General features: G+C 40.4%; 1 protein-coding gene and 1 long non-coding RNA gene across 2 annotated transcripts; both read right to left on the bottom strand.

Annotated features, from left to right (window-relative positions):
- Positions 1-751: 751 nt before the first annotated feature.
- LOC110558024 (uncharacterized) lies at positions 752-6,512 on the bottom strand. The gene is made up of 3 exons (XR_002476990.2): positions 6,464-6,512; positions 2,855-2,987; positions 752-1,142 (listed from the first exon to the last, which is right to left on the bottom strand). It is a non-coding gene; the product is annotated as an uncharacterized LOC110558024 (long non-coding RNA).
- Positions 6,513-18,820: 12,308 nt separating this feature from the next.
- Positions 18,821-36,456, bottom strand: LOC110558029 (signal-regulatory protein beta-1-like). Its single transcript, XM_021652738.2, has 5 exons — positions 36,381-36,456; positions 30,973-31,098; positions 25,514-25,870; positions 23,969-24,083; positions 18,821-21,668 (listed from the first exon to the last, which is right to left on the bottom strand). The coding sequence occupies exons 2-4, from the start codon at positions 31,034-31,036 to the stop codon at positions 23,971-23,973; spliced, it is 534 nt and encodes a 177-aa protein (XP_021508413.1). The 5' UTR covers positions 31,037-31,098; positions 36,381-36,456; the 3' UTR covers positions 18,821-21,668; positions 23,969-23,970.
- Between the last annotated feature and the right edge of the window lie 24,492 nt (positions 36,457-60,948).

Genomic DNA, 60,948 nt, shown 5'->3' with positions numbered 1-60,948 from the left:
ATCTTCTTCAATTTCTTTCCTTAGAAACTTGAAGTTCTTGTCATACAGGTCTTTAACTTGTTGTGTCAGAGTTATACCAAAATACTTTATATGATTTGTGGGTATGTAAAATCTTCAAGACTCTGAAGAAAGAGGGATGAGATACAACCAGGATGTAAAGTAAATAATTTTTAAGAAAGATGTGTTCAGAAGAAACAGAGAGGTCAATCTATTTAACTTAGTTTCTCAACACATTCTGGTAGCTAAAATAGGAGCAAGTAGAAGCTGTAGAGAGAGTTCTTGGGAGATGCTGTGGCAAGTGCAGAAAGGCAGGGGAGTTAAGCCATGCTCAGACCATACATACATTGCAGTGATGTGTAGGCACTGGTTGGATCACTCTGATAAACTGTCATGGCAGGGCAGTTGGAGTTTTAAAGGTTGGCTAATTGACACTGACCCTGAGAATAGTGTTCACGTGATGGAATGTCAAAAGCACTACAGATCAGTGCTTTCTCCTCTTTTCAGAACCAAATTTTGTACATTTACCCTCTCAAGTGTGGTGATACACATTTTAAAGTCTTCTTTAAATCTGCATGAGAAACAGAGAGAAATCGAGATCCAGGAAGAAGAGAAAGCAAAATAGCCATATTCACTGAACTCACACAACATTTACACCATGAGCATTAGGGTTGACAACAATAAAGAAGACAGAAAAGGCTATGTACTCATCTCAATAATTAAAGAGTATTTCCTTATTTATTTTTGTGGAGGAACTTTGAGAAAAATAGAAATGAGAATAATTTTTATTCCTAAATTAGGCACAGCTCAACAGAGAACATCAATAGGTTGGTAGTTTATGAGCCAGAATATCACCAGAGAACATGAACTAAAGTGAGCAGTGATGGTCAACTCCAAGAGAATAGATTAAAAATAGGCAAATGCATTCAAAATAGGAATTTCATACAGAGAAGAGGGGCTCACATTGTTTTTCACACATTTTATAATTATCTGTGAAAAGCATAAGAAGTAGAGCCTAGCATGGTGGTGCACAGCTTTAATCTCAGCACTAGAGAATCAGAGGCCAGTGTATCTCTGTAAATTTGAGGCCAACCTGGTATATACAGGAAGTCCTGGGACAGATAATGCTGCACAGTGGAACCTGTCTGGAAAAAAAAAGAATAAGAGGTAGAAACTGAATAGGATTTAGTGTAAACAGACCTCAAAGAGTTTCTATCTTTCTGTAGAAGCCAAAATTGTCCTCTGGCTTGTTTGTAGCCTTGTTCTTGCTAAAGGCCAGATACATGAAAAGTGTTTGGAGGCTGTGATCCATGATTTTGTTTCCAAAATGATTTTAGGTTACCTTTTCAGAGTGGTGTTAGAGTATCAATAAAAGCCCATTAAAGAAAAGTTGATGATTAAGATGACAAAAGCTATGACCTTGATGAGGACAACAGGGTCAATCACTCAGGCAAAGGGCACACATTTTTATAATTTTTATTTTTATTTTTTCTTCACAATTTATTCATTATATACCCTGACTGAAGACCTCTCACTCAATTCACCTAGTCCCACCCTTCCTCCCTCTTTCTCCTTTCCCCTTCCCCTAGTCCACTGAAAGGAGGAGGCCTCCACCATTGCCATCATCCCACAGATTATCATATCTCTTCAGGACTGCCTGAATCCTCTTCCTCTGTGGCCTGGCAAACTCCATCATGAGAGGCACCAGTGGTCAGACAGCAGTCAACTGAGTTCATGATAGAGTCAGCCCCTGATCCCCTCATTCAGAGATCCACATGGAGACTGAGCTGCCAATCAGCCAGTAGAGAGTCTAGGTCCTCTCCATTCATGGTCCTCCACTGGTGCATCAGGCAAAGGACACTCTTACACTATAGTAAAGGGATAAATGGAATAATTTCTCCTATATACATGTAATGGTGCAGCCCACAATCAATCCTAGCATGCAAGAGGCAAGAGGCCAGCCAATCTCAATGAGTTCAAGGCAAGTCTGGTCTAAGTAGAGTGTGCCAGAAGAGTCAAGGCTACATATTGAGATCTTGTCTCAATAACAAAAGAGATCAAAATATTTTTTCCTATTCCTTGATACACTACCACAACTTTCCTAGAATTCTCCCACCCCACCCAGCATGGTGGGATATTTGGGTGGATCTTAATCCAGTGTGACTCTTTTTAGTTCAGGAAGTGGAGAAAATTCACTAATACAGGCTGAGGTGAGATCATGCAGGAAGACAAAGTGAGACTGCAATTTAAAGGAGAAGCATCTTGGAAGAAATCAGCTCAATGGACACCTTCACTCTGGTCTCCAGACTTCATGGCAACCCTAGCAGCAGCCTCTAAGAAGGGAGCATGAAACAAGAATACTGAGATCATATAATAAAGGAAAGAGAAGTCAGATGATAAAGAACCTAACTTAGAAGAAATGGTGGCTGAGCACTACCAGACACACTTCACCTAGAGCCATGCCACTGCTCTGCATGTCAGCTTCAATATCTCAGGAAGTGAGCAGAGAGTCCTGAGCTCATAGCTCATGGTTCTAGCAGATGCATTGGAAGTGATTTTGTGGCTTTGATGGGCCCAAGTGATAGAGTGATTTAATTAGGATTCTGCTGAAAATATTTTCTTCAGCTTAAATATTAGAAACTAACATTTTTAAGCATTATCTCACAGGATGCTTCTATGCCACTGTTAAAACTTATGGACATGCAGAGCAATGCTCAGAGCTCTGGCTCTAGGACCTGAGACAATATTATGACCTTCTTTCCTGGGACAGCTCAAGTGGCCAACTGGAGTCCTTTAGTTTCTAAGGCAGGGGTCGCCCAGACTCAGGAAGATGATGCTATTCCTGGGACATGCTCACCTGTAAGTCCCAGCAGCAGGGTCAGCAGCAGGACACTGTGAGGAGAGTGTGGCCAGGAGTCCATGGGAAGCATGGTCAGGGTCAAGGAGCCTGCTCTGCCAGTGTGTGTGCTCAGGAGATCTCAGCTTCTGATCTGCAGGGAAAGAGGTACTGTGCATAACAGACATGCCAGTGTTGTGGGGAAACAGGAACCACACTGGTTATTTTGAAATAGATACGCAGTATGGTATGTAGCTGCAAGCAAAGATTTGTTCTTCATAATTTATGATTAAAAAAAGAATTTATGTTCATCTTGAAATTATCCCTTAGATATTCTTACTGATACCCTGGTACATGTAGTGCAAGTGACACTTAGGAGTCTTTCTATTTACACAAACACAGTAAAATATGTTAGAATTAGAATTAATTGTTAGCTTGGAAGAGAGAAGCAGGCCACCAGGAATATCTGTGAGAGATTGCTGGGGTTTAGAATGTCTCTGAGCCTATCTGTGAGGGATTGTCTTATAGTTAGTTGAACTGGGAAAACTCATCTTATTTTTGGGCAGAACAATGTCCTGAGCAGAGGATCTTGAACTGTAAAATAGACAGGGTCACCTGAGTACTAGCATGCATGCACTACTTCACTGCTCTCAGGTGCTGTCTGTGGATGTAATGTGACTCCCTGCTTCAAGATCTTTCAACCTTGAAGTTGCTGCAATAAACTTTAATTTGGAGTTGTGAACCCAATAAGCCTTTGATAATTTATGATGCTTTAGCCAGGATATTCAATCATGTTATCTTCACTTCTTTGGAAGATCAGTGGGAACATTTTAGTTAAGTATAGGTTTAATGAAACATAAGGGTGTTTATCAGTATAATGACAAGGAAATAGAAAAGACTGCTTCTTGAAATAGGGACAACACAGACACAATGGTGGCAGAGTCTGTTCTGGATAGAGAGAAGATATTCCATTTCTTGCTGTGTGCAGCTAGGAACTAGGGGTGGAGGATAAATGCCCTCACCAACCTCAGATGTGTGCCTAGGAAAAAGAGAAGAGAGCTAAACCTTCAAGACCCAATTTTATCCACTCTCATTTAGACTGAAGAAGACTTTACTGTGTTATTTCTGTTGGTATGAAAGCTAATCTTGAGTATGAACTGAACATCAAAAACAAGAACCACAGTTGAGCAATTTGCTGCTTCATTATGGCCCATGGGCACATCTGTGGGGCATTTTTTTCCATTGCTAAATAAGGAGGATCTAGTTCACTGTGAACAATGCTGCCCTAGGCAGGTGAATCAGGGCTGAATAAGAAAGAAATACAAGCCAGGGATGGAGGTACACATGCAGTTTCAGCCTTCAGAAACAGAGACAGGTAATTCTCTCTTAGCAACAGGCCAGCCAGGACTACATACTTGTCAACAGGTTATGAAAGACCCTGTCAATGGATAATGAAATTCCTACTTACTTTCAATTGATTTGGATATTATTATTTTCATCACTTGTTGACTAAGCCCCATGATGTTTGCATTTCTATGTCCTAAGTCATGCCAACAGAGTGTTAAAGGAAGCATGAAGCCAATGAGTACTTTGAGATATCACTTTACCCTTATTGGTTGGAAGGGCACAGATGCCTAGAAAAGTCTGAAGAGGCTACAGCGAAATTCTTCTAGCTGAATATGACAGTGTTGTGCTAAAAGTAAATGAAACTATCAGAAATGTAGAAATGCAGAATTCAGAAAACTTGTTTGAGTCACATTAGGAACTGGCCATGAGCTTTTGTTCAATGTCATAATATTATACAATATACAAAGTCAGAATTGAAATTTATTTGGCCATCCTGCCAAAAGCTATCTACAGACTCAATGCCTTGTATCTTAAGTCATCATCAGTATCTTTCCTAGTGGTATACATTGATGCCAATGCCTCGCAAATTTGACCTTTTCCCAGCCCATGTCTCAAGACAAGAGAGTCACAGAAAACCTTCTAATTAAGATTTTCAATTAACTCTTGGTAAGTCAGTTAAAAAGTAATTCTTTTCAAAGAAAACTCTACAATCCCATGCAAAGTTGTTCATGTTGAACTTTTTTTTTTTACACAATTTCTTAACCCAATTAATGTGCCTGAAAATCTTCAAAACATTCACAAATTTTCCATCTGTTTTTTTGCAGGATTTTCAAAACAATATTTTTATTTTTATTAATTACAGTTCATTAACTTTGTGTCTCCCCTGTAATTCCCACCCTCCTCCCCTCCCAATCTTACCCTCTCCCTCTTCCCCACCCATGTCCCTCTCCCTGTCTACTATCTGTTAAGGGAGGTCCTCCTCCCCTTCCCTCTGATGCTAGTCTATCAGGTCTCATCAGGAGTGGCTGTATTGTCTTCTTCTATGGCAGGTGATTCTATGGAATTGGATAGGAGATCCAGAAATAAACCCACACACTTATGGACACCTGATTTTGACAAAGATGCCAAAACTATACAATGGAAAAAAAGACAGCATCTTCAACAAATGGTGCTGCTCTAACTGGATGTCTCCATGTAGAAAATGCAAATAGACCCATAATTATCACCCTGCACAAAACTAAAGTCCAAGTGGATCAAAGACCTCAACATAAAACCAGACACACTAAACCTGTTAGAAGAAAAAGTGGGGAAGAGTCTTGAACTCATTGGCACAAGAGACAACTTCCTGAACAGAACACCAACAGCACAGTCTCTAAGAGCAACAATCAATAAATGGGACCTCATGAAACTGAAAAGCTTCTGTAAAGCACAGGAATTTTTTTTTAATTGGAAAAGCCAGGCACATTATTGAGTGTTACCAGAGAAACAATTCGTGTCAGTTTTTTTTCTTCACAAGAGAACTCAGCTTGTGAAGAAGCCATATGGACTGAACCCTCTGCTTCCCTTTTGTTTGTGCAAAGAGTCAAATGATTTAGATTTTGAAGAAGAACTCCCACCAATCCGATGGGATGCACTGACCATCTGCATCGGAACTAAAAGACAAAAGCCATCTTCACCTCTGTGTGTTACAGCACAGTTTGAGTTCTGGTGCAGCATTTTTGCAAAATAACTGCCTTGTTGAGATACTTTAATTTTCTTTATGTTTCTTTGTTCCTTACATAAATTACTCACTTTTTTTTCCAAACATTTATATAAAGGAAAGGGAAGAGTTCTCTTTTTTAATTTCTAATTCAATTAATTTATTTTAATTCATTACAATTTATTCACTTTGAGATTTCTTTAGAAAATAAAAGGATTCACTGGATTTTGGAGGTTGGATATGCCAGCTAGTAGGACCTGGCTATAGATCCAGGAAAAATTCCCTACTCAGGGAGATCTAGTAGGAAACCTTTCTTTGTTCAATTGCGGCTAAGTAAATCACTATTACAACCAGGCCCACCATACCACACAGTGGAACTGGTTTGCTGAAATTCCACCTATTTAAGATAAACTCATTCACATAGAACAAAAATAAAAATCTTTAGAAAAATATTCAGGTTATTTTCAAAAATATCTAAAACATTGTGACCTACCCAAATGGACTTGTAAATTTAACCATCAGAAGCCAGCCAGGGGGGTAATCACTGTGGTCCCAACTTTTGGAAGCTGATACAGGAGACTCACCTGAGTCCAGAAGCTCAAGGTATTCTGACCCACATAGTGAGACCTAGTCTCCAAAAGAAGGAAGGAAAAAAAGAGAAGTAGAAAGAGGAGGAGAACAGGAAGAGGACAAAGAATAGGAAGAGAAAAGAGGAAGGGGAGGCAAAATGTTGAAAGACTAACCATAGCAAATTTGACAGCTACTGCCTATGAAGAAAACAAAAAACAAACCAAACCAAACACCCTGCCTATTTTATGAATAATTGCTTTTTGAGTATGACTAGTAGGATGCTGTCCACTCAGTTACTAGACATGTTTTATATATGTTGTTATTTACAGACTGCAAATGCATCTCATTTTAGTCAATTGAAGACATAGTAGTGTAGAATTTTTTTCAAGGTACACTGGGAGTTTAAAAGAGATACTCAAATTTTTTGGTTTTGTTAGAGCAACAGAACCAAACAATCTGAGCACAGGGGTCTTTCCTGAGACTGATACTCCAAACAAGGACTATGCATGGAGATAACCTAAGACCCCTGCACAGATGTAGGCCATGGCAGTTCAGTATCCAAGTGGGTTCCATTGTAATAGGAACAGGGACTGTCTCTGACATGAACTGATTGGCCAGCTCTTTAAATACCCACACCCTGAGGGGGAAGCAGCATTACCAGGCCACAGAAGAAGACACTGCAGCCACTCCTGATGAGACCTAATTAACTAGGATCAGAAGAAAGGAAAAGAAGACCTCCCCTATCAGTGGACTTGGGGAGGGGCATGCATGCAGAGGGTGGAGGAAGGGAGGGATTGGGACTGGAGGAGGGTGGGAACTACAGGGGGGATACAAAGTGAATAAAGTGTAATTAATAAAGAAAAAAATGATACTCAAGGAAAACTCGAATATGGATTTAGAGCAGGGTATAAGGTTGGCTAACTCCAGATTTTCGCCTCTCCTTCTGCTCCTCCAAACAAACACACCATCTCATCCCCAGCCCTGCAGTAGAACACCTCCAGCAGCCTTGCCTCTCTCCCTGCCCCCATCTCCAGTGGATCCCACAGATCTTCTTCTAACCTCCCTCTCAAATACTTGCTTTATGCCAACCCCCACCTCCACCAGGCACTCCCTGATAACCCACAAGCCTTTATTGCCAGGAAGCAGTTAAGCTAACTACAGATCTTCAATTCTCCCTCCAAGTCCAATATCCAGGTCTCATCCCCAGGTGTATAATAAAGCTGCTGTGGCCTCTCCCCTTTCTCTGTCTCAATACTCAGGAGACTAACTAAGCAGACTGTGGAGGAGCACCTTATTTTTCTCCCTCTCATGAAGCTCCTAAAACTCCACAAGCCTCTTTCCTATTCCTAAGTCTCAGGTCTCAATGGCCAGACACATATTTGACCTGAAGCTCTTCTCAGTGCCCACACCCAGAAGGATATCTGAAGATTGTTCTACAGGATGCACATAGCCAGAGCACTCTCCTAACAATCAGAGAGAAAACAAAATTCCAGGCACAAAACACCCACCCAGCCAAGACAACATCAGATATAAGCCCCCAGATTCACAATCTTCCCAATCCCAGATGCCTAGAGGTCAGCATAAACACACAATCAGTGACAGTCAGGGCAATATTTATCCACTAGAGCCAGGTATCCTTATTTCTTCAGGAACTGAATATTCAATAATAGCTTAATAGCAAATAAGAGGGCCTTTCAAAGCCTATAAACATGAGAGACCGGTCCATAAAGAGGAAATGAATAGATCTCATAAAGAGGAAATGAATAGATCTCATAAAGAAATATATGAAAACACAACAAGTGGAAGGAAGTGAATAAAACTCTTCAAGACAAGGGTGTGGATATAGAGTCAATAAAGAATTCCAAACTGAATGAAATATGAAAATGAAAGACACAAGCTTCTCCAACAGAATAGTAGATATGAAAGACAGAATCTCAGTCATTAAAGATACAATAGAAAAAAATGGATACATTGGCCATAGAAAATATAAGTCTAAGAAACTTCATCCTTAAAAACCTGTATCACCTTCACAAAGTTATCTTTAAAGTCTTTTTCTTGTGCTTCAGAAATGTGAGGATAGCCAGGGCTTGCTGTATTAGGGTAGCTGAGCTGTGGTGGTGCCATATTGTCCTGGCTGTTGATGACTGTATTCTTGCCCTGGCATTTAGGCATCCGGGTTTGTGGTGACTATGGGACAATTTCTTGATTTAGTCTTTGTTGAGTGAGTGTTTTGTTCCTTATTTTCTGCTTCCTCTTCATTCTTCTGGCCCAGGAGGCCTTTGGTTGAGCAAGCACTTTCCACCTGAGTTGGGGTGGGAGTTCTGGTGGCCTGTGTGTTCTATGATCCAGCAGGAAATTTCTGCCTGAGTTGGAGGCTGATAAATGGTTAAGAGATTGGGAGAGACTGTTGGAGACAGAGCTCAGAAAAGGAGACATTGAAAAGTTGGAGCAGATTTATCAGCAGGAGGTCTTCCTGGAGTTCTGGTGGCTTATGTGGTCTCTGGTTCAGCAGGGAATGTCCTCCCAAGTTGGGGCCTGGTATATGGTGTTGAGAAGGAGAGGAAGACCTGAGAATAGGGCCCTGGGTTACCTGTTCTTCTGTAAGACCTGGCCTGTGGTAGGGAGAGGGGGTGACTCCTTGCCCAAGGAAACTTAGAAAGTAGGGGCTCTACAGTTAGCTTGCCTACCTGGTCTTCTGGCAAGCCTAGCCTTTATTCCATTCTTGAGAAAGCACTTCAGCATCCAGCATTTTAACTTATGGGAGAAAGATGGAACAAATGATGTCATTTGAGCAAACTCTGTCCAGTTCATCATAGTTCCTAACTACTGATGTTGTCCAGATTGTATCCTTCATTTCAGTTAATCCCCTGGCTTTTGACAATGTGCACTTGCATATTCTCTGTGGGTAAAAGCAAGTAGAGAATACACTGAAGAAGAAAATGAATGGCCTGACTGAGGTGACTGCCCTGTGTTTGGAAGTCTTTAAGTTGCTCAGATAAAAACATCCGCACTGAACAATGAGGCTCTGTTGACAAAATATATTTATCTAAAAATTACTTGCTTTTGATTTACAGTCAATCAAATAGTTGTATTGTAGTTTTGGTGTATCCATGATGAACCCAGAGATACTTTAATGTTAATAATTTTAGGAAAAATGGCTGTTATTATCACTGCGATCATTTAATGCACCTGGAACATGTACCCCGGGGCCTTTTCAAGGGCAAAATCAGTGATGAGGGTGCAGCCTTCTTCAGAGCACACCACTCTGGTGACATTTGTAAATTTGGCCTCTTTTGATGTCAGGTTCAGAGCTGATGGATTAAAAATACTCTTGCTCTCATCTTACTTTGAAGACTCTAATAGAACATAAAAGCAGCTGATAGGAGGAAACACAGAATAGAGGAAAAACAGTGGAGACAAAATGACTTTATTTTTCTCCTTCCACTCCTCCCTAATCTCTCCTTGTGTTGTTGTTTCCTTATCTGTATTGGCTTAAAAAAAATTGGTGTTTTGTAATGTAGGCTAGAATTGAACTTTGTATCTTAAACTGTGATCTTAAACTTCTAATGTTCCTCTATCAACTTTCTGAGTGCTGGCAGAACAGGTGTGCCTCTATTGCCCACTTTATGAGGATTCGAGGATTAACCAAAGGACTCGGGCATGCCCACTGAACACTCTACCAGCTGAGCTGTGTTGCTGACCATGTTTTATGTTCTGAGACTCTTTCACTTATGCTATCTAGCATGTCCACATCACATTGGTATACATCCTCTGTTCTTCTAATGGAAGCAACTCCAGAGATCTATGAACAGAACTTTCAGCCATTGTAAATGGCAGTATTTTCTCTAGAGTAGAAGTTCATTAGTTTTTGTTTTGTTTTGTTTGCAAATAAACTACTATGCAAGGCTTTAGTCATTTTTGCTTGTGTTTTCTATATATAGATGATAATTTGGACTATAAATATTAAAGATACTTGTACTCTGCTCCCCTACCTATTTCTTATTGTAAAATAAAATATTCTTGTAAAGTGCTCCAATAAGAAATTCATGTTCCCCATTTTATTATACTAAATCACTACTCCCCTTGTGGTAATTTTTCCTGAGACTTTTTCCAAAAGGGTCTCTGTGATGCTAATATATCAGATATTTATAATGTTCTTGTATACTTCTCTCTTGGGTAAACCACAACCATTACGCTAATCTTTTTTAAATTTTCTTAATAAAAGTATTTTAAATAAAAGTTACAGTTTATTAACTTTGTATCCCAGCTGTATCCAGCTACCTCATTCCCTTCCAATTCCACCCTCCTTCCCTCATCTCCTCCCTGCCCCTTTCTAAGTCCACTGATAGGGGAGGACCTCCTCCCCTTCCTGGTTTATCACGCATCTTCAGGACTGGCTGCAAAGTCCTCTTCTGTCTATCAGGGCTGCTCCTCCCTTGGGGGGTGGGAGGTCAAAGAGTCCGCCATTGAGTTCCTGTCAGAAATAGTCCCTGTTCCCCTTACTAGGGTACCTGCTTGGATACTGAGCTACCACAGTTTACATCTGAGCAGAGGTTCTAGGTTATATCCATACATGGGCCTTGGCTGGAGAAACAGTCTCATAAAAGATCCCTGTGCCTAGATATATTTGATCCTTGTGGAGCTCCTGTCCATCCAGGTCATATTAACTCCCCCTTCTTTCATATGATTCTCTGCACTCTGCTGAAGGTTTGGTTATGAGTCTTAATATCTGGTTTGATAAAGTGCTAGGTAGAGTCTTTCAGAGGCCCTCTGCTGTAGGCTCCTGTCCTGTTACTTTTTTTCTCTTACATTCAATGTCCATCCCATTTGTCTTTCTAAGTGAGGATTGATCATCTTACCCTGAGTCCTCTTTCTTGTTTATCTTCTTTAGGTGTATAGATTTCAGTATGTTTATCCTTTCTTATAGGTCTATATACCATGTGTGTCTTTCTCCTTTTGGGATATTTCACTAAGAATGATCCTTTCTAGGTCCCACCATTTGCCTGTAAATTTCATGTTTGGTGCTTTCTCAGCCAATTAGGAATAGTGCTTCCTCAAGATCCAGCTCTACCACTCCTAGGCTTATATTCAAAAGATGCTCAAGTACACATCAAGGATACTTGCTCAACCACGTTTATAGCAGCTTTATTTGTAATAACCAGAACTTGGAAACAACCCAGATGTCTCTCAGTTGAGGAATGAATACAGAAATTGTGGTTCTTTTACACAATGGAATACTACTCAGCAATCAAAAACAAGGAAATGATGAAATTTACACTAATCTTAATTCTAGCATCCTTATGCAGTGGTGAATCTTAACTCCATAAGCTCTGCTTTTTTGTAACTAATTAATACGTCCTGTGAACTGCTCCTTGTAAAGGGCTCTATTATAACAGAGTGGGTGTTGCTCTTCTGGAAGTACTTCTGATTTGACCCCATTTTGCAGAAACTTACATTACATATAAAAGTGACATCTAGTCTTCCAATTCAAGCAGCTTCAGAGATGCATGAGAGAAAACATTTGTAAATATAAAAAGAGATTGTGTTTTTGCTATGATTGAAGAACATTCATCTGGACAGATCACTTTGCAATATTTTAGTAGTGTGTGTGCATGTTGTGTGTGTTGCTTGGAGTTGAGTGTGCTATGAATATTTCAGATACTCATATGCTTCTCCACCATTCATTTATAGTTCTCATTTTTTGGTATTTATTTTATTTCCCTTTTTTAAAATTTATTTATTTTCTATATTGATCACAGGTTATTTGCTTTGTATCCCAGCCATACGCCCCTCTCTCCTTCCCTCCCAATCCCACCCACCCTCCGTCCCTCGATTTCTTCCTGCCCTTTCCAAGTCCACTAATAGGGGAGGACCTCCTCCCCTTCCATCTGACCCTAGCTTATCAAGTCTCTTCAGGCCTGGCTGCAATGTCCTCTTCTGTGCCCTAGAAAGGCTGCTCTTCTCTTGGTGGGGAGGGGTTGAAGAGTTCGCTGTTGAGTTCATATCAGAAAGAGTCCCTGTTTCCCTTATTGGAGAACACCATTTGGACACTGAGCTACCATGGGATATATCTGAGCAGGGGTTCTATGTTATATCCATACATGGTCCTTGGTTGGACAAACAGTCTCATGAAAGACCACAGCACCCTGATATATTTGATCCTTGTGGCGCTCCTGTACTCTCCAGGTCTTACTGACTCCCCCTTCTTTCATATGAGTCCCTGTAATCTGTCAAAGGTTTGGCTGAGTCTTAATATCTGCTTTGATACACTGCTAGGTAGAGTCTTTCAGAGGCCCTCTGCTGTAGGCTCCTGTCCTGTTACTTGTTTTCTTCTAAATCCAATGTCCATCCCATTTGTCTTTCTAAGTGAGAATTGGTCATCTTACCCTGAGTCCTCTTTCTTGTCTTATCTTCTTTAGGTGTATAGATTTCAGCATCTTTATCCTATCTTATAGGTCTATATAACTGAGTATATACCATGTATGTCTTTCTGCTTTTGGGATACTTCACTCAGGATGATCAATTCTAGGTCGCAACATTTGCCTGCAAATTTCTTGATTTCCTTGTCTTTGATTGCTGAGTAGTATTCCATTGTGTAAAAGTACCACAATTTCTGTAACCAGTCCTCAACTGAGGGACATCTGGGTTATTTCCAGGTTCTTACTAATATGAATAAAGCTGCTATATACATGGTTGAGCAAATGTCCTTGTTGTGTATTTGAGCATGTTTTGGATATATGCCTAGAAATGGTATAGCTGGATCTTGAGGAATCACTATTCCTATTTGTCTGACAAATCACCAGATTTATTTCCAAAGTGATTGTACAAGTTTGCATTCCCATCAGCAATGTAGGAGGGTTCCCCTTTCTCCACATCCTCTCCAGCATGTGTTGTCACTTGAGTTTTGGATCTCAGCCATTCTGATGGGTGTAAGTTGAAATTTCAGGGTCGTTTTGATTTGCATCTCCCTGATGGCTAAGGATGTTGAGCATTTCTTTAAGTGTTTCTCTGCCATTCGATATTCCTTTACAGAGAGTTCTCTGTTTAACTCTGTGCCCCATTTTTTAATTAGATTACTTGATTTTTTGCTGTTAACTTCTTGAGTTCTTTCTATATACTGGATATTAACCCTCTGTCAGATGTAGGGTTGGTTAAAATCCTTTCCCAGTCTGTAGGCCTTCGTTTTGTTTGACAACAGTGTCTTTTGCTTTACAAAAGATTTTAAGTTCCATGAAGTCACATTGATTGATTGTTGCTCTTAGAGTCTGTCCTGTTGGTGTTCTGTTCAGGAAGTTGTCTCCTGTGCCAATGAGTTCTAGGCTGTTCCCTACTTTTTCTTCTAACCAATTTAGAGTATCTGGTTTTATGTTGAGGTCTTTGATCCACTTGGACTTTAGTTTTGTACAGGGTGATAAATATGGATCTCTTTTCATTTTTCTGCATGTAGACAGCCAGTTAGACCAGCACCATTTGTTGAAGATGCTGTCTTTTTTCCATTGAATAATTTTGGATTCTTTGTCAAAAATCAAGTATTCATAGGTGTGTGGGTTTATTTCTAGGTCTTCTATTTGGTTCCATTGATCCTCCTTTCTGTTTCTATGCCAATACCATGCAGTTTTCATTACTATTGCTCTGTATTACTGCTTGAGATCGGGGATGGAGATACCTCCAGATGTTCTGTTGTTGTATAGGATTGTTTTGGAGATTCTGAGTTTTTTGTTTCTCCATATGAAGCTGAGAATCTTTCTTTCAAGGTCTGTAAAGAACTGAGTTGGTATTTTGATGGAAATTGTGTTGAATCTGTAAATTGCTTTTGACAGGATGGCCATTTTCACAATGTTAATCCTACCAATCCATGAGCACCAGAGATCTTTCCAATTTCTGATATCTTCTTCAATTTCATTCTTCAGAGACTTAAAGTTTTTTTTCAAACAGGTCTTTCACTTGCTTGGTTAGAGTCACCCCAAGGTATTTTATATTATTAGTGGCTATTGTGAATGGTGTTGTTTCCCATTTCTTTCTCAGCCATTTTGTCTTTGGTATACAGGAGGGCTTCTGATTTTTTTGAGTTTTGTATCCTACCATTTTGCTTTAAGTTTTTATCAGCTGAAAGAGTTCTCTTGTTGAATTTTTGGGGTTGCTCATGTAGACTATCATATCATCTGTGAATAGTGACACTTTGACCTTTTCCTTTCCAATTTGTATCCCCTTGATCTCCTTTAGTTGTCTTATTGCTTTACCTAGGACTTCAACTATTATGTTGAATAGATATGGAGAAAGTTTTCAGCCTTGTCCCTGATTTCAGTGGGATTGATTTAATTTTAACCATAACTCTAGTACAATATCCTTATTAACTGCTACTAAAATAAACGTGTATGGCCTGCTTCCTTTGTGTAAATTACCACTTCCCTTGATGAAATTTCCCCTGTTGTGCGTTGCTTTAAATGCATTTTGCAACTGAAAATGAAGTTACCATTCTGACCATGTTTTCAAAAAATCCAACTTACATGGGAATATATGTTCTACTCTTCCATTGTAAGAACTCCAGCGATATATGAAGAAACCTTTTAAGTGTTTCGAAGGGATTATTTACCTCTATAGTTGAAGTTCATTGTTTATTTGCAAATAAGCCACTATGCCATGCTTAATCACTTATGCCTGTTTTCTATACATTCATGGAGTTGTGTACTGTAAATATTAAAGAAATATGTACTCTGCTCCCCATCTGCTTTGGGTAGTAATAAAAAATTTCTTTGTGCAGTGCTCCAATAATAAACTTATGTTTCCTGCTTTCTTATACTAAATTCCCGCTCCCCTTGCTGTAAAATTCCCTGAGATGAATTGCTCTGAAACATTTTTGCAGATGTATATTACCTTGTTCACTCTTTTTTTCAATAATCTACTATCAATAAGAATGTATAAGCTGTTCCTCCAATGCAAGCAAGTTCAGAGATGTAGGAGCCTATCCTATTTTTAATTTTATTTATTTATTATTATTAGTTACATTGTATTAACTCTGTATCCCAGCTGTATCCTGCTTCCTTATTCCCTCCCAATTCCACCCTCCCTCTCTCCATACCTCCCTGCCCCTTTCCAAGTTCACTGATAGGGGAGGACCTCCTCCCCTTTCATCTGACCCTGCTTTATCAGGTATTTTCAGGACTGGCTGCAAAGTCCTCCTCTGTGGCGTAGCAGGTCTGCTCCTCCCTTGGGGTTGGGGAGGTCAAAGAGCCTGCCATTGAGTTCCTGTCAGAAATAGTCTTGTTCCCCTTACTATGGGAGTGCAGGGAATCATATGAAAGTAGGGGAGTTAGTATGACATGGAAAGGATAGGAGCTCCACAAGGACCAAATATAGATATTTGGTCAGGGGGTCTTTTGGTCAGGCACAGGGATCTTTTCTGAGACTGACTCACTACCAGGGACCATGCATGGATATAACCTAGAACCTCTGCTTGGATGTAGCCCATGGTAGCTCAGTAACCAATTGGTTTCCCATAGTAAAAAGAGCCCACCCTTAATGAACCTTGTTAACAGCATTCAGTCTTCCTATGTAGATCTACACTGGTTTATGCAAATATGTCACTGTGCAATGTCTTAGTCATTTGTGCATGTATTTCATGCACATAGATGGAACTGTGTACTATAACTGTTAGAGATTCTCATACTCTCCTCCCCTACACATTTCTTGTTGTAATAAAAAAAAAATCCTTGTGCAGTCCTCCAATAATAAACTCATGTTCCTTACTTCCTTACACTGAATCACTCCACTTGCTGTATTTTCCCTATAGTGAATTGCTTTCAAAAATTTCTGCAGTTGTAAAATTACTATTGCATTCACATTTTCTTTCTTTCTGTTTAACTTTTCACTTATTCTTTGTGAATTTTATATCATGCACCCCAGTTCCTCATCTCCCTATCCCTCCAAACCTACACTTTACCCTTGCAAACACCCTCAAAAATAATAGTAAATAATTAATTATTAATAAAAACTGCATCTTGCTGAGGAAGCTTTAAGATGTCAAGATATAAAACCCAGTATACCCTTTTGCTCCACATTTTTTTTTCTTGCCAATGTTAATTGCAATGAGTCATTGGCCTGATTGAGTCCTCTGGCTTCTGCTACCCTTTCATCATTTGATCCTCACCAATGCTCCTATAGGATATTTTGTTGCCTTGTATCAGGGAAGATCCAGCAGCTTTGGTTTTGCAAGACTGGCCCCTTCATCTGGCTCCATCAGTTCATATATGGGGTAGTTGAAGGGGCACGACAACTCAAAGCTCTATTCTGTTCAGGAATTTTTCCATGTGTGAGTGGTTTAAGGCTAAAGCTCAGTTTCTCTTCTAATAAATTTAGTGTGTACAGTTTTATGTTGAGATTTTTTTTTCAATGCAGTTTATTCAGGAACATTGAACAATCCTCGGAACCCGGGGAAAGCCAGCCCACAGCTTAAATAGCCTCTGGGTAGCCAACCCAAGCGTGCCACGGGGGCAATGCAGATAGGTCCCTAACTAAAACGTCCAATCCCCATCTGGAAAGGCAAAGAGGATGGACATCAGAAGAAGAAGAAAACAGGAAACAACCTAGGAACCTACCACAGAGGGCCTCTGAAAGCCTCTGCCCTTCAGATTATGTTGAGATTTTTGATCCACTTGGATTTGAGTTTTGTGCAAGGTGATATAAACATGGGTCAATTTCCATTCTTCTACCTGCAGCCATCTAGATAGAAAAGCACCATTTGTTAAAGATACTTTACATTTTTTTATTGCATACTTTTGGGTTTTTTGTCAAACCGAAGTGTCCATTGGAGTGTGGGATTGTTTCTGATTCTTCAATTCAATTCCACTGATTAAACTGTATCATTTTTATGTAATATCATTTGTTTATTTTAACTACTGTTGGTTTGTTGTACTTCTAACAAATTCTTTTATTGTACAGTACTGTTTCAGATATTCTTGGTTTTTCTTTTTTCCATATGAAGTTAAGAATTAGGAGCAAATTGATACCCTATGGCAAATCACTCAACTTGGCTGTCAATGAAAGTATGCTGGATGTGAGTCACTAGCATACAACATGAGAATTTTCCCTGTGCTGCAAATCTGTCTAAACAATTGTCTAGCTATATTTTAGGTAATTGGACTGGAGAATTCGATACTACGATGGAGCAGCTGAGAGTGGCCATCGTCACGGTAAATTCTACCAGAGTGGACGCAGGACTAGCCACAGGATTATCATCATGGATTGCTGCAGCCATGAATCATCTGAAGGAATGGGCGGGCATGGGAGCGTTAGCAGGCCTTCTGGTGTTGGTCTTCTTGGTTTGCCTGTGGTATATATGCAAGATTAGAGTCTCACAACAGCGTAATGCAGCCATGACCATTCAGGCCTTTACAGCCATTGAAGCAGGACAGTCTCCCCAAGCATGGTTGGCTACCATAAAAAGCCAAAATGTTATGCTCAGGATGCGAGGCTAAGCACTGCACTCAGGGTCAGCCGCTTTCGACCCAGAGAAGAGCATGTCTGATTGCATGCGAGTTGATGCCCCAGGTCCCGCCTCTGAGAAAAAGGTATCGGACGGGTCTGATGCTCTTTGGGTGGATGACACCTAAATGAACATTAGTGCAAAGTCCCAATTTATTTCTACTATCAGAGATCAGACCTCTACTCTTGCCTGATGCGTCTAAAACAAAAAGGGGGAACTATAGAGAGCTGCGTAATGCCCCGTCTTAAAGATGGAGCTGGTTTCCGCCTTCCACCTTCCCGATGGTGAGTGCTCTCTGTCACGAACAACTCCACATTTGTCTAAGGCTGAGGATCTGGCTTGCTTCCATGTATGTGGAACTATCTGCATTGCCCACGTGGCACGCTGGGGCTGGCTACCCAGAGGCTATTTAAGCTATGGGCTGGCTTTCACCAGGGTCAGATGATTATTCAAGGTTCCTGAATAAACTGCATTGAAAAAAAAAAAGAATTCTCTTTTCAAGGTCTATAAAGAATTGTGTTGACATTTTAATGGGAAATGCATTGAATCTATACATGGCCATTTTTACTATGATAACTCTACCAATCCATGAGCATGGGACATCTTTCCATCTTCAAATATCTTCTTCAATTTCTTTCTATAGAAACTTGAAGTTCATGTAATAAAGGTCTATAACTTGCTGGGTCAGAGTTACACCAAGTTACTTTATATGATTTGTGGCTATGTAAAAACTTAAAGTCTCTGAGGAAAAAGGAATGAGATACAAGCAGGATGTATGACTTTTTTTTATTAATTACACTTTATTCACTTTGTATCCCCCATAAACCCCTCCCTCCTCCCCTCGCAATCTTACCCTCCCTTCCCCTTCTTCACACATTCCCCTCCAGAAGTCCATTGACAGGGGAGGTCCCCTTCTGCTTCCTTCTGATCTTAGTCTAGCATATGCCATCAGGAGTGGCTGCATTGTCATCTTCTCAAGCCTGGTAAGACTGCTCCCCACTCAGCAGGAGGTGATCAAAGAGCAGGCCAATCAGGTTATGTCAGAGGCAGTCCCTCTTCCCATTACTATGTAACCCACTTGGACACTAAACTGCCATGGGCTACATCTATGTAGGGCTTCTAGGTTATCTCCATGAATAGTCCTTGGTTGGAGTATGAGTCTCTGGGAAGTTCCCTGTGTTCAAATTTTCTGGATCTGTTGCTCTCCTTGTGGGGTTCCCGTTCTCTCCAGCTCTTACTATTTCCCACTTCTTACATAAGATTCCATGTACTCTGCCTAACAGTTGGCCATAAGTCTCAGCGTGTGCTTTGATAGTCTGCAGGGCAGAGGCTTTCAAAGGGCCCCTGTACCAGATTCCTAGGTTGTTTCGTGTTTTCTTCTACTTCTGATGTCCATCATCTTTGCCTTTTGGGATGTGTATTGAGCGTTTTAGTTAGGGTCCCCTCTCGTGATTAGTTTCTTTAGATGTAAAGATTTTAGTAGGTTTATCCTATGTTGTATGTCTATATGAGTGAGTATATACCATGTGTCTTTCTGCTTCTGAGACAGCTCACTCAGGATGATCTTTTCCAGTTACCACCATTTACCTGCAAATTTCATGATTTCCTTATTTTTCATTGCAGAGTAATACTCCATTGTGTAGATTTACCACAATTTTTGCATCTGTTCTTCAGTTGAGGGGCATCTGGACTATTTCCAACTTCTGGATATTACAAGTAATGCTGCTACAAACATGGTTGAGCAAATGTCCTTATTGTGTACTTGAGCTCCTTTGGATATATGCCTAGGAGTGGTATGGCTGAATCTTGAGGAAGCGCTATTCCTAGTTGTCTGAGAAAGCGCCAGATTGATTTCCAGAGTGGTTGTACAAGTTTACATTCCCACCAGCAGTGGAGGAGTGTTCCCCTTTCTCCACAACCTCTCAAGCATGTGTTGTCAATTGAGTTTTTCATCTTGGCCATTCTGATGGGTGTAACGTGAAATTTCAGGGTCTTTTTTGATTTGCCTTTCCCTAATGGCCAATGACGCTGAGGATTTCTTTAAGTGTTTCTCTGCCATTCAATATTCCTCTACAGAGAGTTCTCTGTTTAGCTCTGTTCCCCATTTTTTAAATTGGATTACTTGTTTTGCTGCATTTCAGCTTCTTTAGTTCTTTATATATAATGGATATTAGTCCTCTGTCAGATAAAAAGTTGGTGAAGATTCTTTCCCAATCTGTAGGCAGTCATTTTGTTTTGATGACGGTGTCCTTTGCTTTACAGAAGCTTTTCAGTTTCATGTGGTCCCATTTATGTATTGTTACTCTGAGAGCCTGTGCTGTTCCTGTTCTGTTCAGGAAGTTGTCTCCTGGACTAATGACTTCTAGGGTATTCCCCACTGTTTCTTCTAACTGATTTAATGTGTCTGGTTTCATGTTGAGGTCTTTGATCCACTTGGACTTCAGTTTTTTGCAGGGTGATAAGTAAGGATCTATTTGCATTTTTTATATGTAGACATCCAGTTAGACCAGCATCATTTATTGAAGATGGTATCTTTTTCGATTGTATGGTTTTGGCATCTCTGTCGAAGAGCAGGTGTCCATAAGTGTGTGGGTTTATTTCTGGTCTTCTGTTCGGTTCCATTGCTCTATCATTCTGTTTCAATTCCAGTACCATGCAGTTTTTATAACTGATGTATAACTTTAAAGAAAGATATGTTTGGGAGAAGCAAACAGGTCAATCTATTTAATTTAGTTTCTCAACACATTCTGGCAGCTGAAATGGGTTGTAGTAGAAACTGTAGAGAGGTCTTGGGAGCTGTTGTGGCAAGTACAGACGGGCAGAGGAATTAAGCCATGCTCAAACCACAGAAATAGTGCATTGATGTGTAGGCACAGGTTGGACCACTGTGTGATAAAATGTCATGGCTGAGCATTCAGAGTTTTAAAGGTTGGCTAATTGAAACTGACCTTGAGAATAGTATTTACATGAGAGAATGCTGAAAGCACTATAGATCAGTACTTTCTCCTTTTTTCAGAAACAGATTTTGTATATTTACCTTCTCACGAACAGTGACATCCATTTTTAATGTCTTCATTGTATGTGTGTGAGAGATAGAAACACACACACATGCCTACACAAAGAGAGAAAGACACACACACACAGAGAGAGAGAGAGAGAGAGAGAGAGAGAGAGAGAGAGAGAGAGAGATCAAAGAGGAAGAGAAAGAAAAATGGCCATATTCATTGAACTTTCACAACATATACACCATGAGCAGTAGGGATGAGGACAACCATCAAGACAGAAAAAGCTATTTTCATCTCAATAATTAAAGATCATTTCCTCATTGATTTTGGTTCGGGATATTTCAGAGAAATCAAAATGAGAATAATTTTTATTCATAAAATTATGATACAGCTCAACAGAGAACATCAATAGGTTTTGAGTTTATGAGCCAGAAGAGCAACAGAGAACGTGAACTAAAGTGAGCAGTGATGGTCAACTCCAACAGAATGAATTATGAACAGGCATATGCATTCAAAAACGGAAATTTCATGTCAAGAATTGGGGCTCAGATCCTTTTTCACACAGTTGATAAAGATTATGTGATAAGAATAAGGGGTAGAATCTGTAAAGTTGGAGCACTACTTTAATCTCAGCACTGGGAAGTCAGAGGCAGGGGGAGCTCTGTAAATTCGAGGCCAGCCTGGACTATACAGTGAGTCCAGAGACAAAGAATGCTGCACAGTGAAACCTGTCTGAATAAAACAAAAACAAAAGAATAAGAGGTAGAAACTGAACTGGATTTACTATGAACAGACCTCAAACACTTTGTATTCTTGTCTAGAAGCCAAAATTGTCCTCTGGACTCTTTGCAGCCTTGTTCCTGCTAAAGACCAGGGAGACCAGAAATGTTTGGAGGCTCTGCTCCATGATTTTGTTTCCAAAATGTTGTTAGAGTTAGCTTTTCAGAGTGGTGTTATATTATCAATAAAATCCCATTAAAGAAAAGTTGATGCTTAAGAAAAAAAAAAAAAACTATGATGTTGGTGAAGACCTCAGGGTAAATCCCTCAGGCAAAGGACACTGTTTTTTATAATTTTTATTTTTATTTTTTTCTCCACACTTTAATCAGTTTATCCTGATTGAAGCCCCCTTCCTCAACTCTCCCCAGTTCCATCCTTCCTCCCTCTTCCTCCCATCCCCTTCCCCTAGTCCACTGAAACAAGGAATTCTCTGCCATTGCCATCTGCCCATAGCTTATCATATCTCATCAAGATTGCTGGAATCCTGGTCCTCAGTGGCCTGGCAAGGCTGCATCATCAGGGGCCAAAGATCAGAGAGCAATCAACTGAGTGCATGATGGAGTCAGCCCCTGATTCCCTCATTCAGAGAGCCACAGGGAAACATAGCTGCCAATCAATCAGCCAGTAGGTAGTCTAGGTCCTCTCCATGCATGGTCCTCCCCATTGGTGCATCAGGCAAAGGATATATTTACACTACAGTAAAGGGATAACTGGAATAATTTTTCCTAAATGGCTGTAATGGTGCAACCTACAATCAATCCCAGCATGCAAAAGGCAGAGGCAACCCAATCTTAATGAGTTCAAGGCAAGTCTGGTCTAAATAGAGAGTTCCAGCGAAGTCAAAGCTACATAGTGAGATCCTGTCTCAATTACAAAAGAAATCAAAATAATTTTTCCCATTACTTGATAAACAAACCCCATCTTTTCTAGAATTCTACCAACCCAGCATGGTCCCTACATGCTGTACTAAAGTTCATCTGGTAAGCCTTCCTTTCTGAGGTCTGATATCCATGCCTTCTAAAACAGCAAGGCTGCTTTCCCCCTTGATCTTCCTTTGTTCTTCTTTTCCATGAGGTTGCTTAGATTTACACTTTGCCTGTATTGAGAATTTTTCTTTGCACTAAGTTAGATTATCCTTGAACTTTAAGTCCATCTTTAAATTATTTCTATAATGACATAAAAGACTCCAAGAACACAGCATCAGAGCTCTGGGATAAAAATGCAGATGCAGAGGGAAAATAATAAATGCTGTGTTGGGGTTGTTCTTGTGAGGGAGTCATTAGGAGTAGTCTTCCATGGCTTCTCTCCAACTTCTTCTTCTAGACTGAGCATCTACGCAGATAGTCAGGGTTCCAGTGTTGGAGAGGATGAAGGGAAAGGCTGTGGAGAATCACCTCTTCCTCAATATTCCCTTCTTCACTTAAACATTATCTTAGTATTACAGTGTCCGTGGTACATCTCTCCCCTTAGCATTCCTGTCCTGAGTGTATTCTTCATGGTCACAGAGAGACCAAAGCAGAAACAGTCATTATGACAGTCATCTGAAAAGTCTAAATTCTGTCCCATAATGTAGACTGATGTTTCCCATGAACTGCTTGTCTTCCACTTATTGTAGAAAGCTCCACAAAGAATAGTGAAGTCAATATACCACACCGTACCCGGGGCCCATTTCCCCCACAGCCTCTCTATCTTTTTGGGCACCTATGTTGATCTTGGACTGAACCATTCTGCAGTATGCACATACTTCCTGTGAGCTAGGTATGTATCAAAGGTTTCCACGAGATTTTTGATGTGCCTCAGAAATAAGCCATTATCACAGATAAATGACAGGGCCTTCCTACTGATCCTGCCTTTTCTATGTTCATTGACACACTGATATCCAGCTGGTGACTTGAATAAGAACCATTCTCTATATACTAGGATATTTGGATCTTGTTTCTGAGTTGTGGGTACTGTTTGGTAGGATTTAGGTGGTCTAGCCTTGCTAAAGGAAGTATGTCTCAGGAAGTGAGCTTTGGGATTAAACCTTTTTGCCACTTCCAGTTTGTTCAATCTCCTTCATGCTTTTTTCCTAAGAATGTGAGCACTTATCGTCTGTCCTGGCTGACATTCCTCCCCAGCGAGAGGGACTCATATGTCTCTGAGACATTAAAATGCCAAATAAACGTTTTCTACTATAAGTTGTTGCAGTCATAAAGTTTTATCACAGAAACAGAAAATTAACGAATGCACTTGAATCCCCTCTAACTTACAGTCAGGCCTTCTGCTTCTTGTACCTGTACACAGCAAAGACCCCAATTACCAGCAGCAGTTTGTGTCCAAAGAGCACAGCTACAAGGACTTTAGCAGAATCTGAAGTCTTCAATTCTGAAATCAAAACATAGAAGGAACCATTACAAAGGTCACAAGGAGCTCATCATCACTGGTCTTCTCTTGGCTCATCTATGGACCTTTAACCTCATCAAAGCTCTGAGGATTTTGAGTGTGTTTTCTGTATCAGTTCAAAGGAAAAGTTCAAAACAAAAGAGATGGTAATGAGGTTTCTATTTGTCCATTGGCCACTGCTCATGTCTCCAACTTGTCCTTCTAAGAAAAAGTGTGTAAGAATTTGTGGTCAGTGTCACATGGCACTTGGTTTTATGAACCAAAGGTACAGTTGACGCTTGTATAGATTTCTTATCACTTCTGTATAAAGAATCTGAGAGTGAGGAAAATCTCAAAACCTTGGAGCTGGTGATGAATGAAAATGTTGGCTGAGTTCAAGAAATTCTGACTCAACATGTCTTATTCATGAGGCTTCTAAGTGAACATGGTGTCTCTTGCTTGGACAATCAGAAGCAGGCCTGGAATGAGACTTGGATTATAGCCAAGATCCAAGCACTAACTGGCTTTGTGATCAAGGACATTACACTGGCATACAGGACTCACATTGCTGACAAAACTGGGCTGGATAGTGTGACTGTCATTCATGCTTCAAAATTCCCAAAATCAAGACCAAGTTAGAAGAATTTAGGCTTCTGTCAGGAGATACAAAGTGAGCAACTGGGACCTCAGCTGAGGCCTGACAATGTGCATGGAACTACCTCTAAGAAGCAAGTTAACACTTTCCCAAAACTTTAGTGCCTGGGAGAGTTGGTCCCTGACACAAAATATTTTCTGACAGTACTAAGGGTAGCCTAGTATCAACAACTAAATCAGGGCTAAGAGATTCCACAGTGAATGTAGACATACCCTGAATGTTCTCAGTGTACTGTAACTTGACAGGAAATGAAGAAATCACACCCTTCCTTAGCATCATCTTCTGCAATGATGTGCTTTTTCACTTGGGAGGGAAGAAACACACATTTTGAGTAAAGAGCTCCTGCTTGACAACTAGAGTAGACATCTAGAGTAGAACCTGGCATAACTAGGCCCCAGGTTGTTTGGGAAGAAAGAGAAGACTTCATCAGGTGAAGAAGGACACTCTGGAGGCAGTAGGACAGGTGTGACCCCATCACTGGACCAGGCAGTCAGCTGTCAGTGTCTGTATCAGCCACTAGGCTTGGACAGATTGGGAAAGGTAAGCTCTGTGGGGCAGGCAGACAAGGGCATGAATTTACCCCATTCATCAAAAGGGGAACCTCTAGCAAATAGCATGTCACCTCATCTCTTCAGGTTCTTTAGACCACTGTTGGGGAAAGTCACTCTAGGAGCATGAGGGCTCCCTTCCACACTTGGTTCTTACTTGTTCACAGATCTTGGAAACTGTTTTTACCTGTTGGAGAAATCAGGGATGAGGAGGACAATGCAGTTCTTACCAAGCACATACAACACGGTGCCTCTCCCAGACTGAAGCTCTTTCCCAAGCTCTGAGGTGCCCTTCTGGAACTTCACACAGTAGTAGGTGCCAGCATCAGCAGGAGTGACGTTACTGATGCGGATGGAAAAGTCCAGGTTGTTTCTCTTTGTTGCATCTGTGACATTTGTGACTCTGGGGAACCGCTCTCCTGTGTAACTATATATAAGACACCGACATTGTCCTGTACCCCTGAACCACTTCATGGGCCCCACAGGGAGCAGGGAGGTCACAGTGCAGTTCAGAGTGGCTGACTCTCCAGAATGGACAGAAAGTGATTTCTCAGGCTGAATCACCTTCAGCTCCTGCTTATCTGCTCCTGCAGAAAACATCAGTTAGTGTTCATCCTGATAGGAACCCACAGGTGTGATCAAATACTGTTCTCACAAATGCTCAGCATGCATGTGATCTGTTTCCCTCTCTTGTGACTCTTTTTTGTTGTTTGTGTTTTGTTTTTTTTTTTTAATTTTTTAATATCAGTTAAAGTTTGTTAACTTTGTATCCGTGCTGTATACTGCTCCCACTCCCACCCTTCCTCACTCATCTCTTCCTTGACCCTTTCCAAGTTCACTGATAGGTGAGGACCACCTCCCTTTTCATCTGACCCTGGTTTATCAGCTCTCTTCAGGACTGGCTGCAAAGTCCTCCTTTGTGGCCTAGCAGAGCTGCTGCTCCCTTGGGGTGGGAAGGAGGTCAAAGAGCCTGCCATTTAGTTCATGTCAGAAACAGTACCTGTTCCCCTTATTTGGGCAACCACTTGGATACTGAGCTACCATGGATGACATCTGAGTAGAGGTTCTAGATTATATCCATACATGGGCCTTGGTTGGAGAAACATTCTCATAAAAGACCCCTGTGCCCAGATCTATTTGGTCTTTTGGAGCTCCTGTCCTCTCCAGGTCAGAATAACTCCCCCTTCTTTCTTATGTTCCCTGCACTCTGCCAAAGTTTTGGTTAAAACAAGCATGTAACACAGATGAGAAAAATGAGTCACAGAAACACAGGGAACTTAGCAGAATTTTGATTGAATCCCTAATTTTGTTTGGTATATATTCACTAATAACTAGACATTTAACATAAGATATAGAGCAAACATACTAAAATCTGAATTAGCTAAGCAATAAGGAGGACCCTGGCTGGGTAAGATGCTCAATCCTCATTCAGAAAGGCAAACTGGAGAGACATTAGAAGAGAGAGAAAACAGGGAACAGAAGAGGAGCATAACACAAAAGGCCTCTGAAAGACTCTACCCAGCAGGGTATCAAGGCAGATGCTGAGAATCATAGTCAAACTTTGGCAGAGTGCAAGAAACCTTATGAAAGAAGGGGAGATAGAAATTCTTGCAAGGGACAGGAGCTTCATAAACAGAGCAACAGAACCAAAATATGTGGGCACTGGGGACTTTTGTGATACTGATATTCCAACCAAGTACCATACATGGAGATAACCTAGAACCCCTACAAGCTGTAGCCTATGGTAGCTCACTGTTCAAATGGGTTCCCTTGTAAAGAGAACAGGGGCTGTCTATGACATGAACTTAGTGGCTGGCTCTTTGATCACCTCCCCCTTGGGGGTGGGGACAGCCTTACTAGGCTACAGAGGAAGACAATGCAGGCACTCCTGATGAGACCTGATAGGCTAGGGACACAGGGACAGGGAAGAGGAACTCCCCTATCAGTGGACTGGGGTATTGTCCTGGGAGGAGAAGGTGGGAGGATGGAATTGCAAGGGGAGGAGAGAGAGGGCTACAGAAAAAGAAAAACATGAAATAATTTAAATTAAAATAAGTAATAATAAAGTAGTTTGATACATTGAATACTACAAAGGTAAAATGGTAAATATGGGGAGATATGAATGTCAATGGCATGTCACATGACTCACCTCATCACTCACAGGGAACTAAATCAGTAGCCATCTGTATTTTTAAAATTTTTCATTAATTAAGTTATTCATTTACTTTTCATCCCAGTAGAAACTCCATCTCACTCATCACCTTCCAGGCTCTCCATCTCCTCTACTGTCCCATCTGCCTTTGCTCACCTCCCTATCTTCTCAGATAAGGGGAAACCTCCTATGGGTATCAGTCAGACTAGGCATATCAAGGAGGATTGGGTGCATCTTCTTCTATTGAGGCTAGAAAAGACATCCCAGTGGGGAAGACATTCATAGGAAGACAACAGAGTCAGCGACAGCCCGTACTCCTGCTGTTGGAGGTCCCACATGAGGACCAAGCTGTATATCTGTTAGGTATGTATGTGAGGCCTAGATCTGTCCCATGACTTTTCTCTGGTTGTTGGTACAGTCTGTGCAAGCTCCTAAGGGTCCATGACAGTTGACTTTATAAGTTTTTATGTGCTGTCCTTGACCTCTCTAGCTCTTTCATCCCTTCTCCCACCTCGTCATAAAATTTCCTGTACTCTCCCTAATGTTTTATCCAGCTGTAATTTGAGGGAAGCCACCATGGGAGAGGGAAAGAATGCATCAAGGGAGTGACTAGAACCTTTCCTGTCTGGCATGAGAGCACAGAAAACTGAAATAAGTATACTGACAACTGTGAAATTTTCTTTTCAGAGAGGATTTGAGATTCTCAGCTAAGTCTGTTTGCATGGATGTGGGCAATCATAGGTCCTGGGCACTTCCAGGCATGACTGGCTTCAGGGTATTTAGGGAGACCAGCTAGAGATTTCACAGCAGCTGGGCTAGGAAGACACACCATCCACCCTCTGTCTTTCATCCCAAGACCCAAAGATACAGTAGCTATATATCATCTGAACCAGGGAAGTGTGTCTGACTTCACACTGGTTTGGTTGTGGAAGGACAGTTTTTTATATCCTCATCCCTGAGTCTGAAGAAATCACGGGACACTAGCACAGGAGTTGCAGTTTCACTGTACGACTTGCCCAGAAGAACAACAGCGACAGCTACATTCAAGCCTGTCCAGGGCCTCATAACCCAGGAGAACAGGGTATCACTACATATTAGAATAGAGCATGTTGCATGAGACTAAGAGTCAAGTATGTTGTATCAGTTTTGTCAAATGCTGTGTGGCCCTCCCTATGGGATGGGTTAATGCTAAGACTGAGAACTGGTGGACATGCAGTACCTGTCCCCACTCTGTCTCTAGGCCTGATCATAGCATACTGAAATGTCCATGGTCTGATCAAACAGTACAGTAGGTGCAGAGTGTTTCTTGTCTTGCTTCTGTCTGTACTGAGGGTGGCTCATGCCATTGGCTGATGTATGGACAGGAGCTTCAGGCCCCATGTTCTCTCAGAGATTGCAATGCCAAAGGCACTTTACCACTACTGAGATCAACCCTCTATATACTAAAAAAATATCATTCTACTAATACCACCACTTTCACTGTTATGATGCCTACACATTGGGCTTCTCATCTCTTCTGCTGTGTACATTCACTGTGACCCTCACCTATGTGAACTCATGGAACTCTGACATGACCATGTAATGAACTGTGGCAAAGTTTTAGTTTCAGCTAAAATGTACAGAGGGTCTTTACCACAGTGCCAGACTGAAAACAAAACTAAGACTGCATAACAGACAATCTTCAAGAGAAAAGGTATTTCTCATAAAGGCTTTACACCAGTGTAGCAAAGATAACAAATCACCAGATGCATGAATCTTGAAGCAGAACACTGAAAACCGTAAGATGACAAAGTAGCACAGTGCCTTTTAAAGAACAATGTAATTCTACTGAAAATTCCTGAAGGGCATAGTAATGATTAAATTCCTGGCAAGGAATTTTAAAAAGTTATAAGAAGTCAATGATCCAAGAACATACATTGTAAAAGTGACATTCCTCAAGAGAGCACAGGGTAGGGGCTGAAGTGCCACAATCCTTGGGTGGTTTAAGTTTTGACATTTCCCATGACTTTCTCCCTTTAGACCTTATCTTCTAAGTAATCAGTCTTTCAAAGTAGCACCATTATCTGTTGAAAATATTTTAACATGTAAGTTTTTAATGTATTTGAGGCTCATAGCATAAATTTTTTTGCTAAACACCTTCTCAGTACTGAAACAAAATTTTTAAATTCTACTGATAGAGGTATCAAAGCAGAGGCTGAGACTCTTAACCAAACTTTGGGCAGATGCATGGAATTTTATGAAATAAGGCAAGGATAGAAAGACATAGAGGGGACATGATCTCCAAAAGGAGAACAGCAGAGCCAAAATATCTGAGCCCTGGGGTCCCTGAAGAGAATGATACCTCAACCAAGGACCTAAAACCCCAGCTCAGATGTAACCTATAAACTCAGTCTCCAAGTGGATTCCCTATTAGAGGAATGCTCCCCATTAGGGGAGCAGGGGTGTCCCTGGCATGAACTCAGTGAGAGGCTCTCTGATCACCTTCTGCTGAGGAGTACAGGGGTACAGTCTTGCCAGGTCATAGAAAGACAATGCAACCAGTCCTGATTGCTTAGGGTCAGAGGGAAATGAAAGAAGACCTCTCTTATCAGTGGTCTATGGGAGGAGCATAGGGAGAATAAAGGAGGAAGGAAGGGATTGGGAAGAGATGAGGGACTGGACCAAAGTCAGGATACAAATTGAATAAATTGTAATAAATTATAATAATAAAAAAGAAAAATGAATACAAGACTGAATTGTTTATATTCTACATATCAAAGCATAAACCTATAATGTGACTGTACATGGTATAGAATCTTTAAAGAGTTAAGGTCAATTGGGGATATTTGGGTGGATCTTTTTCTTTCAGGAAATGGAGAAAATCCACAGACACAGGCTGAGGTGAGATCATGTGTGAAGACAGAAGGAGACAGTGCAATTTAAAGGAGAAGCATCTTGGAGGAAATCTGCTCAATGGACACCTTGACTCTGGTCTCCAGCCTTCATGGCAACCCTAGCAACAGCCTCTTAAAGAAGCAGCACGAAATGAGAATACTGAGATCATACGAGAAAGCTAATAGAAGTCAGAGGATAAAATAAGGAACCTAACTTAGAAGAAATGGTGGTTGAGCACTGCAGGACACACTTCACCCACAGTCATTCCACTGTCCTGCATGTCTGCTTGTATGTCTCAGGAAGTGAGCAGAGATTGCTGAGCTCAGAGCCAAGTGGTCCTACCAGCTGCATTGGAAGTTATTTGGTGGCTCTGATGGACTCAAGGGATAGAGTGATTTAATTAGGATTCTGCTGAAAATATTTTCTTCACCTTAAATATTAGAAACTAACATTTATTAAGCATCATCTCATAGTATACTTCTATTCCACTGTTAAAACTTATGGACATGCAGAACCATGCTCAGAGCTTTTGCTCTAGGACCTGAGACAATATTCTGGCCTTCTTTCCTGGGACAGTTCAGATGGCCAACTGGAGTCCTTTAGTTTCTAAAGCAGGGGTCGCCCAGACTCAGGAAGATGATGCTATTCCTGGGACATGCTCACCTGTAAGTCCTAGCAGCAGGGTCAGCAGCAGGACACTGTGAGGAGAGTGTGGCCAGGAGTCCATGGGAAGCCTGGTAAGGAGCCTGTTCTGCCAGTGTCTGTACTCAGGAGATCTCAGTTTCTGATCTGCAGAGAAGAGAAGAACTGTGCATAATGGGCATGCCAGTGCTGTGAAGAAACAGGAACCATAATGGTTATTTTGAAATCGATACCCAGTGTGGTATGTAGCTGCAAGCAAAATTAGTTCTTTATTATTTCTGTTTAGAAAAAGAATTTATGTTTATCTTGAAATTATTCCTTAGATATTCTTTATTGATATCCTGGTACATGTACTCCAAGTGACACTTAAGAGTCTTTTTTATTTACACAAACACAGTAAAACATGTTAGAATTAGAATTGTCACCTTGACACAGATGAAGAGGCCACCAGGGATATCTGTGAGAGATTGCTGGGGTTTACAATGTCTCTGAGTCTATCTGTGAGTGATTGTCTTTAGTTAGTTGAACTGGAAAAACTCATCTTATTTTTGGGCAGAACAATGTCCTGAGCAGAGGGTCTTGAATTATAAAATCGACAGGGTCACCTGAGAACTAGCATGCATGCACTACTTCATTGCTCTCAGATGTTGTCTATGGATGTAATGTGACTCCCTGCTTCAAGATCTTACAATCTTGAAGTTGCTGCAATAAACTTTAATTTGGAGTTGTAAACCCAATAAGCCTTTGATTTTTATAATGCCTTTCCCAGGGTATTCAATAATATTATCCTGATTGCTTCCAGAGAGCAAGTGGGAATACTTTAGTTAAGTATATGCCTAATGAAACATGAAGGTGTTTATCACTATACTGAGAAGGAAATAGAAAAGACTGCCTCTTGAGACAGGGAGATCACAGACACAAGGATGGCAGAGTCTATTCTGGATAGAAAGAAGATATTCAATTAATTACAGTGTGGAGCTAGGATATAGGAAGAGAATATGTCACCTCACCAACCTGAGATGTGTGCTTAGGAAAAAGAACAAGAGAGCTAAACCTTCAAGACCCAATTTTATCGTCTCTCACCTAGGCTGAAGAGTCTTTACTGTGGTGTGTTTCTATTGGTGTGAGAGGTAATTTTGGCTGTGAACTGAACATCAAAAACAAGAACCGCAGTTGAGCAATTTGCTGCTTCATGCTGGCCCATGGGCACATCTGTGGGGCATTTTTTTTCCATTGATAGTTAAGGAGGATCTATTTCACCGTGAATAATGACACTCTAGACAGGTGAATCATGTCTGAATAAGAAAGATACACAAGCCATTGATTTTGGTACACACCCTCAATTTCAGCACTCAGAGACAGATGGATCTTTCTGAGTGCCAGGCCAGCCAGGACTACATACTAAGACCCTGTCTCACAGATAATGAAACTTCTACTTACTTTCAATTGATTTGAATATTTTTATTTTCATCACTTGATAAGTTATCCCCTTGCTGTTTGCATTTCCATGTCATCAGTCATGCCAATGGTGTGTTAATGGACGTATGAAGCCAATGAGAACTTTCAGATATCACTTTACACTTACTGGTTGGAAGGCTGTGCATATGTATAGGGCACAGATGCCTAGAAAAGACTGAAGAAGCTACAGTGAAATTATTCTAGCTGAGGATGTTGCTGTTGTACTAGAAGTAAATGAAAGTCTCAGACATGTAGATGCAGAATTTTGAAAACTTGTTTGAGTCACATTAGGAAATGATCATGAGTTTTTGTTCAATTTCATAATATTATATACTATACAACATTGAAACTGAATTTTTTTTTGCATGGTTGAATTTGGGTCTTTTCTGTCCTTTGTATTTATGCAGTGATGAAATATATATTCATATGGTAAGAGGATTACATGTAAGGCCATAAGGAACATAACCCCAACAATCATAGCTCATAGTAAGTCAGCCAAAGGCTAATCAACTTACATTCTGGAGAGAAAAGTTGGTGTTCATTGTTGTTTGTATTTAGAATATTGGCTATTGCTTGCTGTGTAGCAATAGAATACTAATCACCATTGGGTTACTTTTAACTGAAACTTCAATTCTATAGTAGTAATTGTAGGGCTAGATCCTAGCCAGAAAATTAACTAACATAGAAAATTTGAAGGTCATTAAGATGTGAATTAAGTGGCAATGTTGTCCCCTGGGGCTCTCTAGAAGGTAAAACTTTACCCAGAGAATTTTCCAACTTAAACATTTGTTTTCCATAAAATAATATAGAATTATTTTTTTCAACTGGGTTATATAAGCCATCTTTTCTATTTGTAAATACTTATCAATTTTATTAACATCATCTTTAATAAAGGTGATTTTGCTTGCTAAATCTTGGCAGGCTCTTCTTGTGCCATGCTTTGTCAAAAGTATTGTCAGTAGATGTTGCCTGAGTGGAAGGTAGTTAATATAACAAAAGACAAGGAGACAGAAAGAATGAGAATCCAGGGTCCAGCGTAAGCTTAGAGTCATGTGCAAACTATCTCACTCTGATCTGTTGAAGTATAGATAATTTGCAGACACATGACTAAGTGATGCATTCTTACTATTGAATGCTACTGGAATGTCAGTTTTGTAAACTAATAACTAAAAAGCACACAGAAGTATTGATACTGTGACATTTCAGATCTAGACCTCTGCCTTATATGTTTTTAATAATTTATTTTATTTTATGTACATTGGTGTTTTTAAATTTAGGTTTATTTACTTTACATCCTAATGATGCCCCTCCCTCCTCTCCTCCTATTTCCCCCTTCCTCTACTTCCCCCTCCCCTCCCTCTTTCCCCCCAGAAAAAGGGGAGCTTCCCCATATCAACCCTCCTGGGTACATCAAGTCACATCAGGACTGAGAATATCCTCATCCCTGAGGCCAGGCAATGCAGCCTGCCAGGGGGAAGTGATCCAAAAGCAGACAATAGAGAGGAGGACCTCCCCTCTCAGGGGACTGGGGAAGGGGCATGGGAGAAGAAGGAAGGAAGGAGTGCTTGATTGGGAAGAACTGAGGGAGGTGGCTACACCTGGGATACAAAGTGAATAAATTATAATAAATAAAAAAATTAAAATTAAAAAAAAGAAATCAAAGAATATTTTAGAAGATAAAAAGATGCCACATGCTCCTGGATCACAAGGATTAACACAGGTAAAATGGCTATCCTGCCAAGAGCCATCTACAGACTCAATGCCTTATATCTTAAGTCATTATCACTATCTTTCCTAGTGGTTTACATTGGCATACAGTGGCATGCCTATGCTTCCCATATTTTGACCTATTCCCAGCCCAGGTCTCAAGACTAGAGATTCACCTAAAGCCTTCTAATTAAGATCTTCAATTAACTTCTGGTAAGTCAGTTAAAACCTAATTTTTCTTAAAGAAAACTCTACAATCCCATGCAAAGTCGTTCATGTTCAATAATTTTTTACACAACTTGTTACCCCAATCAATGTCCCTGAAATCTTCAAAACATTTACAATGTTTCCATTTCTTTCTTTACATGATTTTTTCATTGAACACAAGTTGGTGCTTAGGAATCTTGCACCAAGACAGAGCCCAGAAAAAGAAGGGTTTTATGTGATTTCATCAGACTAGGAACATGGCTCAGTGCTGATTGTTTACCACATGAGAACCAGTTCCCAGGACATTTTAGCTTTTATAGTTCTTAGGGCACTGCTTCTAGAATGCTGTGCTTGACACACATACTGTAGTCTCACTCTGCTCAAACATAATTTGCCTTTAGTACCACTTCCTCATCCCATGCTTCTGCAGTAGCACAGCATTCACTCTAATTTAAAGACTGAGGCATTGGTATATAGTAGTGTCAACATAGTGACTGAAATGATAATATTTTGATGAAGGCAAATGAAAGCTTCCCCCAGAGAGTTTGAGCATATTTCTAAAGATTTCATGGTTTATAGATATACCTTTGAAGATGTAGATTTTTACAATAAGATCCTGAAGACAGGGGGAGGGTCTTAATCTGCAGGAGACTTACATATAACCAGAGCCCTGAAATACTAACAAAAACCTGAGGGGATGACTGTTGAAGAACTATTATGTTATTTTCACTGCATCTTCATGTTAGGTAAACCTAGGATTAAGACATGACTGCCAAGAGACAGAGACAGCAACTTGAGCAAAAAATTATTCCTCCACCTCAGGAAGAATGCAAGCAAAGGTGGTGAGTTACTGTATGGATGTGCTGTGGATATTTAAGCTTTTTTGTAATTCTTATACTGGTGATATCTGTGATTCTTTTCACTTTTGCTCTCAATGTTTTCAATGCAGGCATTTACAATTGGGAGCTCTAATAAGTCTACAACAATATATTCTATATAACTAATCTCAAGAATTATTTTAGCAACATTCTGTGTTGAACACTCACAAGAAGAGAAGAGGGGAGTCAAGGTCTTGTAACAATGAAATGGGGTTTTCAAATAAGGGGAACGTTGTTCAGCAGACCTGCAAGAGAGCTGTCTTAGGAGATAATATGGTACAGATATATGTACCTTTCCAGAAGACTTTAATATATTACTGAGTTATATGTGGCAAAAGACTTGTCCTTAGCATGCAATAAAGAAAATCTAATTTAACTAGAAAAGCCAGGCACATTCCTCAGTGCTACCAGAGAAATAGAAACGATAGGTGTGTAATGTCAGAATTTTTTATTTCTTCATCAAGAGAACTTTGCTTGGGGAGAAGCCATTTTGGCTGAACCCTCTGCTTCCCCTTTGTTTGTGCAATCACTCAAAGGCTTTAGAGTTTGAAGGAGAGCTCCCACCAATCAGATGAGATGCAGTCACTGTCTACATCAGAACTAAAAGACAACAACCATCTTGACCTCTGTATGTTACAGCCCAGTATGAGTTCTGGTGCAGCATTTTTGCAAAATAATTGCCTTATTGAGATACATTTGCTTTCTCTATGTTTCTTTGTTCCTTACAGAAATTACTCACTGTTTTTTTCCTAATATTTATACAAAGGAAAGGGAAGATTTTTTAATTTTTAATTTAATTAATTTATTTATTTTTATTCATTTATTACAATTTATTCACTTTGAGATTTCTTAAAAAAATAAAAAGACTCACTGGATTTTGAAGGCTGGACATGCCAGCTAGTAGGACCTGGCTATAGATTCAGGAAAAAAAAATCCCTATTCAGGGAAATCTGGTAGGAAACCTTTTTTTGTTCAATTTTGGCAAAATAATTTACATTACAACCTGGACCAACATATCAGAGAGTGAAATCGGTTTTCTTAAAGCCCACCTATTTAAGATAAACTCATCCACACATACAAACAAATCTTTAGAAAAATATTCAGGTTATTTTCAAAAATATCTAAAACCAAATGGACTTGTAAAATTAACCATCAGAAGCCAGGCATGTTGGTACTCACCTATGGTCCCAGCTCTTGGAAGCTGATGCAGGAGAATGAGAGTCCAGAAGTTGAAGTTGTTCTAACATTCATTGTGAGACCTTGTCTCCAAAAAAAAGGAAAGAAAAAAAGAAAAGTATAAAGAGGAGGAGGACAGGGAGAGGACAAAGAAGAGGAAGAGGAAGAGGAGGAAAATGGTTGAAAGACTAAACATAGACCAATTTAACAGCTACTGCCTGTGAAAAAAACAAAAGAAAACAAAATACCCTGCCTATTTTATGAGTAATTGCTTTATGAGGGTGACTAGTAGGATGCTGTCCACTCAGTTATTAGACATGTTTTATATATGTTGTTATCTGAAGATTGCAAATGTATTTCATTTTAGTCAATTGAGGACCTAGCAGTGTAGAATATATCGAGGAACACTGGGAGTTTAAGAAAGATCCTCAAAGAAAAACCAAATATGGAGTTATAGCAGGGAATAAGGTTGGCTAACTCCAGATTTTCACATCTCCTTCTGCTCCTCCAATCAAACACACCTCTCATCCCCAGCCCTGCAACAGAACGCCTCCAGCCGCCTCACCCATCTCCCTACACTCATCTCCAGTGGATCCCACAGATCTTCTGCTAAATTCTCTCTTGCTTTATAAACTACTTGCTTTATGCCAACCCCCACCTCCACCAGCCACTCCCTGGAAACCCACAATCCACCCCTGCCAGGGAAGCAGTTAGGCTAAGTACTCCAAGTCCAATACCCTGTCTCATCCCCAGGTCTTGAGTAAACCTACTGTGGCCTCTCCCCTTTCCTTTTCATAATACTCAGGAGACTGACTAAGCAGACCCTGGAGGAACACCTTGTTTTTCTCCCTCTAGTGAAGCTCCTAAACTGCCCCAAGCCTTTTTCCCATTCCTAAGTCTCAGGTCTCAATGGCCAGAAACATATTTGACCAGTGTCCACACCCATGAGGTTATCAGAAAAGTGTTCTACGGCCTGCACACAGCCAGAATATTCTCCTAAGAATCAGAGAGAAAACAAAATTCAAGGCACAAAACACCCACCCAGCAAAGACAAGATCAGATGCAAGCCTCCAGAGTTACAATCTTCGGAATCCCAGATGCCTAGAGGCCAGCATAAAAACACAATCAGTAACAGCCAGGCAATATGTACTCACTAGAGCCTGGCATCATTATTTTTGCAGGAGCTGAATATTCAATAATAGCTTAATTGCAAATAAAAGGCATACTCTCTGTGGGGAAAAAAAAGCAGAGAATATACTGAAGAAGAAAATGAGTTGATCTTTAATTCTGTATCAAGAATAGCCTGACTGAAGTACTACCCTGTGTTTGGAAGTCATTAAGTTGCTCAGATAAAAACATCTGTACTGCACAATGAGGCTCTGTTGTCAAAATGTGAATCTATTTTAAAGAAGATATTAACTATAAATCACTTTCTCTTTGATTTACAGTCAATCAAATAGTTGTGCTGTAGTTTTGGTGTTTTCATGATGATCCCACAGATATTTTAATGTTAATAATTCTAGTAAAAATGGCTGTTATTATCACTGTGATCATTTAATACACCTGTAACACCCACCACAGGACCTTTTCAAGTGCAAAATAACCATTATCGAGGAGGGTGCAGCCTTCTTCACAGCACACCAGTCTGGTGACATTTGTGAATGTGTCTTCTTTGATGTCAGGTTCAGAGCTGATGGCTTAAAGATACTCCTGCTCTCATGTTACTTTGAAGACTCTATTAGAACATAAAAGCAGCTGACAGGAGGAAATACAGAATGAAGGAGAAACAGCACAGACAAAATAAGTGCATTTTTCTCCTTCCACTCCTCCCTAATTCTTCCTTGTGTTGTTTTCTTATCTGTCTTGGTTTTAAGAAATGGGTCTTTTGTAATGTAAGCTGGAATTGAACTTTGCATGTAGCTGTGATCTTGAACTTCTACTGCTCCTCTATCAACTTCATGAGTGCTGGCAGGACAGGTGTGCACCCCCACCCACTTTATGATGATTAGAAGGATTAACGAAAGGACTCCGGCATGCCAACTGACCACTCTACCAGCTGAGCTGTGTTGCTGACCATGTTTTATGTTCTGAGAGTGTTTCACTGATGCTCTCTAGCATGTCCATATCACATTGGTATACATCCTCTGTTCTTCTAATGGAAGCAACTCCAGAGAACTATGAACAAAAACCCCAAGGGAGGAGCAGTCCTGTTAGGCCACAGAAGAGGGCTTCGAAGCCAGTCCTGAAGATACCTGATAAAACAGGATCAGATGAATGGGGAGGAGGTCCCCCCCTATCAGTGGATGTGGAAAGGCACACGGTGGAGATGAGGGAGGGAGGGAGGGACTGGGAGGGAATGAGGGATCGGGACACGGCTGGGACACAGAGTTAATAAAATGTAACTGATAAGAAAAAAATAAAATTAAAAAAAAAGACGTTAACTGGTACAAAGTGGCCTGGAATAAAAAAAAAATCAAATGTGTTATTACTTGACATTTTAAATGTAGTTGATTTAGTGAATAGGTGAGTGACCAATGAAGTAATAAAGGATATTATAAAATGTAAAAAAAAAAAAAAACCACTTTCAACCGTTGTAAATGGGAGTTGTTTTCTCTGTAGTAGAAGTCCATTAGTTTTGTTTTGTTTATTGCATATAAATCACTGTGCAATACTTTAGTCACTTTTGCTTGTGTTTTCTACACATAGATGATACTGTGGACTATAAATATTAAAGATACTTGTACTCTGCTCCCCTACTTATTTCTTATTGCAATATTAAATATTCTTGTGCAGTGCTCCAGTAAGAAACTCATGCTCTCTACTTTCTTATACTAAATCACCACTCCCCTTGCTATAATTTTTACCCTGTAATTTTTTTTCAAAAGGGTCTGTGTGATGCTAATGTTTCAGATGTTTATAATAATCTAGCATACTCCTCTCTTGTTCAAACCACAACCTTTACACTACTCTTAACTCTAATATCCTTATGCAGTGGTGAATCTTAACTCCATGTGTTCTGTTTTCTTGTAACTAATTACCACATCCTGTGAACTGCTCCTTGTAAGGGGCTCTACTATAACAGAGTGGGTGGTGCTCTTCTGGAAGTGCTACTGATTTGACTCCATTTTGTAGAAATTTACATTACAGATAAAAGTGACATCTAGTCTTCCACTTCAAGCAGCCTCAGAGATGTATGAGAGAAATCCTTTCCAAACGTAAAAAGGGATTCAATTTTTGCTATGGTTGAAGAACTTTCATTTGGACAGATAGATCACTTTGCAATATTTTAGTAGTGTGTGTGCACGTGTGTGTGGCATGGAGTAGAGTCTGCTATGAACATTTCAGATACTCACATGCTTCTCCACAATTCCCTCTAGTTCTATTTTAACCATAACTCTAGCACAAATATCCTTATGAAGTGCTACTAAAATAAACTCATATGGCCTGCTTCCTTAGTGTAAATTACCACTTCCCTTGATGAAATTTCCCCTGTTGTGCATTGCTTTAAATACATTTTGCAACTGAAAAGGAAATGACCATTCTCACCATGATTTCTAAAAACCAACTTACATGGGAATATATGCTCTGCTATATTCTAATGCAAGAAATTCGAGTGATGTATGAAGAAATCTTTTAGCTGTTGTAGAAGGGATTTAGTTTTCTCTATAGTTGAAGATCATTGTTTATTTGCAAGTAAGCCACTATGACATGCTTAATCAGTTGTGCCTATATTTTCTATACATACATGGCATTGGGTACTGTAAATAAAAAGAAACATGTACTCTGCTCCCCCATTTGTTTCTTTTTTTATTTTATTATTATTATTTTTCTCAGTTACATTTTATTAACTCTGTATCCCAGCCGTGTCCCGATCCCTCATTCCCTCCCAGTCCCTCCCTCCCTCCCTCATCTCCACCGTGCCCCTTTCCAAGTCCACTGATAGGGGAGACCTCCTCCCCATTCATCTGATCCTGTTTTATCAGGTATCTTCAGGACTGGCTGCAAAGCCCTCCTCTGTGGCCTAACAGGACTGCTCCTCCCTTCGGGGGTGGGGAGACCAAAGAGCCAGTCATTGAGTTCCTGTTAGAAATAGTCCTTGTTTCTTATTGTAATAAAAAAATGTCCTTGTGCAGTGTTCCAATAGTAAACTTATGTTTCCTGCTTTCTTATACTAAATCCCCACTTCCTTTGCTGTAAAAGCCCCTGAGCTGAATTGCTTTCAAAAGATTTGCTGATTTTAGTAGGTTTATCCTATATTATATGTCTACATCTAAAGAAACTAATCAAGAGGGAGGACTCTGACTAAAACGCTCAACCCCCATCCTGAAAGGCAAAGAGGATGGACATCAGAGGAGGAAGAAAACAGGAAACAAGTTAGGAACCTGCCACAGAGGGCCTCTAAAAGCCTCTGCCCTGCAGACTATCAAAGCAGATACTGAGACTTATGGCCAACTGTTGGTCAGAGTGCATGGAATCTTAAGAAAGAAGTGGGAAATAGTAAGATCTGGAGAGGACAGGAACTCCACAAGGAGAGCAACAAAACCAGAAAATTTGAACACGGGGGTTTTTCCAGAGACTGATACTCCAACAAAGTACCATGCATGGAGATAACATAGAAGCCCTGCCCAGATATAGCCTATGGCAGTTCAGTGTCCAAGTGGGTTCCATAGTAATGGGAAGAGGGACTGCCTCTGACATAAACTGATTGGCCTGCTCTTTGATCACCTCTCCCTGAGGGAGGAGCAGCCTTACCAAGCCACAGAAGATGACAATGCAACCACTCCTGATGAGATTTGATAGACTATGATTAGAAGGAAGGAGAGGAGGACCTCCCCTATCAGTGGACTTGGAGAGGGGCATGCGTGAAGAAGGGGGAGGGAGAGTGTGATTAGGAGGGGAGGAGAGAGGGATTTATGGGGTGATACAAAGTGAATAAAGTGTAACTAATAAAAGTTTTTAAAAAAAGATTTGCAGATGTATTTTACCTTGTTCACTCTGTTTTCCAATAATCCACAATCAATAGGAATGTATCAGCTGCTCCTCTGAGGCAAGCTGTTCAGAGGTGTAGGAGCCCACCCTTAATAAGCCCTGTTAACAACATTCAGTCTTCCTATGTAGAGCTACACTGGTTTATGCAAATAGGTCACTGTGCAATGTCATCAGTTGCACATGTATTTTATGCACATGCATGATACTGTGTACTATAACTGTTACAGAGTCTCATAATCTGCTCCCCTACTCATTTCTTGTTGTATTAAAAAATGTCCTTGTGCAGTGATTAAAAAATAATCTTATGTTCCTTACTTTCTTACACTAAATCACTGTCCTTGCAGTATTTTCCCTGTAGTGAATTGCCTTCAAATTTTTTTCAGTTGTAAGAGTACTATTGTATTCACTATTTCCTTCTTTCTTTCTTTCCTTCTTTCCATTGTTTTTCTTTCTTTCTTTTTAACTTTTCAGTGATTCTTTGTGAATTTTATATTATGCACCCCAGTTCCCTCATCTTCCCATCCTGCCATATCTGCCCTTTGCCCTTGCAAACTCCCTCAAAAATAAAAATAAAGTTAATTAATTAATTAATTATTAATAAAAAATGCATCTTGCTGAGGAAGCTTCAAGATGTAAAACCCATTATACCCTTTTGCTCAACATTTTTTCTTGCAAATGTTAATTTCAATGAGTCATTGGCCTGATTGAGGCCTCTGGCTTCTGCTACCCTATCAACACTTGATCCTTACCAAGGATATCTTGTTGCCTTGTGCAGCTTTGGTTTTGCAAGACTCGCCTCTTCATCTGACTCCATCACTTCATAGATGGGGTAGTTGTAGGGGTACAAAAACTCAAAGCTCTAGAATTGAGCCAGCCTGGTAGTTGAGTTGCCCAGCCTGCCAGCTGTCCTGCGCTCATGCCCTCAGGGCTGGCTCTTCATCACCCATGCCACCAGGGCAAGCTCTACCGGGCTGCCCAGTCTAGATACAGGCCTATTCTCCCAAATGCTGTAACTTTGGGAGAAGGAGAGATGGGTCCAGCTCTCCCAGCTGTTGCAAGCATTGGAGACTAATGGGAACGTCCATCTCCCCCATGCTAACATTACTACATGGACAGCATAGGGTAGGGCAGACTCCCAGTGACACTGCTGGTGAGGGACATGGCCAGTTCTGGGATGCTCAGGAAACAGCCCAGACCAGTATCATCCAGGTGGCCTTTGGTGGGAACATGGACCATGAGCATCCACACAGACCCGCCCTGCTGCAAGGCCATGGACTCAGACATGACCTTCAGTGACAGCCCGGGGAATCCACATCACCATGGCTTCAGGTGATAGTGTAGGCGACTGACATCAGGCTGTCCCTCACCACTCTCCAGTTTCCAGTTCTTCCTCTCATCATAGTGCACAAACCATTCTGCTTCTCTTTCTCTGCCATCTGCCAGCACGTACTTGCTCATCATAGTGGCACCCACCTGTCTGCCCACCATCAGTAGGTATGTCTGGAGCTTATTTTTTATTCAATTCCAAAATGTTGTCTATTAGCATATCATTTCTGTATCTTGCTACATGATGCTGGACAAGTCGCTTAACCAATCAGAGTTCTGATTAGGCCCACGTAATATACATGGCTGCATTAACATGTGTGTATGGTTAAGATACATGAGTGTTTAATACACATGCCATCTATATATGTACAAATGTGTTTTGTGAATTTGTATTGAGTATATGTTAAATAACATACATGTATGGTAAACAGTCATGAATACTTAACACACATGCTGTCTATATTTTGCAAACTGGTTTTATACATTTATTGTCTGTGTTTGTACTAACATGAATCTTGTTGACTATGTGACCTCTGTTGTAACAGGCATGTGTGATGTCTGTGTCAGTATGTTACTCATACCTGTGTGGGAAGTCTGTACCATATTAACAGCTCTGCTCTCTAGAGTGAGAGATCAACTTGCCCAGCACCTGTGGTAGGAAAGCTTGCACATCCTGTCTCTAGAAAACATCTTTATTCCCTCTTGGCAACAGGCATATGAAGGAGCTGCTTTTGCTGGGTTTTGTGGTTTTGAGGTTCTGCCAAATTTTAAGTTTTACTAATCACCTCTCTGTGTGATACGGACATGGTTTCACCAGTGGATTTCATTTGCCAGACTCCGATTACACTGCTCCCTGATGTTACCTCATTCATGTCAGAGCAGTTCATGTGCCACCAACTCCCTCCAGTCCCACCATGGCTGTTTTCAGCAGGGACAGAAGAGAAGACTTCAGGGACAAAACTTAAACTGAGAATGTTTTCCTATTCCCAGGTAGTGTAATTTAACAACAGAACCTCAGTGAGTAGTATGCTAATGGCTATAGAAACGAGGAGAGGAAAGAAAAAAAATAGAAAATCCTAAGTACTCCTGGGAGAACATCCAAACTATTTTGACATAAATTTGTGCACTAGGCAGTCATGGAGCAGATGTCATCCAAAATACCACATCCATGCTGGCCACATGTCCCAGGGAAGACATAAAACTCCAGGTAGCTGGAAGCCATTATATGGAAGAAAGGGTTGAATCACTGGAAGAATGCAGCAAATGTTCTCCCCAAACTCCATGGTGGCTTGGAAATGAGACAAAGCAGACTGGTCTGGAGATGGCGATGCCACCAGAGGGACCTGCTGAATGTCATTGAAAATTCTTTCCTCCTGCACACAGTGACACGATAGCCTAAAACTTCTCACTCCCTTCCACTGGCCGAAATTGTCTCTTTGTGCAAAGATGAAAGTCAGAATTTTCAAATGAAGTAAATGCTATCAGTTTTGGTCTCAAACACGTATGATTTGAAATTAACAAATCAAAGATTATGGAAATGTAGACTTTGCAATTAATAATTAATAGCTGGCATGGCACCTAAGGCCTTTTTGCCAGTTGTGAAATAAAGTGAATGAGCAGGGTCTTTACCTGCAATCAGAGGTTTAAGAGGAACAGTCACCAGCCTCCCCTTCCCAATGGGTCATTGACTTAATCTAGAAACTCAAAGTAAGGACTGGATACATACAGATAAATGCTTTATAGGTAACCATGGTGGAGCCCTCACCTACAGCAACATAAATATCAAAGGCTCTGTTTTTGATAAATTTAATGGTATCCATGAAGTTTGGAGAACAGAAAATAAAAAAGCATTATGCTATTAAAAAAAAGGCTGTTGTGTTATTAAATAAGGCCTGGGACATTTTTTTTCTTTTTCTTTTTTTCTTTTTGTAGATGGCACTGTAATTTTATTCCTTCATATCTGTCACATTGCTTATGATGGCTACAGGGTCAAGTCACTAAAGAAAAGTTAAAACATTTTCAATATCCTTACCTAAACCTTACCTAGTGAGGGGGCTACAGCCTTGATACAAAGTGAATGAACTGCAATTTATTAAAAAACTGAATATTTTAATCAGCTATAGGAGTTCCCTGGTAGAGTTTTTGGGGTCTCCCAGGCATACTGTCATATCATCTGCAAATAGTGATACTTTGACTTCTTCCTTTCCAATTTGTATCCCCTTGATCTCCTTCAATTTTCTTATTGCTCTAGCTAGGACTTCAAGAACAATGTTGAAAAGATATGGAGAGAGTGGACAGCCTTGCCTTGTCCCTGATTTCAGTGGGAGTGATTTAAGTTTCTCTCCATTGAGTTTGATGTTGGCTATAGGCTTGCTGTATATCACCTTTACTATGTTCAGGTATGTGCCTTGAATCCCTGATCTCTCAAATACTTTATACATGAATGGATGTTAGATTTTGTCAAATGCCTTTACAGCATCTAAGCAGATGATCATGTGGTTTTTCTCCTTCAGTTTGTTTATGTGGTGGATCACATTGATGGATTTCCATATATTGAACCACCCCTGCATGCCTGGGATGAAGCCTACTTGGTTGTAGTGGATGATGTCTTTGATGTGTTCTTGGATTCGGTTTGCAAGTATTTTGTTGAGTATTTTTGCATCAATGTTCATGAGGGAGTCTGGCCTGAAATTCTCTTTCTTTGTTGGGTCTTTGTGAGGTTTATGTACCAAGATGACTGTAGCTTCATAGAATGAGTTTGGTAGTGTTCCTTCTGTTTCTATCTTGTGGAATAGTTTGAAGAGTATTGGTGTTAACTCTTCTCTGAAAGTCTGGTAGAATTCTGTGCTGGAACCATCTGGCCCTGGGCTTTTTTTACACGGTAGATTTTTGATGACAGCTTCTATTTCCTTAAGGGATATAGGACTATTTAATTGGTTTACCTGGTCTTGATTCAGCTTCAGCATATAGAATCGGTCAAGAAAATTGTCCATTTCATTTAGATTTTCAAATTTTGTGGCATATAGACTTTGGAAGTAAGACCTAATTATTGTTTGGATTTCTTCAGTGTCTGTGGTTATGTCCCCCTTTTCATTCTGGATTTTGTTGATTTGGATAGTTTCTCTCTCCTTTTTAGTTAGTTTGGCTAAGGGTTTGTCTATCTCATTGATTTTCTCAAAGAACCAGCTCTTGGTTTCACTGATTCTTTCAATTGTTTTATGTGTTTCTAATTGATTGATTTCAGCCCTGAGTTTGATTATTTCCAGCCATCTATTCCTCTTTGGTGTGTCTGCTTCTTTTCTTTCTAGGGCTCTTAAGTGAGCCATTAAGTTGCTTGCATGAGATGTTTTGAATTTCTTTTTTAAGGCACTTAGTGCTATGAACTGTCCTCTTAGCACTGCTTTCATTGTGTCCCATAAGTTTGGGTATGTTGTGCCTCCATTTTCATTGAATTCTAGGAAGTCTTTAAATTCTTTCTTTATTTCTTCTGTGACCCAGCTGTCATTTAGAAGCAAGTTGTTCAGTTTCCATGTGTGTATAGGCCTTTTGCTATTTTTGTCATTGAGGTCCAGTTTTAGTCCATGGTGATCAGATAGGATACAAGGGATTATTTCAATCTTCTTGTATCTGTTGAGGCTTGCTTTGTGACAAACTATATGTTCTATTTTAGAGAAGGTTCCATGAGGTGCTGAGAAGAAGGTAAATTCTTTTGAGTTTGGGTGAAAGGTTCTGTAGATGTCTGTGAGGTCCATTTGATTCATTACCTCTGTCAGAGTTATTGTTTCTTTGTTTCATTTCTGTTTTGTTGACCTGTCCTTTGTTGAGAGTGGGGTGTTGAAGTCTCCCACTATTAATATGTGGGGGTCTATGTGTGGTTTAAGTTTTATTAAGGTTTCTTTTACAAATGTGGGTGTCCTTGCATTTGGGGCATAGATGTTCAGGATTGTGATATCTTCCTGGTGGATTTTTCCCTTGATGAGTATGAAGTGTCCTTCTCTATCTCTTTTGATTGATTTTGGTTGAAAATCGACTTTATTAGATATTAGGATGGCTACTCCTGCTTGCTTCTTGGGTCCATTTGCTTGGAAAACCATCTTCCAGCCCTTTACTCTCAGGTGATCTATATTTGTCTATCTTTGTCTATCTTTGTGATTTAAGTGTGTTTCTTGTATGCAACAGATTGTTGAGTCTTGTTTATGCATCCATTCTGTTAGTCTGTGTGTTTTTATTGGAGAATTGAGTCCATTGATGTTGAGGGAGATTAATGACCACTGGCTGTTAGATCCTTTGATATTGATGTTGGGCATGGTAGTGTGATTGTATGTTTGGCTACTTTTGTTTCAGCAAAGTGGCTGGATACAAAATTAATTCAAAAAAAATCAGTAGCCTTGCTGTATACAAAGGACAAAAGGGCCGAGAAAGAAATTAGGAAAACAACACCCTTCACAATAGCCACAAAGGACATAAAGTACCTTGGTGTGAACCTAACCAAGCAAGTCAAAGACTTGTATGAAAAAAATTTACAGTCTCTGAAGAAAGAATTAGAAGAAGATATCAGAAGAGGGAAAGATATCCCATGCTCATGGCTTGGCAGGATTAACATAGTAAAAATGGCCATCTTACCAAAAACAATCTACAGATTCAATGCAATTCACATCAAATTACCAACACAATTCTTTACAGACCTTGAAAGAAAAATTCTCATCTTCATATGGAACAAAAAGAAACCCAGAATTATTAAAACAATTCTCTACAGTAAAAAATCTTCTGGAGGTATCTCCATCCCTGATCTCAAGCTGTACTATAGAGTAACAATACTAAAAACTGCATGGTACTGGCATAGAAACAGAGTGGTGGATCAATGGAATCAAATAGAAGTCCCTGAAATAAATCCACACACTTATGGACACCTGATTTTTGACAGATATGCCAAATCTATTCAATGGAAAAAAAGACAGCATCTTCAACAAATGGTGCTGGTCTAACTGGAAGTCTACATGTAGAAAAATGCAAATAGATCCATACTTATCACCCTGCACAAAACTAAAGTCCAAGTGGATCAAAGACCTCAACATAAAACCAGACACATTAAATCGGTTAGAAGAAAAAGTGGGGAATACCCTAGAAGTCATTGGTCCAGGAGACAACTTCCTGAACAGAACACCAACAGCACAGGCTCTAAGAGCAACAATCAATAAATGGTACCTCATGAAATTGAAAAAGCTTCTGTAAAGCAAAGTTTACCGTCATCAAAACAAAGCGACTGCCTACAGATTGGGAAAGAATCCTCACCAACCCTTTATCTGACAGAAGACTCATATCCAGTATATATAAAGAACTAAAGAAGCTGAAAAGCAGCAAACCAAGTAATCCACTTAAAAAATGGGGAACAGAACTAAACAGAATTCTCTGTAGAGGAATCTTGAATGGCAGAGAAGCACTTAAAAAATGCTCAACCTCATTAGCCATTAGGAAAATGCAAATCAAAACAACCCTGAGATTTCACCTTACACCCATCAGAATGGCTAAGATCAAAAACTCAAGTGACAACACATGCTGGAGAGGTTGTTGAGAAAGGGGAACCCTTCTCCACTGCTGGTGGGAATGTAAACTTGTACAACCACTCTGGAAATCAATCTGGCGCTTTCTCAGACAACTAGGAATAGTGCTTCCTCAAGATCCAGCCATACCACTTTTAGGCACAGACCCAAAAGAGGCTCAAGTACACAAAAAGCACATTTGCTCAAACATGTTTATAGCAGCTTTATTTGTAATAGCCAGAAGCTGGAAACAGCCCAGATGCCCCTCAACTGAAGAATGGATGCAGAAATTGTGGTACATCTATACAATGGAGTATTACTCAGCAATGAAAAATAAGGAAATCATGAAATTTGCAGGTAAATGGTGGGAACTGGAAAAGATCATCCTGAGTGAGTTGTCCCAGAAACAAAAGGACACACATGGTATATACTCACTCATATAAATATACAACATAGAATAAACCCACTAAAATCTGTACATCTAAACAAACTAAGCAAAAGAGAGGACCCTAACTAAAATGTTCAATCCCCATTCTGAAAGGCAAAGAGGATGGACATCAGAAGAAAAAGAAAACAGGAAACAACCTAGGAACCTGCTACAGAGGACCTCTGAAAGCCAGAAGAAGAAAACAGGAAACAACCCGGAACCTCCACATTGGGCCTCTGAAAACCTCTGCCGTGCAGACTGTCAAAGCAGATGCTGAGCCTGATGGCCAACTGATGGGCAGAGTGAATGGAATTTTAGGTAAGAAGTAGGAAGTAGCAAGAGCTGGAGAAGACAGGAACTCCAGAAGGAGAGCAACAGAACAAGAAAATTTGAACACAGGGAACTTCCCAGAGACTCATACTCCAACCAAGGACTATTCATGGAGATAACCTAGAACCCTGACAATGCAGCCACTTCTGATGAGAACTGATAGACTAAGATCAGAAAGAAGGAGAGGAGGACATCCCCTATCAGTGGACTTGGGAAGGGGCATGCATGCAGAAAGGTGGGGGAGGGTGACACCAGGAGGGGAGGAAGGATGGGCTTATGGGGGGATACAAAATGAATAAAGTGTAATTAATAAAAGTTAAATAAAAATTTTAAAAAAATGAAGGAAATCATGAAATTTGCAGGTAAATGGTGGGATCTGGAAAAGATCACCCTGAGTGAGCTATCCCAGAAGCAGAAAGATGCACATGGTATATACTCACTCATATAGACATATAATATAGGATAAAACCTACTAAAATCTGTACACCTAAAGAAACTAATTAAGAGGGAGGACTCTTGCTAAAATGCTCAATTCCTATCCAGAAAGGCAAAGAGGCTGGACATCAGAAGAAGGAGAAAAGAGGGAACAAGTCAGGAACCTGACACAGAGGACCTCTGAAAAGCTCTGCCCTGCAGGCTATCAATGTAGAAACTGAGACTTATGGGCAACCTTTGGGCCGAGTGCAGGAAATCTTAGGAAAAAAGTAGGAAACAGTAAGATCTGGAGAGGACAAGAACTCCATAAGGAGAGCAACAGAACCAAAAATCTGAGCACAAGGGTCTTTCCTGAGACTGATTATTCCAAGCAAGGACTATGCATGGAGATAACCTAAGACCCCTGCACAGATGTAGCCCATGGCAGTTCAGTATCCAAGTGGGTTCCATTGTGATAGGAACAGGGACATGAGCTGATTGGCCTGTTCTTTAATTACCTCCCCCTGAGGGGGAAGCAGCATTACCAGGCCACAGAAGAGGACAAGGCAGCCACTTGTGATGAGACCTAATTGACTAGGTTCAGAAGAAAGGAAAATAAGTCCTCCCCTATCAGTGGACTTGGGGAAGGGCATGCATGCAGAAGGTGGAGGAAGGGAGGGATTGGGATGGCAGGAGAGAGGGAACCACGGGGGGGGGGGGATACAAAGTGAGTAAAGTGTAATTAATAAAGAAAAATAATACATATTAAAAATGAATGTTTTTTTTTTTTAAAAAGCAATTTCCTCTTCCTCTTTTCTCAGACTCTTGTCTGCTTCTCTATGTTTGCTCCCACACTGTTCAATTTAATTTTGTTCTATTTGTCTGTTAAATTTGATCCTAAGGTCTATTCTTCTTTCCACGTGGAGCCTCTCAAAGCCACTTGCCCCTCCACCACCTCTCATGGCCTCTTGCCCCTTCCCCACTCCTATAACCAGCAACCAAGATTCCAAAAGGTTGTTCACTCTTCCCCTCCCCATTCCTTAACTGATTCTCACAAAAATCTACCCAAATACAAATCATTCTCCTAATATCTACAACCTACTCTTATCTCTAAAACTATACTTTCCAACTCTTAAAAATACAAAATATTCTCTCTTTCTCTGTGCTGAAAAAAATATCTTAAGATTACACTATAACTCACCTAAAAATTTGTGATTTATTGTTGAATATAATGTTTAAAATCTAAGTTCAAAGTCTTATACACACATACCACATGTTTGTGTGTACATATGTGTTTCTTACATATAAAAACACAGATGTTTTTAAATACTGCCACCTTAAGAGGATCACATGGCTTACAACCTGCCATGTGACTACACCACCTTAAGAGGACCACGTATGAAGCAACATTTTCAAAACTCCTTAGTCATAATTAACTCTGTTTATTTTATCTCCTTTTAAACTAATAAAACAAGCCTCATTTTAAATCGGTATGAATTTTTATATACATTTTAAGGTATATTTTTACAACATGCTCTTAATATATAATTCAACCCTGGTTCAAAATAATTTTGCTATGATGATGAAATTTTAAGGTTATAAAGGTCTATTCAGATTAATAAGCTAATTTAAAATATATGTCTAACTGCTTATGTCTTTACCAGTTTCTGAATGAATGTCGTTTCTCCTGCAACTAGCTGCTTGTGATCTGGGTTCACCTTTAGGCTTTCTGGCCAATAAATTTGGTACAATAAATTTAATTGTAATTTTAAAATTTTTATACTGTTCTATTCCATTACTGATTCTAAAGCACATAACTCAGAGTTACTAGGTAAGAAGTTTTGCCTCGATACCCTTAAACTATGTGGTAAGATTCCAAACATACTCTAAATTGGGATATATTAATTTTAGAGACACTCATTTGTTTACAATGTTAAAACTTGGTCATTATGTTTTATCTTCACTCTCTAAAGTGTTAAAAAAAATCACTGCCTTAAAAATATGCTCAGCCCTGTTTTCTCAATATGGTAATGTCACTAATCTATCATATAGCCTTAGATTTATATAAGCTGTAGACCTTTTAAAAACTAAATCATACTAAAATTATTATGCTCTCTTTATAGACTATGTTTATTTTTTAAGGCTCCAACTTAACAAGGATGAAACCTAAAGTCTTAATCTTTAATGATTAAGATAAGCTTTTTACTGATTGCAGGGTCAAGCTTGATTTAGTCTTTAGATCTACTTAAAATAGATATGATCCTCAAACACTTACCTACAGAATATGACATAATCACAGACCATAGCATTCTGTTTTATGTTTGCAAGGGGTAGCTTAGAGCTGATAACTAAATACAGATGTAGATTGCTCAACTCAAATAGTCTAGCTTTCAAACTTGTGAGCGATCTGCTGAATATGGCATTTAACATGTTTAATCATATTACGAAAGATTCTAGCAGTGGCTTTCCAAAGTCTCCAAGAAGTTTAGGGCACAACAACAGATGACTTCAACTCTGGGTTGTTCTATGCTAACCACTGGGCAAGACTGTCCCAACTGGCCCACTGCTAAGGCCCAGCCTGGACTATGGACAAACTGGGTGTCCAGAGATTTATTTCCTCACATTGTAGAGCATGAGGTGAGGTCGATCTCTCCATATTTTTCTTCTATGGGGGGGGGGGGGCGGGGAGAACTTCTTCTCTTCTGCACTGGTGACCAGACTGTCTGCCTGTGTTGCCATGGAGACCTGGGACAACGTCTAGGTAGTTAGTGGACTGTGACTGACTAGCCATCTCTGTCTATTGATAGGTTCATTTAGATGACAATTTATCCTTCTCAGGTCTCTGATTATGTTGATGGCTAAGGATAAGCCTTAAGCCTCACTCTTAGAGCTGCTACTGTCAGGTCTAAACACAGTCTATTTTTTTCCAGATTCAAAAAAATAGACAAAAGACAAACAAACAAAAAACCAGGCCTCAGATATAACCTTTTACTATTCCTTTAGCTAAAAGAACTTACTTTACAACAACCACTCACAGCAATCTCACCTTTGTCTTAGGATAAATCAAGGCCTAAGGATACCTAAGCTTAAGTTATGAGGAGATAAGGAAATGTTTGAGGGTCTAAGAAGGTGCTTTAAGGTTGCTAAATGCAAGTTATGAATGTTGGAAGGTCTAAGGTGACTTAAGGTATCCTAAATTGATAAAAATGCTTCACATTTATTCCTGTTGTTATTCTACTGTTATATTAACTGCCCAGAGCTTTGACATTTATCACTGGAGTTCTGATTTAATAATATAATTCTGATTTTTTAAAAAAAAACTCCACTATACAACCCACTATCATGGTTCCAAGCTCAAGATTTTAAATCTCCTTTGATTTTTCTTTTTTTAAATTTATTTACTTATTTTAATTTTTTACAGTTTGTTTATTTTATATCCCAATTGTAGCCCCCTTCCTCATCTCCTTCTAGTCTCACCCTGCCTTCCTTTTCCTGCCATCCCTTCCTCTAGCCCAGGAAAAGGAGGAATCCTCCTCCCCTGCTATCTGACCTTAGCTTATCAAGTCTCATCAAGACTGCCTGGATCCTCTTCCTCTGTGGTTTGGCAAGGCTGTATTGATAAAGGGAAGAGCAGGTGACTGAGTTCACTTCAGAGACAGCCACTGCTCTCCTTACTCAGGAAAAACATGAAGCCTGAGCTGCCTATGGGCTACAACTGAGCAGGAGGTCTAGGTCCTCTCCATGCATGGTCCTTGTTTGATGAATCAGTCTCTGCAGGACGCCCTGGGCACAGAAATTTTTGGTTTTGTTGGTCTACTTGTGGAGGGGTCTCCTGCCCCCTCTGTGTCCTTCTGTCCACCACCACCAAAGCCACCACCACCCCCTTCTTCCATTAGGCTTCCTGCACTCTGCCCGAAGTTTGGCTGTGAGTCTCTGCATCTGCTTCTATCCCCTGTTGGGTGGAGCCTTTTAAGTATAGACTTAAAATTTGTTTCTCATTGTGCTAGATTTATATACATTTTTGTTCCTACAGTCTTCTGGATATACAGAGAGAAGAAGTCTCTCTTCTATGACATGTAATCATACTGAAAGTCAAAATCAAGTGATCTTTTGCCTCTTCTACTTCTGCCTTTCCAGAGCTTACCTTAAAGATTGTTTATGCTGTTAACCCAAAGGTGTATGTCTTCTGCCTTCTTCTACAATATGTATTTCATTGCATATTACTGTGGTCATGCTAACATGTCTGAAGTTTATCTTCTTTGTAAACTTAAAAAGGTATTCTTGTAAGCTACTTCTTAGAAAACCACCGGAATCCACCTATCAGGTCAAATGAAATCCGGGTAAGTACAGCCTAAGTCTTCTATCTAGTGCCTATTTCATAGGGTGGGATTGCTCCTACTTTCTCTTCTTTTGGGACTCCCCTCCCCCAACTACCAAAACCATGGGTCCAAAAGTTTCAAAAGTGCTCCCCACTCATGGGTTGAAATCACACCGTTGGGATCCTATTCCTGCAATCCTGCAGCCAACACCAACTGATTGGTGAGTCTTCCCTTCTGGTTGGTGTAAATGTTTCCTACAATTCTCACCAACCTACATCCAACCTCTTCACCTAGGACCTTCTCCCTTGGATAAGATATTCCCTCTACCAGCATGGCTTCTCTCCCTGCCCCTCTGGTACATCTACGAAATCCTAGTGCTTGGTAAACAGTGTCTGCTACAGCTACTGTGTCCTTGGTCTATGACCAGCACTGACAAGTGTTGGAACAGATTGTACCAATTTACTGAGTCAAACCTTGCCCTTAGGACACCTTGGACAGGTCACTGGCTCCTACCTGCCCAATGAGAACTGGCCATTGGTCTGTTCCTCCAGCCTCCCCACTGGGTTATCTTCTGGAGAATTTTAGAGCACCTGCATTAAGAGCTTCCAAGCTTACACACCTCTGGAATCAAACTTGGTCTCAATATCCCTTAGATGACAGATCCAAATGGAACCTTTTTAATTACTGCCAGCAATCAGATAAATGAAAGTTTCTGAGTTTTTTTTTTCTCTTCTTCTCTCCAAACCCTCCATCTCTGCTCATTCTCCCAAAAGTTTCAAATGTACACCTAAAAGAAAATTTCTCCCTAGCCTACTTAACTTTGTCTTTTGCCCACATACATATTTCCAATATTCTGCCAAGTGTTTCCTACATCTGTGACAGTGCCAAAGAAGATACCCACAGGTGCTTCAGTCTAATTTTGCAGACTTTGTCAAGCTGGACCTGCACTTCCCCTCCCAGCCTCAGAGGTCTTCAGATCCTGGACAGCAAATACAACAGCCTCCTTTTCCAGGACTTGGCCAGAATTTCAGCGTTTGGGCCTCTCTATGTCTCCCCAGTGTCAACAAAGAGTAGTTAAAGAAGATTGATTTTTTTGCACATTACTCATTTATAATCAACAAAAGGCTGGAATGATGTGCTCCAGGCCTGGGACAAACAGTTCCATGTTCTCCCTGCATTCCTTGGTCTCTATTTGCATCAGGGCATGGCTGGCAAACCCTTCCTACCTCGATGTTCCCCTTCTGCTTCACCATATAATCTGAACATTTTGGTGTTCTTACCATCTCCCCTCTGTGTGTGTGTGTGCTCTGTGTGTGTGTGCGCGCTCTGTGTGTGTGTGTGTGTGTGTGTGTGTGTGTGTGTGTGTTTGTGTGTGTGTGTGTATCTCTCTGTGTGTCTGTACCTCTCCCTCTTGCATGGCAACCAAGAGCTGCTTCCAATGAACCTACATTTATATACTTTTTTTTGCCTTACATGAGAAGCAATCCAATATCCCCATTTCTGTTGTGCCACCCCTTCCTAGTTTCTAATTTTTTTAAATAAACAAAAAGAGAGAAATGTTAGCCAGCCTACCTATAATGTCATCACATGCCACTGCCAGGTGTGTGGCAGATGTGTTTCAGCTACAAATATAAATACAGATATAAAGGACTGATCCATCACTGCATGATTTCTCTTCCTCAGTTTCTCTCCCGTTCCTTCCTCTCTGACTTTCTCTTGGAGGACCATACCACGCTCCTCATTCTCATCTCCTACGCTCTCCCACTGTCTCTCTCTGTCTATCTCTGTCTCTGTCTACCCTCACAGCCCACTCAGACCCTAACTCCTCTCGCTTTTCTTTCTCCCAAATAAACCTGTTCTTATCAGACCTGTTGAGTGCATGGCATTTTTAAAATATATCTTAACACAAACACTCTTCTCTTCTGAAACCTCTTGAGCCAGGCTACCACAGTTCAAATCGGTCCTCAGTCTTTCATGTTCCTACTAGCATGGCCCTTTAAGCCCTGCTTGAAGCATCCAACTGTGTTCCTAATTCAGAGTCCCCAAACCCACATTCTTTCAAGCATAAGCATGGTCAAGCCTAAGCATGGTCAAGCCTATCACAGCAATACCCCAGTCCCTGATACCATCCTGTCATAGTTAAGGTTTTATTGTTGTGAAGAGACATGACCAAGGCAGCTCTTACAAAGGACAGCATTTAATTGGGATGGCTCATAGTTTCAGAGGTTTAGTCCATTATTGTCATGACGGGAGACATGACAGCATGCAGGCAGACATGGTGCTGGAGAAGGAACTGGGAGTTCTACATCTTGATCCCCAGGCAGCAGGAGAAGACTATGTGCCACACTAGGCCTAGCTTGAGCATAGGAAACCTCAAAGCCTGCATCCACAGTGACCCCTTCATGCAACAAGGCCACACCTTCTAATAGTGCTACTCCCTCTGGACAAGCATCCAAACATATGAATCTATGGGGCCATTCCTATTTAAGCCACCAGAAACACCTTTGGACAAGTTTAATGTAATCTTTAAAAACAAAGGACTCAATTAGTGTTCATTAACACTTGTGTTTAGAAGACATAACATAGAGTTGCAGACTTCTTAAATACTTCCCATGCCCACTTCCTTTGTAACCCCAGATCCACATCTAATATTTGAAACAACCATCTGAAAAAGAAAAAAAAAAAGATTTAGGTGCATTAGAGTTGGTCATATATTTCCAAAACCCTGAGAGACTCCCCAGTGTTTAGAGAATAAAGAATACACCCTTTACATTGGTCTTCTAGGTCTCTGTCACCTTCTGGCCTTCTCCCCTTTTTAAAGCAAACATTGTCTACTGTTACAATAATTTTTTTTATTCGTCTATTCCCAAATGCAAAGTAAGTTCTCACTTGTTCCTTTAGCTTCAAATGGCTGCTTTCCCTAACTCCAACATCAAAATTAACTCTCAGATTTCTTACTTTCCAATTTTGTATGTCTCTTCTGTAGTTTTGCCCCTTCATATGCCTAAACCTTATGTGCATCTATACACACCATCAATCCTCCCACCCACCCAGCACCACCACTGAGGGATACTCTCTTCAATGCATGTTCTGGACTCCACACAAGTAACTAAAACAGAGATGCATGTTCTTCTGGTGTTTACATACAAAGGCAGAGCTTTCATACTAATGCACATAGGCCACTTTTCAATTAAAGAACAAAATAACCATGGCTTGTTTGATTCATGGTGTTCAGATTTCTTCTGAAAGATTTCAGCTTTCTTTCTTTAAAAAAAAATGATTGGTAACTCTTTAAAATGAGGATTTAAGCAACCTAACATGGTCACCTAGATCTCTACCACTCTCAAATGATCTAGCAACCACCAGGATTTTATTTTCAACTGACAGTAATCATGGGGATGAGTAAAGACTGTACCTTCAGATGATGCTTGGACTGTCAGAGAGATCTGGTGAGCTAATGTATGATTCCTAAATGAGGAGAGGCAAGAAGTTAAACAAATAATTATAAGTAGTTATGTAATTAGTATGGCAAATTGCACCAGAATTAATCATTCCTTTACTCTTGCTTCAAAAGATTACTTTGACTTCCTTTGTTAAATAAAGCCTACAGCAAATTCTCAGAGCTTTGCTATATCACACATACAATTTGGAGATTATGTACAACTGGGAGTTTGTAATATTTTAATAGCTATATAAATAATGATTCTTTAAACATTATTTCTGTTTTCTGACTATATTCTCCTATCTTCACAATGCACATTGCTCACAGTTCCTGATCAAAGTGAGACTGTGGAACATCAATATTAACAACAGATTTCAAATAAACACTAATGCTTCAGCAAATACTGTAGTTTTTTTCATCAATTGAAAAGAACAAATCAATGAAATCTACCTCAAAGGTGTAATATGTTGTTTTTCCCTGAAGGTGAGGATCCAGGGATAGAAGCATAGAAAGTAGCATCAGAGTATGCACCAAAAAGTAAGCCTAAGGATGGATGGAAGGACCTGGAGGTGACAGGAGCTCCACAAGAAGACCAGCAGAGCCAACTAACCAGGACCCAGAGGAGCTTGTGGGAGACTCATGCACCAACCAAGGACCAGGCATGAAGAGGACCCAGGCCCTCTACACAGGTGTAGCCAATGGGCAGCTCGGTCTTTATGTGGGTTTGTTAGTAAGGGGAGCAGGGGCTACCTCTGATATGGAATCAGTTGCCTGCTTTTCTATCACTTTCCCCTGGTGAGGCTGCCTTACCAGGCCACAGGAGAAGAAGACATGCTCTTTCCTAGTGCGACTTAATGTACCATGGTGGGTTGATGGGGAGTAGGGGAAGGAGGATAAGAGAAATGAGGGAGGGACTACAATTGGTATTGGTATTGTAGGTGAATGAATGAATGAATGAATGAATGAATGAATTTTAAAAACGTAAGCCTAAATAATTGTTTTTAATAATAAAATCCAGCAGTGAACATAAACAACTTCCTTGAAATCTTACCTAAAAGTACACCATTTTGGCATTTCATATTTTAACATCAAATGTACTAAGAACTGTTTTGTTTTGTTTTGTTTTTTCCTCCCTGCAAAGCTAGTTGTTACACTGGGGCAATAAGGGACCACCAATAAATTTCATATTTAAAGATGTTATTGTTGTGTATGCTTGCTGACTGTGTATATAGACCTACATATACCCACATAAGCATATGTAGGTCAGAGGACGCCTTTGCACAGCTGACCCACCTTCATCAAGTTCTGGGATCCGACTCAGGTCACCAGGCTTGCATGTTGAATGTCCTTACCTCCTGAGCCTTCTCCCTGGGCTCCTGTCTTTCTTTCTAATCTACTTATCTATAGCTAGTTCTGGTCAGCCATAAGATAAAGGAAAGTCAACAGAACGCGTTGTATCACCCATTTTTTGCTGTTAAAGAAAGCAGAACTAGACAACAACAACAAAAAACGTTCTCTGAGGGCCAAGGGATCTGATCAAAATCCACATTTCTCTGCCTCCTCTAAGGCTTTGTAGAAGGCCTGCTGCCTCTGCTACTAAAGTTTAGGTCAAGCAGGAACTTGGAGTTATCTTCCTCTACACCATTCCCCAAGTAGAAAAAAAAAATTAAAAAGCCAAAAAAGATTAGAGCAAAACGGGTGAAAACAAAATTGTCCCTGTTTTCACAGGGCCTTATGGCTGCCGCCAAAACCTCATGGCTGATGGTTAGAGGCCACATCTGCACTAAGGGTGAACCATTTACCAAGCAGGAAAGGCCTTGGTCACTCACCTCTCTTGGCTCTTCATCAGGCCAACTGTGCTTTCTACTCAGGAGCACACATGCCCTGGCCTTTCCTTCTCTACATGTTTATAGAAATCAGTTTCTGTGTCAGTCATGTGACATCCTGAAGCTACAGTGAGCTTTATGGTCCACAGAGTCTGGCAAGCATTAAGATGGTGGGAGTTAAAAACGTTTGTTATTATTTTTAATTATTAAGAAATTGATTATTTTAAAAAATGGATATAAGCAAGATTTTTTTCCTTCTAGTAATCACCTTTCATCAGCTTTTAGAGTTGTCTTTAAACTAAAAGCCTTGTTCCTGAATAACCTACACATTCTTCAAATATCATAAATGTGTTTTCAGTTTTAAAAAATATTGTATTTAAAATTGAAAGGATAAACAGCATTAAGTATCATGCACTAAACTAACCTGGCATAGTTAAAGCTAGGTATTACCAGTTTCCCAGTGAGATGCAGCCTCACACACGCCTTGATTTCTTTTCCACACTTTTTGGTAGAAACCAAAAGTGAAGCTGATGTAAAAAACAAACAAACAAACAAAACAAAACAAAACAAAAAACCTCACAATGCATTACCTTGGGAGTAAGTATGTGAATGAGTTGGACACTAGCATCTCGGGAAAAGGAAAATATAAACAGAAACAGGAAACCAAAAGTCAGAAGCCTTACGGCGACTTGTACACAACATTCTAGTCCCGAGACTAAAGTGCATGGCAGAGTGTAGAAAAGAAAGCAACCTAACCCCAAACCCACTGTGATGCCAAAGGCAAAGCCAACACATCACTGTCTTTTCAGCACTCCAGACAACCCTTTCCATGAGGTGCTTTATTCCAGCTCTGCTCAGCCCAGGCCTGCAGGCGGCTATGAGGAGCATGCCGAGGCACACACTGCTGGGGGCTTGCATTTGTGAGGCAGGTCAGGAGCTCTGAACCACGTGGCTCTTCCCACTCAGCTCTCCGCCCTGGGAGTGTTCTACGAAATTCTCCCACATCTTCAAGGTATGGTTTATCTTCAGACTGGCTCTGCACTTGAGCCTTCAGAAGCTCTCAGACACTGGCCTCCCACTACCCCATTCTGGACCACAGCCTCAGGCTCTGTGGGCGGGTCCTGTCTCTACAGCACACAAACCTACGACATTCTCCTTCCTAAAACCTATGCCTAAGCTTCCTTCCTTTCCTCCCACACCAGTTACTCACTCCTTGGACAGTCCCTCCCTCTGGCTTCAGTTTCTCCCGTTCATTTGTTTTTCTTTATGGCTCAGAGGACCGTGCCATAGCGGGGAGTGTCGGCAAATACTTGACTTGCAGAGCCTCCTCCTCACCTCGCCAAAGTTCAAATGTGGAATTAAATCCCAGGGATCTCAGCACTTCCCAAGATTAAGACAAAAGTAAAGCTGCCACCTAGTAGCCACAAACTTCCTGCAGGAGACTGTCCTGCATTAAACTTCTAAGGACAAGAGAAAAAGCAAGAAAGACATCCGAAATCAATGCTGGGGACATGGCTGCCTCTTCCTGCCCATTCGTGTTATTTTAAGTTCTAAGGCTAACTAACTGATTTCTGCCCCTTAGCTGGGGTTGCGCCTGGCCCTCTTTTGTTCTCCTGTGTTGATTTCCTCAGCTACTGTCCTTTATCCTTAAGAGATTCCTGCCTGAAGCTTGGTCATCCTTTGATGTTCCCCTGGCATCTATTTGTGGCCTGTTTCCCTACATCCAGCACACTTCTTGGCCCCTGAAATCAGGTCACAGCTTGCTGGCTGGATTTTTATTTTGTCACTGGAATGTGTAGGACCAGAGCCTGAGCTTTGGCAGTCTTAGTAACTGGGCTCAGTCACTTGTCTTCAATAGGCCAATTAAGGAGTCAAGAAACGCAAAAGCAGAGAGAAATTTATTCAGTGTGACTACACTGGAAAGGGAGTGTCACTCCACCAACCCCACCCCCCACCGC

This window comes from Meriones unguiculatus, chromosome 6 (genome assembly GCF_030254825.1).
Source record: "Meriones unguiculatus strain TT.TT164.6M chromosome 6, Bangor_MerUng_6.1, whole genome shotgun sequence".
In the NCBI taxonomy this organism is placed as follows: Eukaryota; Metazoa; Chordata; class Mammalia; order Rodentia; family Muridae; genus Meriones; species Meriones unguiculatus.
Note: the sequence above shows the minus strand (reverse complement) of the source record. Positions and strands in the feature narration are given on the sequence as shown.

Bases quoted from the DNA above. Each gene is read 5' to 3' on its own strand.
- LOC110558029 (XM_021652738.2), bottom strand. From the start codon at position 31,036: ATGGACTCCTGGCCACACTCTCCTCACAGTGTCCTGCTGCTGACCCTG. The intron at 25,871-30,972 runs GTGAGCATGTCC...TGTTTTCTGCAG, and splicing joins CCTGCTGCTAGGACTTACAG to GAGCAGATAAGCAGGAGCTG. The intron at 24,084-25,513 runs GTAAGAACTGCA...TTTTGATTTCAG, and splicing joins CACCGTGTTGTATGTGCTTG to AATTGAAGACTTCAGATTCT.